At 38.5% G+C, this 72,089-nt stretch overlaps 1 non-coding gene and 2 pseudogenes across 1 annotated transcript; 1 reads left to right on the top strand and 2 right to left on the bottom strand.

Moving 5' to 3' along the window:
- Positions 1–15,830: 15,830 nt before the first annotated feature.
- On the bottom strand, positions 15,831–16,068 carry LOC132647488 (U2 spliceosomal RNA; annotated as a pseudogene).
- Positions 16,069–35,268: 19,200 nt separating this feature from the next.
- On the bottom strand, positions 35,269–36,031 carry LOC110559190 (ribosome biogenesis protein NSA2 homolog; annotated as a pseudogene).
- Positions 36,032–49,884: 13,853 nt separating this feature from the next.
- Positions 49,885–50,028, top strand: LOC132647558 (small nucleolar RNA SNORA48). Its single transcript, XR_009585918.1, has one exon. It is a non-coding gene; the product is annotated as a small nucleolar RNA SNORA48 (small nucleolar RNA).
- The last annotated feature ends 22,061 nt before the right edge of the window (positions 50,029–72,089 follow it).

Below are 72,089 nucleotides of genomic sequence, written 5' to 3'. Positions count from 1 at the left end.
TGTCACGAACAACTCCACATTTGGCTAAGGCCGAGGATCTGGCTTGCTTCCATGTATGTGGACCTATCTGCATTGCCCCCGTGGCACGCCTGGGTTGGCTACCCAGAGGCTATTTAAGCTGTGGGCTGGCTTTCCCCGGGGTCCGAGGATTGTTCAATGTTCCTGAATAAACTGCATTGAAAAAAAATATATATATATATATTTTTTTCTGACTAGTCCTCTTTCACCAATTTAAATATTTCCAGCAGTGGAGAGAGTTAAAAAATTCAACTGGAAAAGTTCTTTGTTTTGAGAATTTTGATTGAATAAGGATAATTTTTTGTAATATGTGTTACTCAAATTGAGTGAATCTGGGAGGAAAGGAACAGAATACTGTAAGAAGATAAGGATAAAAATGCACTATATATGTTTTTTAAATAATAGAAACACTTTTAAAATGCAATTTATTTGTTATTAATATTTTAGACACATACAATTTAAATGTTGATTTTTAATATAAGTTTACTAGTTAGTTATTGTATAACACTATTTTGTGGTTTTAATTATTTTTTATTTTATTAATAAATAAAATAGCTTCCGTATCTTCTTTTAAGTTAAAAAAGTTAGGGTGGCTTTCATTTTCTTTCCTTGTTGTTGGCACTAACTACAACCGTAGATATACATATACATAAGCCAAATGGACAGGGATTGTACTGGTTATTTTCTTTTTATTGAAAATAGATTCTTTTTTCATATAATAAACTGGACCAGTTTCAACTTCCTCCACTCTTCCCAGCTCCTCCCAAATCTCCTCTGAAGATGACAGCCAAACAGGAGAAAACAAGAAACATACAGTAAGACAAGACATAAACTCTCATAACTAGGCTGGACAAGGCAAGCCAATAGAAGAGGAGTCCCAAAAGTAGACATAAGAGTCAGAGATAAACCACCTCAAACAATTAACAGTCCCACAAACCACCATACAGACAGAACACCTGGTGGAGACCCATACAGGACCCATGCTTGGTGCTTCAGTCTCCGTGAGCCCATGTGAGCTCAGATAGATTAGGTGGCCCATGTTCTCCTGGTATCCTCTATTTTCTCTGACTATTATAAGCTTTCCTTCCTCTCTTCCTTCCATTGTGTTTCCTGATCTTTTAGGGGAGAAACTCAAAGGAGACCTCCAATTTAGACCCTCTGCATAACTGTAGGTCTCTGGCTCTTATAGTCAGTCAAGGCTTCCAGTGGGAAACAGTGACTGAGTTGTAATCTGTTCAGGTTTTGGCCCAGAGGGTCCCATGAAAATCTCTAAATAAGTCAGGCTGATGCTAGAGCATAAGGTCACTCTTTGAAAAGTGACATTGTGCCTTCATTGCTGAGGAAAACATCCACATAGCTCACTGAACAAAGAGAATTCAAACTTGTGTCTTCATGGAGCCTTCACTTTTACATTGCAGTTTCTTTGTAAGAAGGTACTTTGAAGTCCATGAAAAGCAAATGTGAAAATCAACCCAGTCACAAAATCCTCAACAATCTGCCCTGCCTGCGAGATGTGCTGGGGCAATGGAGATGTAGAGCTTGAAGGAGCAGCCAATGTTTACATTCCCACCAACATCCTGTATTGTCACTTGAGTTTTTGCTCTTAGCCATTCTGATGGGTAGAATCTCAGAGTCATTTTGATTTGAATTTCCCAAATAACTAAGGACATTAAGTATTTTCTTAAATGTTTCTCTGCCATTCAATATTCCTCTGTTGAGAATTCTCTGTTTAGCCCTGTACCCCATTTTTTAATTGGGTTACTTGATTTGTTGCTGTTTAACTTCTTGAGTTCTTTGTATATTCTGGATATTAGCCCTCTGTCATATATAGAGTTGGAAAATATCTTTTCCCAATCTGTAGGTTGTCATTTTCCTCTGTTGACAGTGTCCTTTGTTTACAGAAGCTTTCCAGTTTCACAGTTTATTGATGGTTGATCTTAGAGCCTTTGTTGTTAGTGTTTTGTTCAGGAAATTGTTTCCTATGCCAATGAGGTCAAGTCTCTTCCCCACATTTTCTTCTAACAGATTTTGTGTATCTGGTTTAATGTTGACATCTTTGATTCACTTATATTTTACTTTGTGCAGGGTGATAAATATGGATCTATTTGCACTTTCCTACAGGTAGACATCCAGTTAGACCAGCACCATTTGTTGAAGATGCTATCTTTTTCCATTGTATGGTTTTGGCTTCTTTGTCAAAAGCCAAGCATCTGTAGGTGTGTGGATTTCTTTTGAGGGGGTCTTCAATTTGATTCCGTTGATCCACCAGTTTGTTTCTATGCCAATACTATGCAGTTTATTACAGTTCTATAGTACAGCTGGAAGTAAGAGATGGAGATACCTCCAGAAGATCATTTATTGTACAGGATTGCTTTTGATATTTTGGGTTTTTTGTTTTTCTATATGAAATTGATAAATGCTCATTCAAGGTCTATGAATAATTGTGTTGGTATTTTGATGGAATATGTACATTGCTTTTGGTAGGATGACTATTTTCGCTATGTTCATCCTACCAATTCATGAACATGGGGAATCTTTCCATCTTCTGATTTTTTCTTCTACTTCTTTCTTCAGAGACCTTAAGTGTTTTTCACACAGATCTTTCACTTGCTTGGTTAGAGTCACACCTAGGTACTTTAGGCTATTTATGGCTCTTGGGAAGGGTGTTGTTTTTCTAATTTCTTTCTCAGCCTGTTTGTCCTTTGTATACTGGAAGGCTTCTAATTTTTTGAGTTAATTTTTATCCACTTTTCTGAAGGTGTTCACCAGCTGAAAGAGTTCTCTAGTAGCATTTTTGAGGTCACTCAGGTATACTATCATATCATCTGTGAATAGAGATACTTTGACTTTTTCCTTTCCTATTTGTATCCCCTTGATCTTCTTTAGCTGTTCTTATTGCTCTAGTTTGGAATTCAAGTACTATATTGAAGAGATACAGAGAGAGTGGGAAGCCTTGCCTTGTCCCTGATTTCAGTGGTACAGATTCAAGTTTCTCTCCATTTAGTTTGATGTTGTCTATCAGCTTGCTGTATAATGCCTTCACTATTATTAGATATGTGCCTTGTATCCCTGACCTCTTCAAAACTTTAAAAATGAAAGGGTTTTGGATTTTGTCAAATTCATCTATAACCACTATAGAAATCAATCTGGCACTTTCTCAGAAAAGTAGGAATAGTGCCAGCTCAAGATCCAGCTATATCACTCCTGAGCATATATCTGAAGATGCTCAAACATACAACAAGGACATTTTCTCAACTCTGTTCATGGTAGTTTTATTCATAATAGCCAGAATCTGGAAAGAACCTATATGTCCCTCAACTGAAGAATGGATACAGAAATTGTGGTACATTTACATAATAGAATACTACTCAGCAGTTAAAAACAGGGAACTCATGAAATTTGAAGGGAAATGGGTGGAACTAGAAAACATCATCCTGAGTGGGGTAACCCAGAAGCAGAAAGATGCACTTGGTATATACTCACTTATAAGTGGATATTAGCCATAGAATACAGGATAAATATAATAAAATCTATAGTCCTAAAGAAGCTATACAAGAAGGAGGACCCTAGGGAGAAGAGGCTTAATCCTCACTCAGAAAGGCAAACAGGATAGACATAGGAAAACAGGGAACAGGAAAGGATTCTACCACAGTGGGCCTCTGAAAGACTACACAGCAGAGTATCAAAGCAGGTGCTGAGACTCATAGCCAAACTTTGGACAGAGTGCAGAGAATCTTATGGAATAATTGGAAGATAGAAAAACCTGGAAAGGACAGGAGCTCCACAAGGAGACCAACAAGGCCAACAAATCAGGACCTACAGAGACCTGCAGAGACTGAGGCACTAATCAAGGACCATGCATGAAAAGGACCTATACCTCCTGCTTGTATGTAGCTGATAGGTAGCTCAGTCTTCATGTGGGTTCCCTAGTAAGAGAAGCAGGGGCTGTCTCTGACATGGACTCTGTTGCCTGCTCTTTGATCACTTACCCCTAGTGAGGGGGAATTGCCAGGCCACATAGGAAGAAGATGCAGGCAGTCTTAAATAGGACTTGATATTCTGGGGTCAGATGGTAGAGGAGGAGGGCTCTCCCCTTCTGAGAAATAATAGAGGGGAATACTGAAGAAGAAGGAGGGATGGCAGAACAGGAAGGAGATGAGGAAGGGGCTACAATAAGGATGTTAAGAGAATAAATTATAAAAATTAAATTAATATATAAAGAACTCAAGAATTAAACAGCAATAAATCAAGTAATCCAATTAAAAAATGGGATACAGAGCTAAACAGAGAATCCTCAATAAAGGAATATCGAATGGCAAAGAAACACTTAAAGAAATGCTCAACACCCTTCGTCATCAGGAAAATGCAAATCAAAATGACTGATTTTTCACCTTACACCCAGGAGAATGGCTAAGATGAATAACTCAAGTGACAACACATGCTGGAGAGGATGTGCAGAAAGAAGAACCCTCTTCCATTGCTGGTGGGAATGTAAACTTGTACAAGCACTTTGGAAATCAATCTGGTACTTCCTCAGACAATTAGGTATAGTGCCACCTCAAGATCCAGCTATACCACTCATAGGCATATATCCAAAAGATGCTCAAGTACACAACAAGGACATTTGCTCAACAAGCTCAGAACATCTTTATTAGTAATAGCCAGAATATGGAAATGACCCAGATGTACCTCAAATGAGGAATGGATACACAAATTGTGGTACATTTACACAATGGAATACTACTCAGCAATTAAAAACAAAGAAATCATGAAATTTGCAGGCTAATGGTGGGAGCTAGAAAAGATCATCCTGAGTGAGGTATCCCAGAAGCAGAAAGACACATATGGTGTATAATCACTTATAAGTGGATACTAGACATATAATATAGGATAAACATACTAAAATCTGTACACCTAAAGAAGATAAGCAAGAACAAGGACCCTGGGTAATATGATCAATCCTCACTCAGAAAGATAAATGGGATGGACATTGAAAGAAGGAGAAAAGAGGGAGCAGGACAGGAGCCTACCACAGAGGGCTTCTGAAAGACTCTACCCAATAGGTTATCAAAGCAGATGCTGAGATTTATAGGTAAACTTTGGGCAGAGTGCAGGGAATCTTATGAAAGAAGGGGGACATAGAAAGACCTGGAGAGGACAGGAGCTCCAGAAGGAGAGCAACAGAACCAAAAAATCTGGGCCCAGGCGTCTTTTCCTAGACTGATACTCCAGCCAAGGACCATGCATGGAACTGCTGTCGAGCTGTAGCCCATAGCAGCTTCTTCTCTTTTTTTTTTTTTTTGCCTTAAAGGAATTATTTATTTATAAAATACATGACTCCCCCCACCCCCATCAAAGTAGTAGAGATTAGGTAATTGCTTATCAGTGTAGATGGGTTGGTTTGGCCAAAGTTCTTCACAATTTTTATTTATTTATTTATTTATTTTATTCAATGCAGTTTATTCAGGAACCTTGAACAATCTTCTGACCCTGGGGAAAGCCAGCCCACAGCTTAAAATAGGCTCTGGGTAGCCAACCCCAGCGTGCCACGTGGGCAGTGCAGATAGGTCCACATACATGGAAGCAAGCCAGATCCTCAGCCTTAGCCAAATGTGGAGTTATTTGTGACAGAGAGCACTCACCATCGGGAAGGTGAAAGGCGAAAACCAGCTCCATCTTTCAGGTGAGGCATTATGCAGCTCTCTACAGTTCCCCCTTTTTGTTTTAGATGCATCAGGCAAGAGTAGAGGTCTGATCTCTGATATTAGAAATAAATTGGGACTTTGTACCAATGTTCATTTAGGTGTCATCCACCCAAAGAGCATCAGACCCGTCCGATACCTTTTTCTCAGAGGTGGGACCTGGGGCATCAACCCACATGCAATCAGACATGCTCTTCTCTGGGTCGAAAGCAGCTGCACCGCCCGTTGATGCCCCTCACGCTATGACTCTCTTCAGACAGAAAAGGGATCTTGGAATTACAGCCGCCATTGTTACTGCCATCACATTGGCGGCTGTTGGAGCTACCACCGCAGCATTAGCCATGAGTCATACTGTGCAGACTTCTCAGACCTTGAATAATCTTCTAGCCAATGTAGCTCATGCCTTAGATGTACAAAAAAGAATTAATGGCCAACTAAAAGGAGGCTTGATGGTGTTCAATCAGAGGATTAACCTCGTGCAGGAGCAAATTGATACCCTATGGCAAATCACTCAACTTGGCTGTCAATGGAAGTATGCTGGACTTTGTATCACTAGCATACAATATGAGAATTTTTCCTGTGCTGCAAATCTGTCTAAACAATTGTCTAGCTATATTTTAGGTAATTGGACTGGAGAATTCGATACTACGATGGAGCAGCTGAGAGTGACCATTGTCACGGTAAATTCTACCAGAGTGGACGCAGGACTAGCCACAGGATCATCATGGATTGCTGCAGCCATGAATCATCTGAAGGAATGGGCGGGCATGGGAGCGTTAGCAGGCCTTTTGGTGTTGGTCTCCTTGGTTTGCCTGTGGTGTATATGCAAGATTAGAGTCTCACAACAGCGTAATGCAGCCATGATCATTCAGGCCTTTACAGCCATTGAAGCAGGACAGTCTCCCCAAGCATGGGAGCTCAAATCTTACGCTCAGGATGCGAGGCTAAGTGGCTGGTTCTTTGATCACCTTCCCCTGAATGTGTGTGTGGAGGGGGAGGAGCAGCCTTACCAGGACACAGAGGAAGTCAGTGTAGACAGTCCTGATGAGACCTGATAGGCTAAGGTTAGATAGAAGGGAAGGAGGACCTCTCCTGTCAGTGGACTGGGGAAAGGTCATGGGAGGAGAAAATGGAAGGAAGGTGGCATTTCGAGGGGACAAGGGAGGGGCCATAACTATGATACAAAATGAATTAATTGTAGTAAATAAAAAAGTAATATGGAAGAATTATTAAAAATATTTTAAAAAACAACAACAACAAAACCCCTCTTAATTTAAATAAAAACAAACAAAACAAAACTGTGGTCAATGTTTGGTTTAACCTGAGGCCTATGCCAGTAGAGGGCGCTCATGACCTATATTACCTGGAAGGCCAGTAACAGGGAATGGATTGCCCAAAGACTTAGCATAGAACCAAGCATGACTGGAAAATGATAGATAGATGCTAGAGATAGATAGATAGATAGATAGATAGATAGATAGATAGATAGATAGATAGATAGATAGATAGATAGATAGATAGATAGATAGATAGATAGATAGATAGATAGATAGATAGATAGAAAGATAGATAGAGATAGGCAGGCAGAAAAGAAGAAAGAAAGAAAGAAAGAAAGAAAGAAAGAAAGAAAGAAAGAAAGAAAGAAAGAAAGAAAGAAAGAAAGAAAGAAAGAAAGAAAGAAAGAAAGAAAGAAAGAAAGAAAGAAAGAAAGAAAGAAAAAGATGATAGAACAATGGAGTGTTTCTTAACTGTAATCTTCTCTACAGCATGTTGTTTGGACTGAAATAAAACATTATTATTCTTAGTTTGTCTATAACTTAATTATAAAAACAGTCATTCCCTAATTAGTCAAAATTGTCAATGTATTGTATTTGACAATTGTATAATTGTTACTTTATGTCTGATAAAATATCAAGCTAAGATTTCTATTTGTGTGCGTATTTGTTTGAGACAGATTTTCTCTGTGTAGTCTTGGCTGGCATGGAGCTGACATAGATACACCTGCGTTTGTCTCCTGAGTGCCGGGATTAAAGCTTCCCCTGGTTTACAGTAAACCTGCACACTCTGGTCTCGCCATGCATGCTCCACCCCCTCACAGTGAATCCCTACCCCCACCTTCTCTCAGAAGTAAGAATAACAAATAATTTATTCTGACACTTTAACACTGGCTGGCTCTTTATGCGATTTGTAACATTTGTTAATTTCGCTTGCTTTTTATGGACTTTCAAGTGATTTGCAACTAGTACCACAATTGTCTACTTGATCTAGCAATATATCAAATCATCCTAATGAAATTCTTTCAGACAACTTTATTTTTATTTAGTGTGATTCCCTTTAAAAGTAGTTGCTCATCATCACCAATGATGAAAATGTCATAATTCAGACAAATGTATCAAATGCCATTCTCTGAAAATATTATATACACACATAAAAAATGAACAATAAAATATGTTTGGCAAGAGAATGCTATCAAATTCTACTTTTTACAAATATTTAATCATTTTTTGGTAAAACATGAAAAGTCACACTATCACATATTGTCCTGCTCAATGTAGTTTGAATGAGCATTTCTTCCTTTTCCTCGATGTTTGGAATGGAGGGGCATTTACTGAGCTCCACTACAGGGAGTAAGATCATAAGAGCCTTTATAACCAGAAACAATGCATAGTGAATGAGACAGGACTCTAATCAGATAGTTAAAAGACAGAACAATTAACTTCACACAGAAGAGGGTACTGTAAGACACCCAGGGCACAGAACTCTTGAGAACTACTTCTGCCTGAAAAACTGGTATAATTTCATAAACAATGTGCTTTTACGAACCAACATGTATTCCCTGAAAAGAATGAAAATTTTTTTGGGAAGTAAGGTGATCTCCTTGAAGAAAGATTATCTAGACCAAAAAGGAGAAGAACAGGAGTGACAGAATGTTTAAAGAATGGATAAAAATGTTGCTAGAATATATGTCTTCAAAAGTTTCATGAATGGAGTGATGAGTTAGATGAAGTCAATGTTGTGTATCAGCCTGTATGTCATCCTGATGAATATAATAATCCATGTTGACTTTTAAGACAAGCCTCTGGACATAATTGGTTTCGTTTACTTTTTATTGGTTCCTTTATAAACTAAATAATTGCAATTTTCTATTGAAGGCAAAATTCAAATTAATCTTTGTGTTTTTCTGGAGACAATTTCACTCTTTGTATCTTGGAATGACACTAAAATATGGGATCAGAGAGATTCTTCCTTCTTACAACTATGACTATCTCAGGAATGCTTTACTATGGTCCAAACATTTATTAAAAAACATTGAAAACACTAGAATTAAAACTGCAATCTAATACAAAGACAGGTACACCAAGTAGAGAGCCAGAGAAGCAGAATTTCACATTGCTTCAGTTTTATGTAAATTATGGTTAGATTTGAAACATGTTGATTATAATCTGATGTTGGTTACAGCAGTCATTAAAGTGGATGAGAATAGCAGCATGAAGTCAGGTCAAGGTTACTCATTCTTCTTTTTATTTTTTAATATTTATTTATTTATTATGTATACAATGTTCTAACTGCATGTGTACCTGCACAAGATCTCATTACAGATGGTTGTGAGCCACCATGTGGTTGCTGGGAATTGAACTCAGGACCTCTGGAAGAACAGCCAGTGCTCTTGACTTCTGAGTCATCTCTCTAGCTCTCATTATTCTTTTTTTTTAATACTCTATTTGCTTACAACTTGCTAAACGTTTAAGGTTTAAAATTCTAACATCAGTGGAGGATTGAAGTCTATCCAAGGTTATAGGGAATGTTACTGTCAAGGAGATATTTCCTTGAAACAAACAGTATTCAGTAAGTGAATGAATAAAATAGATTTATGGTAGGAGGCCCTAAGTCCTGTGAAAAATAGATAATATAGCATAGTGGAGTTCATTTGTAGGTAGTAGGAACTTAACAACGTGGGGTGGTTCTTCTACATATTCTTCTGTTGAAAACAATGAAGAGAAAATTAATGTTCATATGATTGATTGAGCATATTGAGAGAAATAGTCATAGGCTATTTGGATAATAAATAAATAGATAAATAATTAAGGGCTTTCTTTTTTTTTTCCTTTTGACTGGTTGTGCTTCTCTTTCATAATCTCCATGTGTTGCAAAATGTAGTTTCTTGATGAGGCATGAAGGATACACTTTTCTGTGGGTGTAAGTATTTTAAATGCAGTTAGGAATTATACTAGTTTAGGAAAGTGGCAGCAGCATGTTCGCCACCTCAGTTCAGTTTATGATCTCTTTAGTGATGGGTAGTTGACTGGGCTTAGAGTAACAGGCCTGATTCTCTCCCATATAAAGGGTTTGAAGTCCAGTTAGACAACTGGTGGTTACTCACAAATTACAAGCACCACGTCATTACCCATGAACACATCTCAAAGGGCTGAACATTATTTTGAAACTCCAGCTGTGTAGGACTATTGATGGCTTTTGTCCCTGGGAAACTTGTATAACACTCATGGGTACTATGAAAGATATAAAACAGAGAGGAAGGTCTCTGGTCAGTTGCATCTCCATTTCTTCAAGTCCTGAATCCAAAGTCCATGGCATCTTCAGGAACAGGTTCTTACTTCAATTTCTGGTAGGCAGCAAACTAAAATGGCAATAACTTGTATTGTTTTTGAAAGGCTCATAAATTGCCTCATCAACAAATCAAAGGGGTTTCCCAGGCTTAGCACTGGAGGGCTTTGTTAGATAGTCTATGGCTCTTGGGGAAGCATTATTAACCTGCATTGTATAACTAATATATATATAAAATACTGTTATCTTTTTAAGTAAGTTTATAAAATAGTGTGTTTCTCTGTGATGTTTTCAAACAGCCTTAGTGATATTTTTCTCTTCTCCATCTCTCTACCTCTGTATTACCTTCCCTCTCCTCTCCTTTGTTAAACGCTTGTCCTCATTTTCCAATCCTTATAGCTCCAACTACAATACAACCAAGGATGAAAAAAAAAATCACAGAAGAGGGGAAAAAGATTTTAAGAAGCAGAGGACAAGATTAGGATATCTGTGTCTTCTAGACATAGCTCTACACATAATATGTCAATAACATGAATGTCTAAATAAGATCTAAATGTTGATAACACCAGTTGTCACACCAATATGGATGCCAGAAATTTCACAAGGTCCCATCCTTAATGTGAGAGCTATAAGCAATTAATGGCAGCTGAGAAAGGGAGAGTCAGTTTTCTCCAGGGGTGAGCTCCTTGAATAAAGAAAGAAAATCCTAAACTTTTAATTTTACCAATAAAGACTCACAAGCCAGATGCTGGGTTTGAAAACCTGCTAGCTCAGGGAGGCAGAGAAAGCACCCAGCTGACCTTCCTACTCAGTGAACCTCCCAGGAGAAAAAAGGTCTTTCTACACAGCTCAAGATCCAGATAGAAAAGGCTCTTTCCCCTTCTCTGTGCTGTCACGAATAACCTTCCACTCAATGTCCTGCCTTTCTACTTCCTATGAGTCTCTCTGTCCATTTTCCCGAACTTCCTCTCATTCTCTGTTTCTTTTTCTTTTCTTTTTTTTTTTTTGTTTTTTTTCATGCTCACTCTGGTTGCTTACTCTGCCTCTTGACCTAAGATTTATTTTACTTAATCCTGTTTACAAAAAGCTCTTTGATTAAAGGTGTGTGCTACTGTTGAGTAACAACACAAGTATTTGTTTACAGTAAACAGAAAACTCTAGGGTCAAAGACTGAGCCACAATTAGAAACAGGTTTTTTACAGTTCACAATCTTGTGTTCACAATTTGATCAAGTATTTTGCAACACTGATAGGTCAGCAATTTCATGTGGTCATCAATAAACACAAATACATATGAGCAAAACTGAATAACTCAAAGGATTTGCATACACACATACACATGTCTGTGCAATTAAAGAAGAAAAGTCTTGAATTTGAAAGAGGTAGCAGCATATGGCAAAAATTGGAGGTGAATTGTGTGACTATAGTACACAGGTATGAAGTTATAAATAGATATGTGGACAACTATAACAGATTCTTTGCCTGAACCAAGGTGCTCCAGAGTATACTCATGTTCTGCTGAATGGTAGACAAGAAGGTTCATTGGCAAGGTAGATCTGCATATAATTTCAATTATGTATTGATTTCATCTAGGCTATCTCCAAAATAAGAGTATTTCCACATGTGAGAAGAGTTAAAGTTTTAATAAACCCACACATGCCATGAAATATTTCTTTAGTGTGCTCTTTTTTTAAAAATTCTTTATTAATTACACTTTATTCACTTTGTATCCCCCTTGTGGTTCCCTCCCTCCTCCTGTCCCAATCCCTCCCTTCCTCCACCCTCTGCATGCATGCCCCTCTCCAAGTCCACTGATAGGGGAGGTCTTCTTTTCCTTCCTTCTGATCCTAGACAATTAGGTCTCCTCAGGAGTAGCTGCATTGTCTTCTTCTGTGGCCTGGTAATGCTGCTTCCCTCTCAGGAGGAGGTAATTAAAGAGCAGGCCAATTAGTTCATGTCAGAGACAGTCCCTGTTCCTACTACTATGGAACCCAATTGGATACTGAACTGCCATGGGGCTACATCTGTGCAGGAGTCTTAGGTTATCTCCATGCATAGTCTTTGGTTGGAGTAAGTACCAGTCTCAGGAAAGACCCTTAGACCATATAGTTGGTCACAAAGCAAGACTCAACAGATACAAGAAGATTGAAATAATCCCTTTTATTCTACCTGATCATCATGGACTAAGGCTGGACCTCAATGACAAAAATAGCAAAAGGCCTACACACACATGGACACTGAACAACTTGCTACTAAATGACAGCTGGGTCAGTGAAGAAATAAAGAAAGAAATTAAGGACTTCCTAGAATTCAGTGAAAATGAAGGCACAACATACCCATACTATGAGACACAATGAAAGCAGTGCTAAGAGGAAAATTCATAGCACTAAGTGCCTTCAAGAAGAAATTCGAAACATCTCATTCAAGCAACTTAATGGCTCACTTAAAAGCCCTAGAAAACAAAGCAGACATACCAAAGAGGAGTAGACAGTTGGAAACAATCAAACTCAGGGCTGAAATCAATAAATTAGAAACAAATAAAACATTTGAAAGAATCAATGAAACCAAGAGCTGGTTCTTTGAGAAAATCAACAAGATAGACAAACCCTTAGCCAAACTAACTAAAAGGCAGAGAGACACTATCCAAATCAACAAAATAAAAAACGAAAAGGGGGATATAACCACAGACACTGAAGAAATCCAAACAATAATTAAGACTTGCTTTAAAAGCCTAGTGTGCTCTTTAATATAGACCAATGTTGGCTGTTGGTTCTGGCAATCAAAATCCAAGTTACACATCAAACCTGAAAGTAGGTCTTAAGGAACATCAAGATCTGTTTGGTCTTTGTTCACTCTGGCTCACTCTCTGAGATAAGCCAGCTGTCATTAGACACATCCAAGATTCCTAGAAAAAAGCAATCTGTGCCCATCTGTGTCCCACTGCCTTTACCATGAGATGTAAGACTAAACCAACTCTATAAATGATTGCAACTTTGGCCAATATCTTTCTTTGTTCTTTATGTTTAGGGTTTTGATTATTATGAGGCTAGTTACTTCCTTTTCTGGCCCAGTCTATTTGCTGTTCTGTAAGCTTTCATCTCTCGTACTCTGTAGGTGACAGTTGTGTCTGTAGTTCTTGTTTGCTTACCTAGGTTTTCCATATCTCCCTTTTATAATTGCTTCTATTTTCATTTTCAGGTTTCTCTTGGCATTCTTTAATGAATTTATTAATTTTCTCCAAGTCTTTGTCTTTTCCTTGATTTCTTTAACGTCTTTTTATAAGTTTCTTTTTAAGGGTCTCCATCATCTTCATAAAGTTGGTGTTATGGTCAGTCTTTTTCTTGTGCTTTAGCTATGTTGGAATATTCAGGTCTTGTTGTTATAGGATAACCGGGCTCTAATAATGCTGTATTGCTCGGTTGCTTTTGATTGTCTTCTTCAGTTTTTTATTTTTATTTTTTATTTTATTTTTAATTTTTTTGATTGTCTTCTTACACTGGATTTAGGCACCTATGTTTGGGATGATTGTAAGTCAAGAAGGTGATTTCTGAGTTTTTCTTTGTTGCATTGGTCTTTTGTTCCTTGGTTCTGTTTTTTCTTTTGTTTTCTGGTTTTTGTGGCCTGGATTTATGGCAATCAGCATGACCTCTGATCTAGTAAGGAATTTCTGCCCAAATTGGGAGCTGGACTTGTGGAAACTAGAATAATGACTTAGACAATGATAAAAATGAATCACTGTTGCAGAAGACAGACAGTATCTGGATGATAATGTTAATTATTAGCCTTAAATATTATGACAGTACAATATAACACAGTTTCACAATCAATAAAAGACACAGACACTTAAGAAATTTTAGAATAATCTTATTTTACCTGGGGAATAGTAGGTATTAACCCTCTAAACTACCTTTAGTGTCCAGTCCTAACCTAGGCTACCTTCCATCCATAATTCCATAAATACTTGCTTATTCTTCATCTGGGCCACTCCCTCCATCTATGCTCACCATGTGCTTCTTCCATGCTAAACCATGGTGGCTCTCTCCTTCCTTCTCTATCTTCCAGTACCTGTCTCCCATGATCCTTCTCTCCCCAAAGCCTGAGAACCTAGATCCTCTGCCTTGGCCAAGTGTAGGCCTTTTAAACAGCCATTCAGAGATAATTTGGGAACATTCCTTCTCACCACGTGGGTATAGGAGATAACAATTAATAACAATACCCATGGCAGGGTAGTAACCAGATCTCAAGGCCCTGAAATCAGCTTTTGACTACATAGCACTGGACAAACCCCCAACAATTCCCTTTTTCTGGCTAAATAAAAAGGGTGTTTTTTAAATATATATACAATATACTGTAAGAACAATTATAAAAAAATTATAGACTAACCAGTAAGACTTACATAGATAATGCCCATTCTAAACATATTTGGCAATCTTGAAGAAAATACTATTTATCCTATCTTGGGGAATCTAAAGTCTTGTACCTAAATCGTTCTCTATCCTATATTGTATCTATCACCCTAAACATATCTATTTAGACCTTAAAATATCTTTTTAACTCCAAAGCAACTAATCTTAATTATGCTAAAAGAAGACAATTATACTGCCGGTTTGTCCTAAATTAAGTATATAAAGTTTACAGCAGATTTTAAAACTTTTTTCATGACTCTAGAGTCATTTCTCCACATTAGTAACATGTCAGTTTCTGAGAGATGTGGATATCTCTGGGGGATTCATATTCATCCTTCCATGGTTAATAATTTACTCAATGCAGGCTTTTCCCAAACTACAGTGTTTGAGAGATATTTTGTACAAAGGAAAACAGGCTGGACAAGTTTCCCAGAATGCATCTTGAGAGTAGATTTCAGCAAGGCTAAATGGATCAGGTTAGAACACCTGGCATAACACTGAGGTTTTTTTTTTAAGAAAAATAAGCCAAAAGAATAAAAAAAAATGAGTAATGTATGAGCTTTGTGGGTCCTCAATATTTAGTTCAGAGCTCTTCTGTAAAGATTGTATCAAAGTTGATAATCTGGAGGTGGCACAGATGGTAAAAGACCATACTCTATTTGTTTTAACAAAGTGATCATGAACTTTATTACTAAAGGAGCATATATGAAAAGCTGGGGTGAAGCAGATTATCATGGATGAGAAATTTGGGCCAAGACAGCTGAGTGTGGTAATGACTTGATAATCCAACGTTACAACAGAGATGTCTGACCTTTTTTTCCAGGCTAGACTCAGACTCTCTGGGAAGCAAAGGATGATTTAAACTCCTGATATCCCTGATTCTATCTCTGAATTGCTGCTGGGATTAGGTATTTGGTAAATCACATATGATATTAGGCTAGTATTTTATATCTGGGCTACTTATAACAAAACCTTTTATTGAAATAAATGTATGACTACATAGCTGAGAGAAATTCTCGTGCATTAAAAATTAAGGATTAAGAAAGACTCATTTCTTTACAGAATGTAAATGTTTTATCAAACAATAAAGAAGTCATTTATTGGAACTCTCTTAGCTGATTTCATTTTTCTTCTCTTTACACATTAGGGAAACTTAACCTGGATTACTTTACATCCAAAGGCATTCTCCACAGAGCGTTTTAGACAAGTTCAACTTAATACAGTGCTATTATAAAGAATATAAGGCATCTCTAAAATTCTTGTTTACTGCAGCATGAAGCTTGAACTCAGCATAGAGTCAGAAGGAATAAGAAGAGTCATTGTTAAACTGGTAAGAACAGATACTACATTTGATCTTACCCAAAAGGCAGAGAGAGAGAGAGAGGGAGGGAGGCAGAGAGGCAGACAGCGAGAGAGGAAGAAAGAGAGATGACTTAGTGGTTAAGAGCACTTTCTTCTCTTCCAGAGGTCCTGAGTTCAATTCCCAGTCACCACATGGTGGCTTACAACTATCTATACTGGGATCTAAATATCCTCTTCTGGTACACAGATGTACATGCAGTCAGGGCACTCATGCATAAAATAAGTAAGTAAATCCTGAAAAGAAAAATCATTATGTGTCTTTAAAATTTATTTATTTTATGTATATATGTATGTTTCTGAGAATATGGATTTATATATTTGTCCTGTCTGCGTCTAGGATCCTGGACATAAAAGAAGAGGGTGCCAGATCACCTGTAGGTATGCACAGTTTTGACCATGTGGGTGCTGGGCATTGAAGCATGGTTCTCTAGAAGAACAAAGAGTGCTCTCCACTCTTAATGCAGGTCTACAATAAGTTTACTATGATAAAATTTACATTGACAGAATTCACATCTTATAGGTTCAGGTCTATGGCTTTTGTCACATGTAGTTAAGTAAGCCCTGCCAAACAAAAGATGTAAAAATCCTTGCATAACCCAAAAGTGTTAACTTTGCTCTTTTTAAATCAATATAACTCCACTTATTTTATAAAAATCTGATTGTTTGTTTGTTTGTTTGTTTGTTCAGTTGGCCAGGTTTTTTATTTTATTTCAATGTTTCAGCATTTTCTAGAATGGGCTGCATGTGATAGCACATTGCATAACTCTTGAGTCTTCTTTTTCTAAAATAATAAATAGCTCTTTAGTTGTGCTTTTTGTATTATTGTGTGTAATTCACTCAACGAAGCAGTAGTTCTTTTTTAAAACAGTGCCTCAGTATGCATATTCGATTACCACAGCTATGAAAAACATTGACACATATTGTGTTAAACTTGTAATGTATAACAATTAGATTTAGACATAATTATGTTTGAAATGTGTATCTATACATGAATACATTGCACAGTTGAGAGCAAAAACTGTATAAACTGTAAATATTTTCATGTTTTCTTTTGTCCCATGGCATCCTGAAGCAACACCCATCTGCATTCTGTCTCTACAAAGAATATTTGCACTGAGAATTTTGGATAAATAAAATTATCAAGTATGCAGGGCTTTGGATCCCAGCATGTTTCTTTCAAAAAAATTACTTTTGAATTATTCATTCTGTTGTATAAGTATGTACATATGCATATTTGTGTGTGGCATATGCACTCAACATTGTCTTTCTTTTTTTTTTCATTGCAACAATCCCTAGCATTGAAGCATATAATGGTCATGCAACTTGTCTATTAACTTTCTGTATATTGAAAAGTTTGTTCATTTTGAAATTTTCCTGAAACGAAGATGTTAAGAATATTGTATGCATGTGAAGAGATGAGCACTGTATTTCACTTGCTTGGTTATTCTTAGAAGTGTATTGTTTCTGTCATATGACGTAATATTGACCTCTCAAAGTGTTCCTATGCTTTTATATGCTGTGAAGCTGCACAACTGTCATAGTTCCATGCCCTTCACAAAACCAGATGTGGTGGCAATTTTCAGCTTTATCCTTTGTAGTAATTATGTAGAAATATACTGTGGTTTTAATTTACATTAACATCATGATTAATGGTTTCAACATCTTTTAAACATGTTTCTTCCCTTCCCCCATCAGTGAAACTTCTTTTGCTAAGTGTTTATATAAACCACTTAGTTTAACATTATTTAATTGGTTTGTTTTCATATTTTAATCATGATATATTACAGTTTTATGTTTCCAAGATGATTAATTTTCTCATGTAACCTCAATTAATGCTTCTTATACTATAATATAAAAATGCTGGTGTAAATTCTTTAAAAAAATAATTGATTTAAGATAAATCAGCTGAGTTCATGGTAGAGGCAGCCCCTGCTCCCCTCCCTCAGAGATCCACATGGAGACTGAGCTGCCTTTGATCATTTACCCCTGATGATGAAGAGTTTCCTGGCCATACAGAAAGAGGAGCCAGGCAGTCCTGACAAGACTTAACAAGATATGGGCAGATGGCAATATTGGAGAACTCCCCCTTTCAGTAGACTAGGGGAAAGGGAGGGGAGAAGAGGAAGGGAGAGTGGCACTGGGGAGAGTTGAGGGAGGGGGCTTCAGTTGGGATATATAATGAGTAAATTGTGAGCAACAGTAATAAAAACTGCATGGTTCTGGCATAGAAACCGACTGGTGGATCAATGAAATTGAATAAAAGATCCTGAAATAATTTCACACACTTATAGACACCTGCTTTTTGACAAAGATGGCAAAACCATTCAATGGAAAAAAAAGATAGCATCTTCAACAAATGGTGAGGTCTAACTGGATGTCTACATGTAGAAAAATGAAAATAGGACGATACTTATCACCCTGCACAAAACTAAAGTCCAAGTGGATCAAAGACCTCAACATGAAACTAGAAACATTAAATCGGTTAGAAGAAAAAGTAGGGAAGAGCCTTGAACTCGTTGGTACAGGAGACAACTTACTGAACAGAACACCAACAGCACAGTCTCTAAGAGCAACAATCAATAAATGGGACCTCAAGAAACTGAAAAGCATCTGTAAAGCAAAAGATACTGTCAACAAAACAAAACCAGTGCCTACATATTGGGAAAGATTCTTCACCAACCCTATATCTGGCAGAGGGATAGTATCCAGTATATATAAAGAACTCAAGAATTAAACAGTAGCAAATCAAGTAATCCAATTAAAAATGGGGTACAGAGCTAAACAGAGAATTCTCAATAGAGGAATATTGAATGGCAGAGAAACACTTAAAGAAATGTTCAATGTCCTTAGTCATCAGGAAAATGCAAATCAAAATGACCCTGAGATTTCACCTTCCACTCATCAGAATGGCTAAGATGAATAACTCAAGTCACAGCACATACTGGAGAGGATGTGGAGAAGAGGGAATCCTCCTCCACTGCTGGTGGGAATGTAAACTTGTACAATCACTTTGGAAATCAATCTGGCGCTTTCTCAATTAAGAATAGTGATTCCTCAAGATCCAGCTATACCACTACTAGGCATATATCCAAAAGATGCTCAAGTATACAACAAGGACATCTGCTCAACCATGTTTATAGCAGCTTTATTTGTAATAGCCAGAAGTTGGAAACAGCCCAGATGCCCCTCAGTTGATGAATGGATACAGAAATTGTGGTATATCTACACAATGGAATATTACTCAGCAATGAAAAACAAGGAAATCATGAAATTTGCAGGTACATGGTGGGAACTGGAAAGGATCATCCTGAGTGACCTATCCCAGAAGCAGAAAGACACACAGGGTATATACTCACTCATAACTGGATACTAGACATATAATACCATAAGCATACTAAAATTTGTACAGCTAAGGAAACTAATCAGGAAGGTGGACTCTGCCTGAGATGCTCAATCCCCATTCAGAAAGGCAAAGAGGATGGACATCAGAGGAGGGGGAAAAAAGGGAACAGGAAAGGAGCCTACCACAGAGGGCCTCTGAAAGACTCTACCCTTCTGGGTATCCAGGCAGATGTTGAGACACATAGCCAAACTTTGGGCAGAGTACAGGAAATCTTATGAAAGATGTGGGAGATAGTAAGACCTGGAGAGGACAGGAGCTCCACAAAGCTAGTGACAGATCCTAAAAGTCTGGGTACAGGGGTCTTTTCTGAAACTGACATTCCAGCTAAGGACCACTCAAGGAGATATCCTGGAACACCTGCAGAGGTAGCCCATGGCAGTTCAGTGTCTGAGTGGCCTCCATAGTAATGGGGACAAGGGCTGTCTCTGACATGAACTGATTGGCCTGCTCTTTGATCACCTCTCCCCCAGGGGGGAGTAGCCTTACCAGGCCACAGAAGAAGACAATGCAACCACTCCTGATGAGACCTGATAGACTAGGATCAGAGGGAAGGGGAGGGTGACCTCCGTTTTTAGTGGACTGGGAGAGAGACAAGGGTGAGGATGAAGGTGGAATAGGGAGAGGGGGAGGGAGGTAGGTACAGGGGTATTACAAAGTGAATAAACTGTAATTAATAAAAAATGTGGTTTCAAATTATTTCCTCAAGTATTTAATTCTACCAGCTTTTTATGGTGTTAAAATACGTTTTACAATTTGCAATACTCACTGATCAGGAACAATTATCTCACTTTATGTAAATCTGAAAATTGTCTAATAATGTACATCAGAATACAGCCTCTTATTTTTTAATTGTTTTGTTTTAGGCTTTTCATTGTTAATTTGGCTCCTTGGATTCAATTATCTTTCTAGAATAATTAAAACAGTAAAAATATAGTACACAGATGATGCTCAAATTGTAGTGGAGTTATGTGCCAATTATATATTTAAAAATGAAAAGTACCCCAAACAGAAAATGCTTTAATTTCTCTTACTTATCCAGTGTCAAAGCTGAATCTGAACTTACTCATATTTGTTATGAACACTTACATCATCTAACAGAAGGGTCAAGTGTAATACAGATAAACAGCTCATAAAGAAATGAACACTGGCGTTTTGGGCCATGCTTTGGCACTAGAACACAGGAAGGAATGTGCAGACTCCACTGGAAAGGCATGTTACCATGGGACACAGTCTGGATGCGTGTCACTGTGAACACCTGGCACACTGCCAGCTTGAAGTCACTGCCCTGCCCAGAACCCAAACTTTATTCTCCATGCCCTCTCCAAATCCGAGAGTGCCCTTCATTGTCCACCCAGGATCCAAGAGGAGTGTCGCTCACTGCCCCAACCCAGATGTCCCTCACTGGCTCCCAACATTGGGTATTTCTTATTTGCATATCACTTGCTTATAAAATGATCAAAAACATAATCCAATTTGAAGGCAGATTTTACCAAATGCAACTTGCTTTTAGACCATAATCCTGACAATTTAAAAGGCGGTTTTATAAGTCAGGCATCTGTGCACACATGTTAAACTTTGTCATTTCTGAAGCATTACACTTATCTGTGTGCTTCTAATTATCTCATGTCATAAATCCTCTTCCTGGAAGCTTTCTTATACTGTAAGTGTTTCAGGAGTCCTTGATCTTTGCTTTTACTTAATTGCTCAACCAATCAATTAATTTGACACTTGAAACAGCATTTCATGTAGCACCCTCATGCTAACCTTGATCTCCTGACTCTCCTTCCTCTCTCAAGTGCTGGGATTATCAAGATGTGTCTGTACACCTTGGGCTTTCACCTTATTTGGTCTTTTGGAAAAAGTTCTCAGTTTTCTTTCATTTGTACAATACATTTTCTCATGATATGGTCTTTAGGATTGACATTAACTTTCATTTTATACCTTGTCACTTCAGCACTTTCTGTTGAGCTAGTTTGTGGTGAGAAATTGCCTATAATATGCACTTTTACTTTTCTGTTATTTTCCTCTTATTGAAAACCTCATAAATAAATACTGCATCTCTATCCATCCCCAATTTCTCCTGTCACTCTCTTCTTCCTTCGTGATCCTTCTTTTTTCTTACTGTCACACACACATATACATATGTATATGTATATGTATATGTATGTGTATAGGTACATGTAATGTATATGTGTATATATGTATACATATACACACATTCACCCATGCATACATGTGTGTATGTATATGAGTTTAAAGCAGGCCACTTGGGATTGGGAAAAAATAGTCTTTTCTGGCTTACAATTCCAAAAGGGATACAGTCTTCCATGGTGGGGAAATCCTGGCAGGAAGAGCCCTGAAACATGCTTAGCAATCAGAAAGCATACTGATCATATAGCATCTACACATAGGAACAAAGAGACAGAACAAGAAATGAACTAGTGTATAAAACCACAAAGCCCAACTTACAGATATTCTTCTCCAGTGCTCTAACTTCCAATAGTTAAAGACCTTCCCAAACAGCACAAGCTTAGGGAACAAGTCTTCAAACAATTGAGCCTATAGGGGGATTTCACATTCACCCCACAATATTACATCCATCTTAGATGACAAAGAGAATGTCAGCTAGACATCAACCAAGACATTTTAATTTGTAATTATCATCCAATTGAATTTCAGAATCTTCATATGGCAGAATGATCTGCAGCATCAGTTAGGTGCATAACATTTTATGCTGACTTATGATGGCTAAGTCATTACATCTCTATTAGATGATTATATGCTATACTTTCAGTTCTAGGCATAATAATTCCTTTAGTGCTTAAGTAATGTAGTACTCTTTGAAAATAATACTACCAGTAGGAATAAAAAAATTAATATTTTTTCACTAGCTCATTAATTTTTGTCTTGTCATAATTACATATTTTTATAGGCCAAATAATACCAAGAGGCCAGTCCTGGATATTTTATTTCTAAAATTGAAATTATTTATTTATCTGTGTGTTTATCTATGTATCTATGCATATATGAGTCTTTGTATCCATACATCTATTTATCATCTATCTATCTATCTATCTATCTATCTATCATCTATCTTCAGATTTATTTACTAAGTATTTAAAAGTTACAAATGAAACTATGTCCTTATTCTGGTTGAGTTTTTATTCATAGCCCTGGAGTTATTTTCCTGGAACTCATTTTCACATTAAAAGATTTTTCTGAGGTTAAAATCACAGCCTGCTAGTTTCCATGAAGTAAATATTTACTGTAGCATGAACATTGGAACCTTCTATAAAATGCTGAAGTTTGAGTGATGAGATTTACTGAAGGAAACGTGACTTGGCTATCATGATTTTACTCTTCTCCGTAAATTTTCAGCTCATCATTTTTCTGTAAAATATAATTACTTCTGAAATCCAGGAGAGCTGGAATTGCAAGGCTGATCAAACAGAGTCTCTCAATAGGGCAGGTCTCAGAAGGAGCGTAGTTATGTGGATTTACATTCAGTCAAGTGGTTGCCAGTGTACAGATAGGCAGTTTAACAATACTGTCAATAAAAGACAAAATAGATTCAGAGAAAGATAAGTTAATCACTGTCTCATTATGTATTTTAAAATTTTCAAATATTGTCTCTAAAACTGCCTGATTCAACTCTTCACAGTGTCATACAAAGAGCATTAGGCTAAAAGGAGGATTAGAACGATGGAATATGTTATATAAACAGCCTTGAACTGAATTTTGTGCCAATCATACTCTCTTTTTGGTTTCATGATAGAAAGGATTTTGGGAGAGTGTGGAGAATTGTTCTGACATTGGATACTAAGAGCCAGTCTTCATGTTTAACTTTGCTGTTTGTATTTCTGAAGATAGAAAGTACAACAGCAATAAACCTCATATGGAGTTCTGCACTTGTGCTTCAAAAACCAAGGAGTAAGCACATCCATTTATTTCACCTTTCATGCGAAGTTAAGGGTTTCAATCTTTGAAATCAAACAGTGAGCACCTCATTGCCTCACCAAGGCATTAAGAGCCCATATTTGTGAGTTCCTGTGTTTAGTTTTAGGAACCAGTGGATCAACCCATTTTAAACATACGGTCTTCAAAATGATATCAATTCCAAGTCTAAATTCCGCAATTAGGTATAAATAAAATTAACACTAGAAAGATTTGGAGTCATCTAATTAATTAACTACTGGTAAAACTAACATGTTCGGTGTGCTTACCAGCAAAATAATTTTTAAATATAGTCTTATCCCTTGTCTCTTTCATCTCAGATTACACCGCTCTCCTAATCTAATCTGTCACCAAAAAGGAACTTTTGCCAGGAAAGAAGCCCCAGCTTTTGTCAAATTTGAAGAGCATAGTTCCACTGCTAAGCAGTGACAGGGTGCAAGGGATTCATTACTGCTGTCTTTGTCTGAAATGTTTTCACAGTGAAGAGCAATCATAGTTTGACAGCTGAGGAAATGCTTTTCTTTCAAGGTAAGTTTTGTTCCCATACAGACTTTCATCCTGGTAATTCTGCAAACTAAAAGAAGATAAGGAGCTATTGCCTTTATTAATAAAACAGAGTAGGGAAAGGCCTAGGGGGAAAAAAGGCAGGGTGTATGTGGGGGGACTGGGAGGAGATGAGTGAGGGAGCTGTACTGGGAATGCAAAATGTATAAATTGTAATAAATAATTAAATAAAATTAACAAACAGTACTGTAGAGCTACTGTATTTTGATGCTGTATTAATTTTGTTACGATGTCTTAATAAAGTAGTTTTAAGTTTGATAAGAAGTGGTTGATTACCTTTATTACTGCAATTAATTTGTGTACTGTACATTTGCATTTACTATATATTAACAAAAGTCTAACCCTACACAAGTTCATAAAATAGTTGTACAATATTAGAAAAATATAAAATAAAATTGTAATCTTGTTATTTTCATTATTTTTATACAGGAAACTCACAGTGAAGTACAAGAACTGCTCTACTTTTATTCAAAGTTCAGTCAAGTGTTGTCGACACAAAAGTAAATAGGTTACAACCATTTCTTTCAACTCAGGTGCTTTGTGCTGACAACTGTGGGAACATACTTCAACTGCTCCTTGAAGAATGTGCATCTAATGAAAGGACAGCCTGTAGGCAATGAGAGTGTTTAATTTTTCTAAGCTATTTAGATCATTTGCCACTTCCCATGAAAAGTGCTCCCTGTGCACCTACTTAAAAAATATAACGGTGATTTCTTTATATTTATTTCTTTATATTTATATTTTTTATATTTATATTTTTTATATTTATATTTCTTTTTCTTTTTTTTTAATTGTTGAAGCTTGCTTTAATGTCATAGTATGTATTCAAGTGTGTTCTTTTTTTTTTTTTTTTTCAATGCAGTTTATTCAGGAACATTGAACAATCCTCGGACCCCGGGGAAAGCCAGCCCACAGCTTAAATAGCCTCTGGGTAGCCAACCCAGCCGTGCCACGGGGGCAATGCAGATAGGTCCACATACATGGAAGCAAGCCAGATCCTCAGCCTTAGCCAAATGTGGAATTGTTCATGACAGAAAGCACTCACCATCGGGAAGGTGGAAGGCGGAAACCAGCTCCATCTTTAAGGCATAGCGTTCCGCAGCTCTCTACAGTTCCCCCTTTTTGTTTTAGACACATCAGGCAAGAGTAGAGGTCTGATCTCTGATATTAGAAATAAATTGGGACTTTGTACCAATGTTCATTTAGGTGTCATCCACCCAGAGAGCATCAGACCCATCTGATACCTTTTTCTCAGAGGCGGGACCTGGGGCATCAACCCGCATGCAATCAGACATGCTCTTCTCTGGGTCCAAAGCGGCTGACCCTGAGTGCAGTACTTAGCCTCGCATCCTGAGAGTATCATTTTAGCTTTTTATGGTATCCAACCATGCTTGGGGAGAATGTCCTGCTTCAATGGCTGTAAAGGCCTGAATGATCATGGCTGCATCACACTGTTGTGAGACTCTAATCTTGCATATATACCACAGGCAAACCAAGGAGACCAACACCAGAAGGCCTGCTAACACTCCCATGCCCGCCCATTCCTTCAGATGATTCATGGCTGCAGCAATCCATGTTGATAATCCTGTGGCTAGTCCTGCGTCCACTCCGGTAGAATTTACTGTGACAATGGCCACTCTCAGCTGCTCCATCGTAGTATCGAATTCTCCAGTCCAATTACCTAAAATATAGCTCGACAATTGTTTAGACAGATTTGCAGCACAGGAAAAATTCTCATGTTGTATGCTAGTGACTCAAAGTCCAGCATACTTTCATTGGCAGCCAGGTTGAGCGATTTGCCATAGGGTATCAATTTGCTCCGCACGAGGTCAATCCTCTGATTGAACACCATCAAGCTTCCTTTTAGTTGAGCATTTACTCCTTTATGTACAACTAAGGCATGAGCTACATTGGCTAAATGATTATTCAGGGTCTGAGCAGTCTGTCCAGTATGACTCATGGCTAATGCCCTGGTGGTAGCTCCAACAGCCGTCAATGAGATGGTAGTAACAATGGTGGCTGTAGTTCCAAGATCCCTTTTCTGTCTGAAGAGAGTCATAGCGTGAGGGGCATCAATGGGCACAGGCACCCAGTGAGGCATGCGAGTAACCAGGGCATACCTAAATTTACTAGCATTCCAGCATTGGGCAAAAAAGCAAGTATCATTACCACAATTACTTGGCTCTATCTGGCTAATAATGAATAAAAATGGGGGATATAGACAAACAGGTGTGGGCTTATAGGAAATATTATGAGAAGCCTTAACCCCTCGTTGGAACATCCTGCGTCAGTTCTAGAAATAGCAGTGGTGGTGTCCGAGGTCTGAGTAGGTTCAGGAGACCATTGCCCCCAGGGGCGAGACGTGCTCCATGCCAATTGACTAACTCCATGTTTTCCTCCAATTTTGAAAGTCATTTAAGGTTCTTAAATTATTTTTTTCCCTTTTTTCTTAAATTTTTCATCAATTACACTTTATTCATTCTGCATCCCCCCATAAGCCCCTCCCTCCCCTCCCAATCCCACCCTCCCTCCTCCCTCTGCTTGCATGCCACTCCCCAAGTCCACTAATAGGGGAGGTTCTCCTCTCCTTTCTGATCTTAGTCTGTCAGTTCACATCAAAAGTGGCTGTATTGTCCTCTACTGTGGCCTGGTAAGGCTGCTCCCCCCGCAGAGGGAGGTGATCAAAGAGCAGGCCAATCAGATTATGTCAGAGGCAGTCCCTCTTCACATTACTATGTAACCCAATTGGACTCTGAACTGCCCTGGGCTATATCTGTGCAGGGGTTCTAAGTTATCTCCATGAATAGTCCTTGGTTGGAGTATGAGTCTCTGGGAAGTTCCCTATGTTCAAATTTTCTTGTTCTGTTGCTCTCCTTGTGGAGACCCTGTCCTCTCCAGCTCTTACTATTTCCCAGTTCTTACCTAAAATTCCGTTCACCTGCCCAACAGTTGCCCATCCGGCTCAGCATCTGCTTTGATAGTGTGAAGGGCAGAGGCTTTCAGAGGCCCTCTGTGGTAGGTTCCTAGGTTGTTTCCTGTTTTCTTCTTCTTCTGATGTCCATCCTCTTTGCCTTTCTGGATGGGGATTGGACGTTTTAGTTAGGGTCCTCTCTCTTGCTTAGTTTCTTTAGATGCACAGGATATTTATATTTCTTTATATTTATATTATTTATAAAACCTATTCCTTCCTTGAACACTGGGTGCATTAATTTTTTTTTCTGTTTTTATTATCACTCTTTAATCTTTCCATAGGACATTTTCAACAGCATGCATGATCATTCATACATATCTCTTGTTAAAGAGAATTTGAAACTTGCTTTCATAAAGCTTGCTTTTCATAATATGGATCTCTTTTAGAACAAAATATGTAGAGTTATTTAAACTTACGGAGTAAACCTGATTTTTTTAAATTACTTGTTCACCAGTAAAGATAAACCTTCTTCATGTCATGATATGCACTGGTTATTCTTCTAGAAGACCCAAGTTCAGTGCTAATACCTATGTAAGGCATCTCACAACCGCTGGTTCCAAGGAACTAGCCCTATTCTATCATCCATACAGGTAAACACATATACATGAATGAAAATAAATTATTTAAAAAGAGAGAGAACATTCTTAACCTCAATAATAACAAAATTGACAGTTGACTTCACATGGTCTACATCAAAACTTTGTCATAACTGGAGAGCAGTTCTGCTCTGTATATAATTTTCTGTAGAATGGAATTGTTAGTATGACAGGTGTACAAAGAGGAAATCTACAAAATCTACATTTGTCCTGGAATGATGATCAGACTTCATGTATAATAAATGACTATGAAAGCTTTGTATTTTATCTTGTATACTGTGAGATCGAAATATTTAAGACAAAATAAGAATTCAGTTTAATAAAAAAAGAAATAAAAAGTGATTGAATTTAATACAGTACACAATTCTGAGAGTGGGAGGTCTTCCTCAGTAGATATGAGCAAGTGAGCTGCAACATAGCTACTGACAAAATGCTGTACATGGTAAATAGCTCCTCAAAGATCAGGAATACTGTTGGGAGACCTGAATATGGATGGTGTTAGAAATGTGGGACAGCTTTGGCATGCTTCTGTTTTAGTGTAACCTTCAATGTAATATGGACCCTCTAGTTCATAACCATGTCTGCCTCACATTAACTCTGAGTGATGTTGCTTTGTGACTACATCGGGCTCCAGATAGGATAACAATGAACCAAACAGGCAGCCTTCAGATTTTTGTTTAATTTTTATTTTTTATATTAATTACAGTTTATTCACCTTGTATCCAAGCTGTAGCCCCGTCCCTCATTCCCTCCCAATCCTGCTCTCCCTTCCTCATCTTCTCCCATGCCCCTCTCCAACTCAACTGATAAGGGAGGACTTCCTCCCCTTCTGACCCTAGCTTATCAGGTCTCATTTGGACTGGCTGCATTGTCCTCCACTGTGGCCTGGCAAGGCTGTTCCGCCCTCAGGGGGAGGTGATGAAAGAGCCAGCCAGTTCATGTCAGAGGCAGTCCCTGTTCCCATTATTAGGGAACCCACTTGGATACTAAGCTGCCATGGATACTGAGCTTGGGTTCTAGGTTATGTCTATGAATGGTCCTTGGTTGGAGTATCAGTCTAGAAAAGGCCCCTGTGCCCAGATTTTCTGGTCTGTTGCTCTCCTTGTGGAGCTCCTGACCTCTCCAGGCCTTACTATCTCCCCCTTCTTTCATAAGATTCCCTGTCCTCTGCCCAAAGTTTGGTTATGGGTCTCAGCATCTGCTTTGATACACTGCTGGGTACAGTCTTTATGAGGCCCTCTGTTCCTATAGATCCAGCTATACTACTCCTAGGCATATATCCAAAATATGTTCAAGTACACAAGGACATTTGCTCAACCATGTTTGTAGCAGCTTTATTCATAATAGCCAGAACCTAGAAACAACCCAGATGCCCCTCAACTGAGAAATGGATACAGAAATTGTGGGACATTTACACAATGGAATATTACTCAGCAATTAAAAAACAAGGAAATCATGAAAATTGCAGGCAAATGGTTGGAACTAGAAAAGATCATCCTAAGTGAGGTATTCCAGAAGCAGAAAGACACACATGGTATATACTCACTTATAAGTGACTATTAGACATGCTATCTAGGATAAACATACTAAAATCTGTACACCTAAAGAAGATAAGCAAGAAGTAGGACCCTGGGTAAGATGATCAATCCTCACTCAGAATGACAAATGGGATGGACATTGGAAGAAGGAGAAAACAGGAAACAGTACAGGAGCCTACCATAGACAGCCTTCAGATATTAACATTAGGTCAGTTTTCAGAGACCTAATGTTAATGTTCAGAGACCTAATGTTCATTCAATGGCGCAGAGCAAGGACTCTCACTGAGCTAAACATGCCAATTAGTTTCTGAACTCTCATCAGAATTTTAAAGAAGTTCTATCACAGAATTAGAAAAAATACATAGTTAAATTACCATTTTTTAAAAATAAACAACCCGTAAAGCAAGGAAATGAGAATACAGCTGCAGCAATTTAATGAAGACTAAGCAGTTCACTGGAAGATCACCATGTTCTAGATACTGAATTGAGATGTACACCCACCCCACTGACTGTGATATTGTTTTCCATTCAAAAGAAATAAGCAGTGGGCATCAAAGATATGTCATTTGAAACTGTAAATAGTAATGAGATATAATATGGTTCTGTGGGCTTAATAAAAGGTTGAAAGTTTGTTCAATCCATGGAACAGTAAAATGGTTCTATAATACAGAAGGAAGTCTATAGGATTGGTAGGAAGCTAGGGTTTAATTTCAATGAGTTTACATAGGACACCGTTACGCTTATGTATTAGAACAAGCTAGATGAAACTTAGAGTTCACTTTGATTCTTTAGTTTTAATGAAGATGAAGCTGCAGGTTCAAGAAGCTGTGGACCTCAGCCAACATCTTATCAGCATTCTGAAAGCGTATGTGTATTGCTACCCAGCAGTGTTCATGGATTAATGAACTTTCCATGGCATAATTTTACACCTCAGAGTGTGGAGGGATACTAATATTTGTAGCCTCTTTTTTCACTTATGCACTATTCAAAAGCCTTTATTTATTTTCCTTCTGTTTCCCCAACTCTGTATGACAGGGAATTGATTCTGATGAAGAGTCTACTTTACTTTTAATAATGGTTGCCATGGGAAGAAACTCATGATAAAATTCTACCCAAGCTGGCAAGAAAGGACCCTTCTGTGTGCACATGCTGGTAAAGCTTTTATTTCTGATGGAAAGAAAAGTCTCACTGTATCAGATCGGGTTCAAACAGCTTGAGCTATCTAGGAAAATCAAACGTTTGTGGGAAAGGTACTTGAGACAGGCAATTGGAACCGCTGTGTCAGGAGCTGGAGCCACTGTCCACAGGTAAAATTTATTCCTTTTAGTGACATCCCTTATCTCTTCTTGAGACTCTAAAATAAATAAAACAGCAACTCAGAAAATCTATTTTCTTTTTTATTTTCATTTTTAATTAAATTTTTATTTTTTAATATTAGTTACAGTTTGTTAACTTTGTATCCCAGCTGTATCCAGCTCCCTCATTCCCTCCCAATCCTACCTACCCTCCCTCATCTTCTCCCTACCCCTTTCCAAGTCCACTGATAGGGGAGGACCTCCTTCCTTTTCATCTGACCCTAGCTTATCAGGTGTCTTTAGGCCTTGCTATAAAGTCCTCCTCTATTTTCTTTTTAAATTTTTATTTATTTGTTTGTTTTCTTGTTTGCATCTATATTTTTAAAATTTAATTTATTTATTCACTTTACATCCAGAACATACTCCTTCCCTCCCTTCCTCTTCTACCCCTTTCCCCCTCTCTCCCATCCTCTTCTCCCCAGAAAAGAGGACTCCCCCAACTCCTTTACAACACAACCCAACATATTCAGTCACATCAGAACTAGATGCTTCCTCTTCCACTTAGGCTAGACAAGGCAGCCCAGGTAGGGGCAAGTGATCTAAAAGAAGGCAACCGAGTCCATATCAGAGACAGCCTCTGCTCTACTTACTAGGGGACCTTCATGAAGATGAAGCTGCCCATCAGTTACATATGTGTGAGGGGCCTAGGCTCAATTTGTGCTTGCTCTTTGGTTGGCGTTTCAATCTCTGTGAGCCCCCATGGTCTTTGTTTATTTGACTCTGTTAATCTTCATGTGGAGTTTCTTGTCCCCCTCACAGTCCTATCCTTCTTCCCACTTTTCCACATGACTCCTTGAGTTCTGCTTAATATTTGGCTGTGGGTCTCAGCATCTATTTCCATCTGCTGCTGGATGAAGCATCTCAGATGACAGTTGTACTAGGCTCCTGTCTGCGAGCATATGCAAGTACCATTAATCGTGCCAGAGGCTAGCTCTCATCTATGGAGTGGGTCTCAGGTTGGGGGAGTCATTGGTTGGCCATTCCCTCAGTTTCTGCCCCACCTTTATTCCTGCAGGTTTTTTTTTTTTTTGTAGTTAGGGTAAATTGGGGGTTGAAGGTTTTGTGGGTGGGTTGGTGTCCCCTTCCTCCACTGAAAATCCTTCCTGGCTACGAGGAGGCCACTTCAGTTTCCATGTCCACTGCTACTAAAAGTCTCAACTTGCAGTCACCACCATGTCCTCCTAGGGTTGTTTCCTGTCACAGGTCTCTAGCTTGGCCCAGGGATGACCAATCCGTTTTCCTTCTTTCTTCCAGACCTCTCATCTCTCACACTCTCTCTCCTCACATCTGGTCCCCACCCTTGTGCCCCTCCACACAACTTCTTTCACACAGTTTCCCCATTTCATCCAAGTCTGTTGTCTATTCTATTTATTCTCCTCAGTGAGATTCAAGTATCCTCCCTTGTTACCTCCTTGTTACTTCACTTCTTTAGGTATGTGGCTTGTAGTATGATCTCTTTACTCTAAGGATATTAACTAATTACAAGTGAGTACATCCCAAGTGTGCCTTTTTAGATCTGGCTTACCTCACTCAGTATGATATTTTATCATTTGATCCATATGCCTGCAAATTCCACGAATTCCTTCTTTTTTTTTTAATAGCTGAGTAGTATTTCATTGTGTATTGATACCACTTTTTTTTTTTTTAATCCAGTCTTCTGTTGAGGGACATCAGGGTTGTTTGCATTTTCTAGCTATTACAAATAAAACTGCCAAGAACATAGTTGAGCAACTGTCCTTATGGGATGGTGGAGTATCTTTTGGGTATATGCCCAGGAAGGGTATAGCTGGGTCTTGAGGTAGACTATTCCCAATGTTCTTTGAAAGCACCAGATTGACTTTCAAAGTGGTTGTGCAAGTTTGCACTCCCAACAGCAATAGAGGAGTGTTCCCCTTTCTCCACATCTTTCCCAGCATGTAATGTCCCTGGAATTTTTGACCTTAGCCATTTTGATGGGTATAAAATAGAATCTCAGAGTCTTTTTATTTTCATTTCCTTCATGACTAAGGACACCGAGCATTTCTTTTTTTTTCAAAGTGACATTAATATTTTTACTTTAATTTTATTTATATATTCATTTATTACTTTGTATTTATTCACTTTGTATCCCCGCTGAAGCCCCTACCCTTGTCTCCTCCCAGTCCTAGGCACCCTACCCTTCTCCTTCTATGTCCTTTCCTTAGTCCCCTGATAGGGGAGGACCTCCTCCCCTTCTATCTGACCCTAGCTTATTAGGTCTCATCAGGGCTGTATCATCTTCTTTTTCAGCCTGACAAGGCTGCACTTCCTGGGGGGAGGTGATCAGAGAGCCTGTCACTGAGTTAATGTCAGATACATTCCCTTGTGCCCATTACTAGGGAACACACTTGGAAACTGAGCTGCCTATGGGCTTCCTTTGAACAGGGGATCTAGATTTTCTCCATGCACAGTCCTTAGTTGGAGCATCATTCTCTGCAGGTACCCCCCAGGCCCAGGTATTTTGGCTCTGTTGTTCTCCTTGTAGAGTTCCTGTCCCCTCCAGGTCTTTCTATCTCCCTCTTCTTCCATAAGGATTCCAACACTCTGCCCAAAGTTTGGTTATGAGTCTCAGTGTTTCCCTGGGTAGAGTCTTTCAGAAGTCCTCTGTGGAAGGCTCCTGTCATGTTTCTTGTCTTCTCCTACTTCCAAAGTTTATCCTGTTTTTCCTTCTCAGTGAAGATTAATCATCTTCCCCAGGGTCCTTGCCCAACCATGTTTATAGGAGCTCTATTCATAATAACCAGAATTTGGAAACAACCTAGATGTCCCTCAATGAAGGAATGGATACAGAAAGTGTAGTACAGTTACAAAATGGAATACTACTCAGCAATCAAAAACAAGAAAATCATGAAATCTTTAGTTCCCAATGGTAGGAACTAGAAAAGATCATCCTGAGTGAGGTAACCAAGAAGCAAAAGACACAAATGATATATACTCACTTATAAGTGGATATTAGCCATATAATATAGTATAAACATATTAAAATCTATAGCCCTAAAGAAGCTAAACAACACTGAGTATTTCTTTAAGTGCTTCTTGGCCATTGGATATTCATCTGTTGAGAATTATCAGTTTATCTCTGTGCCCTATTTTAATCAGATTATTTGGTTTGTGGGTGTTTAATATTTTGAGTTCTTTACATATTTTAGATATGAGCCCTCTGTCATATGTAGGATTGGTGAAGATTTTTTTTTCCCAGTCTGGATGCTGCCATTTTTTTCTATTGAAAGTGATATTTGCACTACAAAAGCCTTTCAGTTTCATGAGGTTTCATTTATTAATTTTAGACCTTAGTGCCTGAGGTGTTGGTTTTCTGTTCAGGAAGTTGTGTTGTGCCAATGAGTTTAAGACTGTGCCAGACTTTCTCTTCTAATAGACTTAGTTTATCAGGATTGTTGTTGAGGCCTTTGATTCATTTGATAATGAGTTTTGTACAGGGCGATAAATATGGATCTATTTGCATCTTCTACATTTAGACATCACTCAGCTCAGCACCATTTGTTGAAGATGCTATATTTTTATCCATTGTAAGGTCTGTCGGTTGTTGTGTGGGTTTATTTCTGGGTCTTTGATTCGATTCCATTCATCATCTTCTCTATTTTTATGCAAATACCATATGTTTTTTTTATTGCTACTGCTTGGTAGTACAACTTAAAGTCAGGATGGTGATTTCTGAAGTTCTTTTATCGTATAAGATTGTTTTTGCTATTCTAGTTTTTTTATTTTTTTTCACATAAAGTTGAGAATTGTTCTTTAAAGTTCTGTAAAGAATTGTATTGAGATTTTGATGGAAACTGCAATGAAGCTTTTGGTAATATGACATTTTTACTATGTTAATCTTACCAATCCAGGAGTATGGGATATCTTTCCATCTTCTGATATTTTCTTCAATTTGTTTCTTCAGACACATGAAATTCTTGTTATGTATGTCTTTTGTTTATTTAGTTAGAGTTTGACAAAGATATTTTATAATATTTGTGGCCATTGTGGATAGTATTGTTGCCCTAATTTCTTTCTCAGCCTGTTTATCATTTGTATATAGAGGAGCTACTGATTTTTTTGAAATATTTTTTATCCAGTCACTTTGCTGATATTGTTTATCAGTTGTAGGACTTCTCTCGTAGAATTACTTGTGTAACTTATTATTCCATAACATCAACTGCAAATAACAATACTTTGACTTCTTTCATTCCACATTATATTGCCTTGATCTCCTTTAATTGTCTTATAGCATTAGCTAGGACTTCAAGTACTAAGTTGAGTAGATATGGAGAGAGTGTACAGACTTATCTTGTTCCTGATTTTAGCAGAATTATTTTAAAATTTTCTCTATTTAATTTAATGGTGTCTATTGTCTTGCTGTATCCTGCATTTTATTATGTATAGCTATGAGTCTTGTAGTCCTGATTTCTTCAAGATTTTTATCAAGAGGCATTGGATTTTGTTATAGGCTTTTTCAGCATTTAATGAGATGATTGTGTATGTGTGTGTGTGTGTTTCTTTCAGTTTGTTTTTGTGGTGTATTGCATTGATGGGTTTTTGTATGTTGAACCATCACTGCTTTCCTGGGATGAAGCCTACTTGATCAAGGTGGATAATGTTTTGATGTATTCTTGGATTCGGTTTGTGAGTATTTATTCAATATTTTTGCATCTATGTTCATGAGGGATATTGGTCTGATTTTTTTCTTCACAATTTTACTTCTTAATGACTGCACATGGGCTAAGGCTGCTTAGTGGATCAGAAGGATCACAGCGATGGTGTTTGCCTGACAGTGTGTAGTCTTTGGTTGTGGTTGGAGTGAGTGACTTGTATGCTGTCAAACCAGCAAAATCACATTTATGCACCCATTTTCAGGATTGTTGGGAACTTGGGTATACTTTCCCCAAATAACCTTGCTACCTTGTGTCACAAGGCCCAACTCACTCACATTTACTGCAATAACTGTACTTTGGTGATTACACCTAGAGTTGTATATATGGGGATGATGGATTCTTTTTCACACCAATATTGACAGGCAAAAAGTAGCTTTCAGGTCAGTATGTGAGATGAGGGCTTTTTTGAAATGGAGGCCCATTGGCCTGATGAACCTTTTATATTTAGGTGTTTTTTTGTAAAACCATCACCAGCAAAGCAGACTTTAGTAACTATCCTCTTCCACACTTTCTTTTTTCTCTTTCCTGTTCGAATAACTTTCAATACTTCTGTTTCTCCTTGGACATGGACTTTGGGTAGAGGGACTTTGCATTTTCTACCTTTTTCTTTCCGTTTCTGGTTAATCCTGCTGGAAAGCACTTTTGATGTCCCTCTCTGCCCAGCAGGTATGCAGGTACTGCTCCCTGAGGAGTCTTTTCATCATTCTTCTGTTTGGTGTTTCTCTTTTCTTGCATATTAATAGTCTTTTTCATTTATATTTTCTCTGCATGGTGCTGTTTATGGTAGAGCTTAGCCTTCAGGCCAATCTTTTTTTTTTTTCCTTCTTTGAAAGGCCTCTGGCTTTCTTTCTTTCTCTTTTTCTCATGGCAATTCAAATGATACCCATAACATTTATGGCGTAATTCAATATATTCACTTTGTGGCATGAAGACTGTGGTGGAGCAGCTGGCTTTGACCTCTTGGGTGCTGAAAACCTCTCCACTTCTGAGTCTCACTGGCCCACAAGCCTAGTTCCCTGAAATTTTCTTTCTTGTTTTAGACTTTGTGAGGTTTAGGTGTCAAGGTAACTGTAGCTTCATAGAATGAGATTGCGAATGTTCTTTCAGTTTATATTTTGTAGAGTAGTTTGAAGAGAATTGGTATTAGCTCTTCTTTGAAAGTCTGATAGAATTCTGCACTGAAACCCCTTGACCCTGTTTTTGCTTGTGTTATTGTTGTCAGAAAATGTTAATGACTGATTTGAGCTCCTTAGAGGTTATAGTTGTATTCAGATTGTTAACCTGATCTTGATTTAATGTTGGTAAATTGAATCTATTAAGAAAATTAAAAAAAAAAAACAGAAAATTTTCCATTTCATTTAGATTTTCCAGGTCTGTGGAATATAAGCTTTTAAAGTAAGATCTAATGATTCCTTGAATTTCTTCAGTGTCTATTGTTATGTCTCCCCTTTCATTTCTAATTTTGCCAGTCTGGGTACTGTCTCTTTGCCTTTGAGTTTGATTAGCTACTTACCAGAGGCCTGCCTACCATGTTTATTTTCTTAAAGAAGCAGTTCTTGTTTTCATTGATTCTTTGTATTGTTCTCTTTATTTTTAAGTTTTTTACTTCACCCATGAGTTTGATTATTTCCTGCCATCTATTCCTCTTTTTAATTTAGAGCGTTCAGATGTGTAAATAAGCTGCTAGCATATGATTTCTCCATTCTCTTTATGAAGGCACTTAATGCTACAAACTTTTTTCTTAACATTGCTTTCATTGTGTCCCATAAGTTTGGATATGTTGAGATATCATTTTCACTGAATTCCAAAAAGTCTTTATTTATTTCATTATTTCTTTTCCTATCCAGTGGTCATTGGGTAGGGAGTTGTTCAGTTTCCAGGAGGTGGTAGGGTTTATGTTGTTTCTGTTGTTGAGTTCCAGCTGTTATCCATGGAGGCCTGTAAGAGACAAGGGGTTATTTCAATTTTCTTGTGTCTGTTGAGGCTTGTTTTGTCACTGAACAAATGGTTCATTTTGGAAAAGGTTACATGAAGTGTTGAGAAGAAGTATATCCTTTTGTGTTTGAGTGAAATGTTCTGTAGGTATCTGTTAGGTTCATTTGAGTCATAATGTCACTTAGTTTTATTTTTATCTGCTTAGTTCTGTCTCTCTGACCTGTCCGTTGGTGAGAGAAGGGTGATAACTCTCCAAATATTAATGTGTGGAGTTCAATGTGTGATTTAAGCTTTAGTAATGTTTCTTTTATGAATATAGGTGCCCTGGCATTTGGGAATTGAGAAGTCATCTTAGTGTATTTTTCCTTTGATGAACATGAGCTATCCTTCCCCATATCTCTTGATCAAAATAGACTTTGATTAAAAGCCTATTTTGCCCATAAGTCTCAGTCAGCATCTGCAGTGATAGCCTGCAGGGCAGAGCCTTTCAGAGGTCCTCTGTGTCAGGCTCCTGACTTGTTCCCTCTTTTCTCCTTCTTGTGATGTCCATCCTTTTTGCCTTTCTGGATAGGAATTGAACATTTTAGCAAGAGTCCTCCCTCTTGATTAGTTTCTTTAGGTGTACAGCTTTTAGTAGATTTTGTTATACCCAGTTCGCGAGCCCCCAAAAGATCTCCAGGAATCGACTCCGTTGCAAAACTCATAAGGGTCTTTTTATTGTGAATTACAAGCTGCAGCTTGGGCCTACACAGCCCCACCGCCAAAGTCGTGGGAGCTGAGCGCGCCGCCCCAGGTTAGTTGGGTGATTTATAGATTACTAACCTAGAAGGAAATGAGAATTATTTGACCAAGGTTCCCTTTTTTTTTTATCCATACCAAGATGGCGGTCACATTATAAAATCACATGGTAAAGTCAAGATGGCGGCGAGACACTGAGGCACTTCATACCACGTGGTAACCTATACATATGCATTTACAGATTTAATAAACACATAGGCACACATTTTAAACAAGTTTTGTGAGGCCTTTCAGAACAGAAAACAGAAGGTAGACACAGATACTGCACAGAGACAAAAAAACACCCACCAGCTGGCCAAATTTCCCTAGACCAAAACTGACTGACTCTTACAGAAATTCCTCCAAGGCCCAAGTCCCTTCCTGGGTAAGGTACTGTAAAGACAGACCTTCAGATTCCCACTCTGGCTCCTCTGCCACAAAATCCTCAGAGTGGTGGGTGGCTCTAGACCACCTCCAGATACTGATGAAGTTGGGGGACGTTTCTCCCAACTTCAGTGACTGTGATTGTTTGACACGTCTGTCCAAATCACATTAGACACTCATACAGATGCCTCGAGGCAGAACAGAATTCAGAAAATAGGTGCCAACAGGAACACTGCACACCGCACAAAGCGACAATGACCGAGACTGAGATACAGACACCACACTTACCAGCTGGTATAAGACCCTCCGGATCAGTCCTGATGTCTTGGGGGGCCCTGGAATCTCGGTGGGACCTTCAAATGTTATACCCAGTTCACGAGCCCCCAAAAGATCTCCAGGAATCGACTCCATTGCAAAACACATGAGGGTCTTTTTATTGTAAATTACAAGCTGCAGCTTGGGCCTACAAAGTCCCACCACCAAAGCGATGGGAGCTGAGCGAGCCGCCCAAGGTTAGTTGGGTGATTTATAGATTCTGATCCATCCCAGCATGCCCAAGGTAGGGGCAATTCCTTCCTGGCAAGCATCTATTGGTCAAGATGCTACATTTTGAATCAATTGGCTATAGGAAGGCTCCCAGACCATTAATGACCAGGTGTCCCTCCCTAGAAGGAGGGTCCAGTTTCCTAGCAACTGTATCTCTAGTGGGTGGGAAAAGAATGCAGCGAGGTAGCTCTCCCTCTCAGGGCATTTACTAACTACTTTACCGCACCTACTCTACCGTCTTAACGATCGCTGCTACTCGCTGCTACTTTATCTTTTGGTCTGTCAGTTTATCCTATGTTATATGTCTACATGAGTAAGTATATACCGTGTGCATCTTTCTGCTTCTGGGATAGCTCACTCAGGATGATCTTTTCCAGATCCCACCATTTACCTGCAAATTTTATGATTTCCTTGATTTTTATTGCTGAGTAATATTCCATTGTGTAGATGTACCACAATTTGTGCATCCATTCCTCCACTGAGGGGCATCTGGGCTGTTTCCAGCTTCTGGCTATTACAAATAAGGCTGCTACAAACATGGTTGAGCAAATGTACTTATTGTGTACTTGAGACTCTTTTGGGTATATGACTAGGAGTGGTATAGCTGGATCTTGAGGAAGTGTTATTCCTAGTTGTCTGAGAAAGTGCCAGATTGCTTTCCAGAGTGGTTGCACAAGTTTACATTCCCACCAGCAGTGGAGGAGGGTGCTTGTTTCTTATGCCTATTTGCTTGTAAAACCTCTTCCAGCCTTTTACTCTGAGGTAATGTCTACTTTTGTTGCTGAGGTGTGTTTCTTGTATGCAGCAGAACAATAGTTCATGATTTCACATCTACTCTGTTAGCCTGTGTCTTTTTATTGGTGAATTGAGTCCATTGATATTGACAGATATTAATGACCAATTATTATTGATTCTTGTAATTTTAAAATTGGTGGTATTAATGTGAGTGTGTGTGTGTGTGTGTGTGTGTGTGTGTGCTTCATTTTTACTTCTGGTGTGAAACTATTCATTTCCTGTATTTCCTTCTGTGTTGTTACCTTCATTGTGTTGGAGTTTTTCTTCCATTATCTTCTGTTGGGCTGAGTTAGTGGAAAGATATTATTTAAATTTGGTTTTGTCATGAAATATCTTGTTTTCTCCATCTATAGTGACTGAAGGTTTTGTAGGATACAGTAGTCTGGGCTGACATCTTTGTTCCTTTAGGATCTGCAAGATATTTTCCCAGGCCTTTCTACTTTTAAAGTCTCTGTTAGAAAGTCTGGTGTAATTATAATAGGTCTGCCTTTCTATTTCACTTGGCCTTTATCTTTTGTGAGTTTTGATAGTTTTTCTTTATTCTTTATGGCTAAAGTTTTGATTATTATGTGGCAGGAACATTTTTTGTTGTCCAATCTATTTGGTGTTCTATAGACATCTTGTACCTTTATAGGCATTTCTTTCTTTAGGTTAGAGAAATTTTCTTCTATGATTTTGCTGAAGATAGTTTCTGGGCCTTTGACCTGGGAATCTTCTCCTTTTCTTCCTATTAGTTATCGGTTTCATCTTTTCATAGTGTCCCAAATTTTCTGGATGTTTTGTGTTAGAAACTTTTTAAATTTATGACCAATGTATATCTTTTATGGTTGAGGGTCTCTCTTTGATCACTCAAGGTCTGTTGATGATGCTTGTATCTGTATTTCCTGTTCTCTTTCCTAGGTTTTTCATCTCCAGGATGACCTTAGTTTGTGTTTTCTTTATTGTTTCTATTTTCCTTCACAGGTCTTAAACACTTTTGTTCATTTTCTCCTCTTGTTTGCTTGTATTTTTCTGTATTTCTTTAAGAAATTAATTTATTCCTTCATCTGATTGTATATTCCTGTATTTCTTTGTGAGATTTGATTTAGTCATTTCCTTTTTAAAGGTCTCTACCATGTTCATAAGATTAGATTTAAGGTCTTTTTCCCACACTTTAGGTGTGTAAGTATATTCGGAGCTTGTTGTAGTAGGATAGCTTTGTTCTGATGAAGCTGGATTGCCCTGGGTTTTGTTGATTGTGTTCTTACACTGTCATTTAGTCATTTGGTTGCCCCTGGTATTGACTTGAGGGTCCCTGGTAGGCCCTGAGGGCTGTTGTCTCTGGTTGACCCTGATGGCTGCTATCTCTGTGATTGCAGGCAGAACTGGGACCCAGGAACTGGTGCAGAGGTCACAGAACACACCTCACCTGTTGCTGATAGTCCCAAAATGCTGTTTCTGGGACTACAGCAGAGCTGGGGCCAGGGAACTAGGAGGCAGACATTACAGGGCAGACCTCACCTTAGCTACCAGTCTTTGATGGCTTCTGCCTCTAGGATTCCAGACAAAGATGGGACCTGGGAACTTGACAATCAGTTTCTCTTCAATAAAATAACTGATTGTAGATGTCAATTACATAAAAAACACTTTCACAGCAACATTTACATTTTTGCTTAATTGTAAAAATGAGTACTGCATGTTAACCAAGTTGTCATGCATAACTCTCACATGTCACAGAAAACATTCTGATGCAAGTCTTCCTGCTATTGTCAGATTCCAACTGTCATTCTTCAGCCACTGGATTAATTAAAATAGACATATTGAAGATCTAGGGAATAAATACAAGAAATATCTGTACCTTTGAACACAGGCTTAAGTCACTGACTTACCTAATTCTCATCTATGTTAGTGGCATTTGTGGATGTTTCTGAGCTAGGAGCTGTATTGTGTGTGCTTATACAGAGGCAGGAGACCAACCACAGCTATTGTTTTCAGAAACTGTAAAGGCAAATACTATTTCAGTGAGGGTCTCATGGTCTCTTAATGCCTAGAGTTCACTAAATTGTCTAGAATGGCCTCTGACTGTGATCTGCCTGCCTACCCAGTACTGTCTACTACTGTCTACCCAGTACTGCACTTAAAATCCTTCACTTCCATACCTGGGTATTGCAATTTTAATGTAGAGTCTAGGTGACTGAGCTCAGGGCCTCATACTTACAAGACACACTTTTTTTCTATCACCTGGGATTCTTCAGCCATCTTTTTAGAATAAAAATAATTTCTTTAGTCAAGAGACCTGGGTGCTATTAAAATCTGGTGATGAATCTACTATTCTCCACTCTAGCTTATTCAACACGAGCAATTAATTATAAAAAATATTAAAATAGAAATACTTGTAAAATTGCTAATGATTTTGCATTAATTTTTTCCATGAACATAACCCAGAGCAATACCAGGGAGAGAAATTGGCCTATGTATAACCTAAAAATTCGATGCGATAGTCTTTCCATAATTGGCCTGATCATAGGAACCAGCATACTTCTTAGCACATTGTTTGATTAGTGAACAATGATTTGAAGTCTCTCATTAAATACAAAATTCTGCCTTTGGGAATATTTTAATCAGCTAACTCCAAAGCCTCTTAATAGGATATGGACAAAACATGAAGTTTAAAAGTAAAAGTTAGAAAAAAGATGTAGTGTTTTTATTTCTGTGTTTCAGTTACCTTACTCAGGATGATTATTTCCTGTTCAATCCACTTATCTACAAATTTGTTTTTTAACAGATAAATATTGTATATGTGTATTTGGTTTTTAATTACTCGTTAATTGCAAAAATTTTATTATAACATTACTCAATATTGGCAAACATTTAGGCTGCCTCCATTTTTAGGTATTGTTAATAGAGCAGCAATAAACATGGATGAGTAGGTATCTTTAAAGCAAGTTATAGAGTCCCACAAATATTTTATGAAGGTTCTTATTTCTCCCATCCTTGTCAGCATGTATTATCAGACAGGAGCTCCACAAGGAGAGGAACAGAACCAAGAATTCTGAGACTGATACTCCAACCAAGCATCATGCATGGAAATAACCTAGAAACCCTGCACAGACGTAGCCTTTGGCAGCTCAGTGTCCAAATGGGTTTCCTAGTAAGGTGAATAGGGGCTGTCATTGACATGAACTCAGTGGCTGGCTCTTCGATCATTTGTTTTCTTAATCTTAGGCACTTTGATGTGGGTAAAATGAGATTTCAAAATGTTTTTTAATTTATGTTCCACAATGACTAAGGATGTTGACCTAGTTTGCACTAAATCTGTAAGCATTTTTGATAGGATGGTTCTTTTCATGATCTTCATTCTACCAATCTATTATCATGGCGATTCTTTTCATTTTCAATTTGCCTCCTTTTCTTTCCTCATAGAATTAAAGGTTTTATTGCAGAACTCTTTCACTTTTTTTTAATTAAGTTGGTTCTAGTATTCTTGTTTGTTTAAGACTATTGTGAATAGGAGTGTTTCTCTGATTTTAATGCCATATTATCGGTATATAGAAGTGTTACTGATTTTTATATATTGATTTTATATTAAATACTTAGCTAAAAGTGTGCATCAGTCCTATGAGTTTTCTGGTAGAGTTTTCAAATTTCTTATAGGCTTTTATTTTTTAAATATAGAATTCTCTAGAACCAAAGAAGCCATATAATCTTCCTCATGGGAACTGTTACAGAGCAGACTGGCTACATCTATTCACTTCTATACACTGATATGTACAGATCTATAAATATTCACAGTACATAATATTTCAAGCAACAAGCACTTGGTAGGACAAAGCATATGTTCATAGTAGGTAGTTACATCATGTTAACTAGGGCTATACAATAAGTTATGTTTTCATTCATATGAAAATATGCTCATTAAGACTGCCTCTGACATAATCTGATTGGCCTGCTCTTTGATCACCTTCCCCTGACGGGGGAGTAGCCTTACCAGGCCACAGAAAATGACAATGCAGCCACTCCTGATGAGATCTGATAGACTAAGATCAGAAGGAAGTAGAGGAGGGCCTCCCCTATCAGTGGACTTGGGGGGGGCATGCATGAAGAAGAGGGAGGGAGGGTGGACTAGGGAGGGGAGGAGGGAAGAGCTTGGGAGGATACAATGTGAATAAAGTATAATTAATAAAAAAAAGAAAATATGCTCTTTAAATTAAATAACCATTTTTGCCAAAAAGTAGTCTAATTTTCATTTTACAAGATTACATTATTGATTGAATCAATGTTGTAGTACAATTTTACTTTGATTTTTACCAACAGGACATTTGTACTTTTTTCTCTGAGATGAAGTCTCATTATGTAGCTATGGCTTGCCTGGGACTCATTATATAGACCAGGATTGCCTTGAAGTTACAGGCCTGTCTCTGTATCATGAGGGCTGTGATTAAAAGTCGGTGTGCATCACCATATTTGCTTAATTCCCAACTATTTAATCACAATTGCTATCATACTAATTAAGAATTTTAACATTTGAGATACATTAATTTTCCTATTTCTCTTAGATAAAGAAGAAAATCAGCAAACAAATCACTAAGCCCCTTTTTTCCAGTGGATTCTTTTCCTAGGTTTTACTTATAATGAAGGCACACATAAGTTGAAATACTCAAAAAAATCTTAGCTATATTTTGACCATCAGTCAGTAATTGTAGGAGAAAGAAAGAGTTACTACTGCAAATACAGTCATTTATTCTGCCTTATTGTATATCAATTAAGCTGTTGCTCTCTTCCTTGTTTCTTATTTTAAATGAACTCTAGCAGATAAAAAGACCGCATATCAACGAATACCATTTAGATTTATTTTCTATTTTTTTAAATTATTATCATTTATTATCATTTGTATCCCAGCTGTGACCTCTCAATCAGGTCCTCTCAATCTCGCCCTCCCTCCCTCTTCTCTCCCTGTGCTCCTCCCCTAGTACACTGATAAGGGAAGACCTCCATCCCTTCTATCTGACCTTAGCCTATCAGTTCTCATTGTATTCCTCTGTGGCCTGACAAGGCTGCTCTCCCCCAGGGGGAGGTGAGTAGAGAGTCTGCCATGGAATTCATTCCAGAGATAGCCCCTGTTCCCCTTACTAGGAAACCTACTTGGAGACTGAGTCTGTAGACTACATCTGAGTCATTTATTTTCTGAAGTACAGATCTCAGAGTATCATGTTCCCAATGCTGAGTTCAGCGGGTGATTATTTTATTACGTTGTTTGTGGGGATTGTCTGTCAATCGAGATCAAATGCACTTGTGCTCAACAGCACTAGTGACTGTTGCTCAGAGCCACACCCTGGGGAAAACAATGAGAACTCTCCTTCTTTCTTTTTAGATGTTTTTCTTTTTCTCTGTGCTTTTCCCTGAGTAGGCACAACCTACTTCTTGCCAACAGAGAGTTATTTCTTTGCTCACTCATCTGTTTTATCCCTATTTTACTATGTGAATTGCTGAGTTAAGTGTCAAAGCAAATGAAATATCTCAAACAGCAAAATATCCAGGGAGTATAACTTCATCCAAAAATAATATAATTGGCAAGGTGATGAGTATATTGAATATAACAAACAGTAGATGCTTTCGGAACAAAGGGGAAACTAGAGGGCTCTGTTCAAGATGGTCACATTCCAGACACTTAGCACCACTTGTTACAGTTACAAAGGGACCAACCTTCTGGACAAAGCCAACACTTGCTTCGTACATCCATATTCATGTTCTAAAAAATATTTACCTCTGAGGCACTGTAACAAGGCATAGATACCTGATGCCTGGTAGATGAAAGCCAGGTCATTACATGGATTTTTTAGCAAGTCCTCAATCAACCAACCAAGTTGTGACCAGCGTTACTACTCTGATGAAAAGACAGATGAGAGACCCTAGTAGCTGGTATAGGTGGAGTTTCCATAACAAAGCACACAGTACGAGGCTGTACACAGAAGATTCGGAAACCTAAGCATAGCTGTCCTGAGCTACAGAGTGATAAGTGGTCCTTGCATGTGTGAATCTGTAGCCTTGAAAACACCAATCTAGAAAATCAATTCCTGTGACCTAAAATTTCAAAATAGCAAGTAGTTCTGAGCCCCTGTAATGAAAATCAGAGGCAACAACACAGACCACCAAAACAAAGAAAATAGAAAACAGACAGACAGTCTTGATTTTAGTGGTAAGACTAAAGGAGAAAATGTGCTTCTATCTAAAGATGAGAAAGACATCTGAGATCAAACTTTTGAAGAAACATTATACACTAAGATAAAATATTGAAAGGGCTTGGAAGAGGGATTGTACACCGGATTAGAAAGCACAGAATCTAGAACCCCTCATAAGTCAACTCAATTTATTATTATATAAGTTTTACTTTGATACCAAAACCAGAGAAATACTCTAATACAAGGCCGTCAAATAATATTTGTGAACAAGAATGTTAACAATCTTTCTAAGGAAACCCTGTTGTTTTTTAAAATCAATAGTATATCATGACCAGGGACATTTTATTCAAAGAAAACAAGATTGTTTTAGCTATTAAAAATAAGTCAATGTATTTCACCATGAGTGGAAACAAGCTCTTTTTGCAAGTAGGCATGTTTATCCAGAACCTCAGCATTTGACCTAATTTAAGAACAGTGTCTGTGATAGTTTAATTAGCAAATGATCTAAAAATGTAGTTTTTCTGGATTTAGGAAGAACCCATGCCCAGTGACTGGCATTGCCAGAGAAGATAAGGGAAAACAAAAGTGCTTTAGACACAAAGAGATGTACATGGAACAGTATCAGTTGTGTCCATACTTCACACCATGAACCTAGTGACACCAGGAGAAGCCCGAAGTTAGAAAGAGTATACATCAAAATGACCAGAAGGATGTGTCCTGTAAATACACTGATACCAGAACTCTGGATTCCAGAAATGTGGCCTGATAACACATTGGCTTCAGACCTCTTGCTTCAAAATCTATTGGAAGATAAATTTTTATTATGTAAGTCACTGAATTGTCCTCAGTACTCTATCAGCTATAGAAATGCAGTAAAAACAAAACTGTCATTGAAATGCATTCATGGAAGTTTCAAAGTTATCACACATCTATAATAACAATAATAAAACCCTCAACATATAAAACAGGAGAATTTTCTCAATCTATTATTAGTACCTTTAAAAAAACTAATAGTTTATATAAAATGTAATGCTTAAAATTGAAAACTTTTCCCCAGTTTCATGGAAAATACTATACTTCTACTCAGTGTATCACTTTTTATGGATCAATTTTGAAAAATTAAAAAGTTTCTCTTACACAGTTAACACTGTCTCTGTTAGTGTAAACCTGAAATAATCCAGATAACATGAATATCTAAATGAAGTTATATATTTATTTTAATAGAACCATTTCATTATAATGAGTTCCTACATGCAAAAATCATCACACAATTTAAGGAAGCTAATCAAACACCTGTCTACATCCAAAGTTTACACATCCTAGTCAAATTCTATAGCATTATAATGGTCATTCTGAAACCATGGACCTTCACTTAGGGTTTTATACTTTAACTCTCAACTAAATTTTATTTATTCTTTATTTTTATGGTTCTTGTTATTTCACTATTCAGAAAATTAAACTCAACGTAACAACAAACTATTATAGATTTAAATTGGAAGAATAATTGCTTAGTGACCTCTTTCATGGCTTATTTGTCATTTGGACAACATTATTAATATTGGGAGCAAGTGAATTTATTGATCTCACAAAACCGCTGCATACATGTTTTACCATTGTTCTAAGCTGTCTCCTGTAGATCCAAGATGCAGTTAAAAATGTTCGCATACAATTTTCATACTATAATCCCCAGGTTTTTAGTACTATAGATATCCTTAGCAACACAACACATACAATATAAAATATTTATACATTATTTATGAGATATCATTATTATATTAAAATAATTAGCAAGGGCTATTTAACTGCACTAAGGATTAACAATTGACAGGACTTTGGGAACTAGAGAGACAAACACTGTAATTTCCATTAGAAATAATAAATGGTTATGGTCCCTTTGGAGAACAATTTTATAACACATACTAATAGCTATAAGAACTTTTATAGCCTTAGGGCTAAGAAACTTAAGCAGAACTATAGTCTAAAGAAATCATTATGCATCTAATTTTACCCTTTAAAGGAAAGGAAATCATTTATATGTAATTGTATACTGTGTGCTGTACAGTAGAAAAAGGTGGAAAGATATTTCAGGTCTCATGTTTTCATTTACTGGTGCATATGATGGATTGTAAAGACTGAAATATTATATAGCTATAAAGTATCAAAATTCTACACTCTGTCAATAGCCAGAGAAGAATATAGAAGTACCTCATGGAGAAGTACCATAGTAATAGTATGGGTGCTTTCGCTTTAAGAAGAATGGTCAGGGCTTCTAGGTCCTCTCCTGTCAGTGGACTAAGGGAGAGGCATAGAGGGAGAAGGAGGGAGGGTGGGACTAGGAGGAGACAATGGAGGGGTCTATAGCCATGATACAAAGTAAATAAATTGTCATAAATAATGAATAAAAATTAAAAAAAAACAGGAATGGTCAGGGCTAGTGTATGGAGCATTCTAAAAATGTTTTCCTACCATGTGCAAAGTCATGGGTTCAATCCCCAGTACCTTGTACAATATAAAATGTTCCAATAGTTTTGAGTCCTTCTTGAACACTCCTTAACATTACCAGATTCATGGGCATAAGACCTTGCAGATCATACATTAGAGTAGTCCCTTCCTTCAAAATCACGATAGTTAATAATTTTGTGGATTTGTGAGAAGTAACAAAAACAATAACAAACTCAATATACAAATGAGTACAAAGGTGCCAATATTAATCAAAAAGTACAATGTAAAAAGAAGACTGCATTGTGCTTTAGAAATAAAGAATGCACAAGATGACTCTGTGTGCCATTCTAGTGCTTCTGTCAATGCCCCTGTTTTTTCACATTGCACACCACAAAAGCCTGGCTTCTGACCTATGGAACGTATCACAGAAGCAGAGGTCAGAAGCTAGCTTTATGCTTGATAGGGCACCATATTCCAGGTTTGATTAAAATATTTTTCCATATGAATGAGTTTTATAGTTAGTGTAGAAACTGATAATAGTCAATAAAAATTACCTATCTCTGAATCAGACAACTCAGCTATGTGCCTTGGTGTCTTTCTCTAGGAGGCAGGTAACATTGACAACAAAGATGAACCAAGATTTTAGGGAAAAAAATCCATAACAGTTATAATATCTTCCAGGACATTTTCCAATTATGCAAATGGACCTTTTTCTTTGTACAAAATCATACTCACTTTGTACTAGTGCCACTCAGGTCTTCAGAAACAACAAATGAAACTGTTTTTGCATCGGGGATTATATGTGAGGTGAGGTACATGAGAGGGTGCAGATATTCAAAATGTGGCTAGGCCTTTACTAAAGATGTCCCATCTCAGTTCATCAGAACTGGTACCAGATTTGACTCTATTACTTGCAACACTGGATGCTTTGATGGGTAACATGAAGACTTTGATTTTATTAACAGCCTTTGTCTTTTGCTGAGCACTGATTATTCTGAAAACCTCTCTAAGAAATACAAGGGTACAATCTTACTCTTGACTATTTATATTTTCCATTCAACCATGCAAGGTATAAATGTTTGTGTAATGCCATAACACAGGATTAAAAACAATGAACTATCAAAATAAAACCACCATGTAAAAATCCTAAGTGTGATTTGCCAGCTTTGTGTTAAATAACATTCTCAACACAGTGGTTTCAGTGTGAATAGCTTAATATGGAATATTTTACCCTTCAGGAGGTTGAAGATTAAAGGGAAGTTAGTATTAGCTGCAAACACTGGCTAAACAGCATTTCTATGTGAAATGACACTGCAGAATCACTGCACTATGGAAGCCTAAAGCAGATTTAATATCCTGAGGGAAGAAATAAGGGGATAATTGTACCTTGAGTTGAAGTCAAAGGTAAATATGATTTAGAAAGTTAATTCATCCAAATCAAAAAAATGCAGGGAAATGTGATGTGCAAAAGCACAGACCTTAGAAAGTTCCATTCTGGAGACTGTCAGTCAGTTACTGATGGCTGTAGTATTCCCTAGTATACTACATTGGAGAGATGTTAGAGAAAAAAATAGTGAGTAAAGACTGATTTTAAAACTCTCTACTAGGGAAGCTTAAGAAAATATTTTGTTGAATATCAGGGCCATGTATTTTTATAAGGAAAGGCAAAGTTTTAGTCACTCTAAGTACAGCAGATATTTGCAGTTAATCTTTAATTTAAGTCCTTTGTTAAAAAAACACCACACTCCCTGGCAATTGGCAAAGGGACACCATGTTGGTAGTGTAATTCTTATATCATTCAGGGGCAGAGCAATTGGCAGTCCTTTGTTCATCTAGCTTGATACCTGGCTTAGTGGCCAAAGGTGTCTTATACCTAAGGTCTCATAAAAATCAAATCAAATCAAATCCTAGCAGCACAGTGCAGGAGAAGGAAGACAGACAGAGACTAGAAGACTCCCACGCCACACACAGACCAGTGCACGGCACAGATGGACCATTGGTACCCACTTGCTGCCACATGATGCAGCATGGATGAAGGATGTCATCCAGGGACTGCCCAACCAGCTGTGTGACCAGCCTGCAGCAGTAGCCACCACCATGTGCAAATATGTTGGTATAATGTTCTTCTGGAATGTATACACCTTACCCTTGTTCATTTAAATGCTGATTTCTCTCCCCAACTATCTGGTTTCAATATGGGCATTGCATTACTTATTCTAAGCATCACCTTTCTCACTTTTGTGTAAACATGCCACCATTTGTTCTCTAAATTGTCAATTAAAACAACAAGCCACAATGTTGAGCAATGGAGTGGATAGGGTGGGACATCCTGGTTCAGAGTGGCAGGAGAGGAAGGGAGCAGGAGAAGAGGAAGGAGTAAGAGAGAGAGGAGTAGGAGCCAGGAAAGGAGAAGCTTGAAGAGAGGTCTTGGAATGACATGGATAAATAAACCGAACCTAAGATATCACTAAAAGCAACTATAATGGGTGAATCTGAATGGTAGGAACTATGAGGGCTTGGAGGTTTAGGAGGGAGTAACTATTGCCCAGCATTTTGCTCTAGGTTAACTAAATAAATCATAGTTTCTGTGTGGTGATTTGGTTATACTGCTGTCTTATTAATATTAATATTAATGACAAAATGCAACAAAAGTATGTGGTGATTAGATGGGAGAGAAAAAGAAGTGGAGCAGCTTGAGCATTATGAAGAGAGCTGGAACTGCAGACTCAAGGGGTGCAGAGGAGGAGCCTGCTGTGAGTTGCCAGCTCCTCCATCTGGGCCTGTGATGAAGTCCCAGCCTAACCTGCCACTGAAGACCATGTTTGAGTCCTAGGCTACGCAGCAGCAAGTGATGGTGTTGTTGTCCATGGCTCATATTATCACTAGAGAACATGGGGATTCCCTGGTGAGGCATCCACCAGGAAACAAGTAGATGTTCAGGGACTGCAGAGCTGGCCCTGCCCCTCAATGGATGCAGAACTCTGGAGAGCTGATGCCATCTCTCAATTCTGGCAGCACTCAGGAGAATTGGTCTTCTTCCTTGCCCAGGATCTCCAAGGCACAGGGCAGCATTGAGATTACAGGAGGAGCCACAGTGAGGTTCCAATATTCATCATGTCACAGAAGACAGAGCTCTCGGACCAGACCAGTGACGCCCAGCAGTGAACATTTGCAAGTGAAGATGTCTGTACAGAGGGTTGCGCTGTGGAGCACACCACGACACAGTACATCTTCCACAGTGAGCTGTTTCTTTGTGCTTTGTTTTTCTTTTAGTGGTATGTGTGTATGTGTGTGTTTGTGTGTTCATGTGTGTTTTATTTGGGGGAAATATTTCAAGGACAAAGAGTAGATATAAGAGGATGGAGGCAATGAGCCAGAGAGGAGTGCATGATGTGAAACTCTCAAGGAATCAATAAAAAGTTTTCAAAAAAGAAAGACACACATGGTATATACTCATTTAAAAGTGGGTACTAGACCTATAAGATAGGATAGACATACTAAAATCTGTACACCTAAAGAAGCTAAACAAGAAAGAGGTCTGGGGTAAGATGATCAATCCACACTAAAAAGACAAATGGGATGAACATCAGAAGTAGGAGAAAACAGGACAGGAGCCTACCACAGAGGGCCCCTGACAGACTCTACCTAGCAGTGTATCAAAGCAGATACTGAGACTCATAACCAAACATTCCGTGGAGTGCAGAGAATCATATGAAAGAAGGGGGAGTTAGTATGACTTGGAGAAGACAGGAGCTCCACAAGGACCAAATATATCTGGGCACAGGGGTCTTTTATGAGACTGTATCTCCAATCAAGGACCATGTATAGATTTAACCTAGAATGCTCAGATGTAGCCCATGGTAGCTCAGTATCCAAGTGGGTACCCTAGTAAGGGGAACAGGGACTATTTCTGACATGAACACAATGGCTGTCTCTTTGACCTCCTCTTCCCCCACTGAGGGAGAAGAAGCCTTGCTAGGTTACAGAGGAGGACATTGCAGCCAGTCATGAAGAAACCTGATAAGCTAGGGTCAGGTGGAAGGGGAGGAGGACCTCCCCTATCAGTGGACTTGGAAAGGGACAGGGAGGAGATGAGGGAGGGCAGGTGGGTTTGAGAAGGAATGAGAGAGGGGGCTACAGCTGGGATACAAAGTTAATAAACTGTAACTATTATTAAAAAATAAAAGAAAAAAGGGAAAAAAGGAAAAAAAAGAAATATCCAGCCAGTCCTGATGAGATCTGATAGACTAGGGTCAGATAGAAGGGTGGAGGACCTCCCCTATCAGTGGACTTGCAGAGAGACATGGGGGAAGATGAGGGAGAGAGGGTGGGATTGGAAGGGAATGAAGGCTAGAGCTAGGATACAAAGTGAATAAACTGTAATTAATATAAATATTAAAAATTAAAAATATGAAAAAGAAATATCATATTTATAGCTACATGAAGAAAGCTGTTAGCAACCAGACAATCATAGTTTCTGGCACAATGTCATGTTATGTTTTCATGGTTTGGCTAAATTTATTCAAGGTGATATTCTTTAATGCCTGCCTCAGACTGCCTCAAGGTTAACAGGTTAACATCAGTTAGTTTGGCTTATTCAGGTAAATATTAAGTGCGTTTGATACGTAAAATGTAACAGGGTCCTAAGTGTTATGGTCTGGGCTAAAATGAAGTTATTCATGTTTTCCAAACAAAATGAATTTAAAAAATGAAAGTGTCCATAATGAATAGGAATAATACTGAATAATTAAGTTAGACTTCTTTTTTTTTTTCATCAATTACACTTTATTCATTCTGCATCCCCCCATAAGCCCCTCCTTCCTCCCCTCACAATCCCATCCTCCCTCCTCCCTCTGCTTGCATGCCACTCCCCAAGTCCACTAATAGGGGAGGTTCTCCTCTCCTTTCTGATCTTAGTCTGTCAGTTCACATCAAAAGTGGCTGTATTGTCCTCTACTATGGCCTGGTAAGGCTGCTCCCCCCCCTAGAGGGAGGTGATCAAAGAGCAGGCCAATCAGATTATGTCAGAGGCAGTCCCTCTTCACATTACTATGTAACCCAATTGGACTCTGAACTGCCCTGGGCTACATCTGTGCAGGGGTTCTGGGTTATCTCCATGAATAGTCCTTGGTTGGAGTATGAGTCTCTGGGAAGTTCCCTGTGTTCAAATTTTCTTGTTCTGTTGCTCTCCTTGTGGAGACCCTGTCCTCTCCAGATCTTACTATTTCCCAGTTCTTATCTAAAATTCCGTTCACCTGCCCAACAGTTGCCCATCAGGCTCAGCATCTGCTTTGATAGTCTGAAGGGCAGAGGCTTTCAGAGGCCCTCTGTGGTAGGTTCCTAGGTTGTTTCCTGTTTTCTTCTTCTTCTGATGTCCATCCTCTTTGCCTTTCCAGATGGGGATTGGACATTTTAGTTAGGGTCCTCTCTCTTGCTTAGTTTCTTTAGATGCACAGGTTTTAGTGGGTTTGTCCTATGTTGTATGTCTATATGAGTGAGTAGATACCATGTGTGTCTTTTTGCTTCTGGGACAACTCACTCAGGATGATCCTTTCCTGATCCCACCATTTACCTGCAAATTTCATGATTTCCTTATTTTTCATTGCTGAGTAATATTCCATTGTGTAGATGTACCACAATTTCTGCATCCATTCTTCAGTTGAGGGGCATCTGGGTTGTTTCCAGCTTCTGGCTATTACAAATAAAGCTGCTACAAACATGGTTGAGCAAATGTTCTTTTTGTGTACTTGAGCCTCTTTTGGATATATGCCCAGTAGTGGTATGGCTGGATCTTGAGGAAGCGCTATTCCTAGTTGTCTGAGAAAACGCCAGATTGATTTCCAGAGTGGTTGTACAAGTTTACATTCCCACCAGCAGTGGAGAAGGGTTCCCCTTTCTCCACAACCTCTCCAGCATGTGTTGTCACTTGAGTTTTTGATCTTGGCCATTCTCATGGGTGTAAGATAAAATCTCAGGGTTGTTTTGATTTGCATTTCCCTAATGGCTAGTGAGGTTGAGCATTTCTTTAAGTGCTTCTCTGCCATTCGGTATTCCTCTACAGAGAATTCTCTGTTTAGCTCTGTTCCCCATTTTTTAAGTGGATTACTTGGTTTGCTGCTTTTCAGCTTCTTTAGTTCTTTATATATACTGGATATGAGTCCTCTGTCAGATAAAGGGTTGGTGAAGATTCTTTCCCAATCTGTAAGTGGTCGCTTTGTTTTGATGACGGTGTCCTTTGCTTTACGGAAGCTTTTCAGTTTCATGAGGTCCCATTTATTGGTTGTTGCTCTTAGAGCCTGTGCTGTTGGTGTTCTGTTCAGGAAGTTTTCCCCTGTACCAATGAGTTCTAGGGTATTTCCCACTTTTTTTTCAAGCCGATTTAATGTGTCTGGTTTTATGTTGAGGTCTTTGATCCACTTGGACTTCAGTTTTGTGCAGGGTGACAAGTATGGATATATTTTCATTTTTCTACATGTAGACATCCAGTTAGACCAGCACCATTTGTTGAAGATGCTATCTTTTTTCCATTGTATGGTTTTGGCGTCTTTGTCAAAGATCAGGTGTCCATAAGTGTCTGGGTTTATTTCTGGGTCCTCTGTTCCGTTCCATTGATCCACCATTCTGTTTCTATGCCAGTACCATGCAGTTTTTAAAACTGTTGCTCTATAGTACAACTTAAGATCAGGGATGGAGATACCTCTGGAAGATCTTTTATTGTAGAGGATTGTTTTAGCAATTCTGGGTTTCTTGTTATTCCATATGAAGTTGAGAATTTTTCTTTCCAGGTCTGTAAAGAATTGTGTTGGTAATTTGATGGGCATTGCATTGAATCTGTAGATTGCTTTTGGTAAGATGGCCAGTTTTACTATGTTTATCCTACCAAGCCATGAGCATGGGAGATCTTTCCATCTTCTCATATCTTCTTCTAATTCTTTCTTCAGAGATTTGAAATTTTTTTCATACAAGTCTTTGACTTCCTTGGTTAGGGTTACTCCGAGGTACCTTATGTTATTTGTGGCTATTGTGAAGGGTGTTGTTTCCTTAATTTCTTTCTCAGCCCTTTTGTCTTTTGTATACAGGAGGGCTACTGATTTTTTTGAGTTAATTTTGTATCCTGCCACTTTGCTGAAGGTGTTTATCAGCTGTAGGAGTTCCCTGGTAGAGTTTTTGGGGTCACTCACGTGTACTATCATATCATCTGCAAATAGTGATAATTTGACTTCTTCCTTTCCAATTTGTATCCCCTTGATCTCCTTCAACTGTCTTATTGCTCTAGCAAGGACTTCCAGCACTATGTTGAAGAGATATGGAGAGAGTGGGCAGCCTTGTCTTGTCCCTGATTTCAGTGGGATTGCTTTAAGTTTCTCTCTGTTCAGTTTGATGTTGGCTATAGGCTTGCTGTATATCGCCTTTACTATGTTTAGATATGTGCCTTGTATCCCTGATCTCTCCAATACTTTGAACATGAATGGATGTTGGATTTTGTCAAATGCTTTTTCAGCATCTAGGGAGATTATCATGTGGTTTTTTTCTTTCAGTTTGTTAATATGGTGGATCACATTGATGGATTTCCGTATATTGAACCACCCCTGCATACCTGGGATGAAGCCTACTTGGTCATAGTGGATAATATCTTTGATGTGTTCTTGGATTCGGTTTGCAAGTATTTTATTAAGTATTTTTGCATCAATGTTCATAAGGGAGATTGGCCGGAAATTCTCTTTCTTTGTTGAGTCTTTGTGAGGTTTAGGTACCAAGGTGACTGTGGCTTCATAGAATGAATTTGGTAATATTCCTTCTGTTTCTATTTTGTGGAATAGTTTGAAGAGAATTGGTGTTAGCTCTTCTTTGAAGGTCTGGTAGAATTCTGCGCTGAAGCCATCTGGTCCTGGGCTTTTTTTGGATGGGAGACTTTTGATGACCGCTTCTATTTCTTTGGGGGATATAGATCTATTTAGTTGATTTACCTGGTCCTGGTTCAGCTTTGGTAAGTCAAATCGATCAAGGAAATTGTCCATTTCATTTAGATTTTCAAATTTTGTGGCATATAGACTTTTGAAGTAAGTCCTAATGATTGTTTGGATTTCCTCAGTGTCTGTAGTTATATCCCCCTTTTCATTTCTGATTTTGTTGATTTGGGTGGTGTCTCTCTGCCTTATAGTTAGCCTGGCTAAGGGTTTGTCGATCTTGTTGATTTTCTCAAAGAACCAGCTCTTGGTTTCATTGATTCTTTGAATTGTTTTATTTGTTTCCAATTGATTGATTTCAGCCCTGAGTTTGATTATTTCCAGCCGTCTACTCCTTCTTGGTGTGTCTGCTTCTTCTTTTTCTAGGGTTTTTAAGTGAGCCATTAGGGTGCTTGAATGAGCTGTCTCAAATTTCTTCTTGAAGGCACTTAGTGCTATGAACTTTCCTCTTAGCACTGTTTTCATTGTGTCCCACAAGTTCGGGTATGTTGTATCTTCATTTTCATTGATTTCTAGAAAGACTTTAATTTCTTTCTTTATTTCTTCCCTGACCCAGCTGTCATTTAGTAACAAGTTGTTCAGTTTCCATGTGTATGTAGGCTTTTTGTTATTTCTGTTATTGTTGAGGTCCAGCTTTATTCCATGGTGATCAGACAAGATACATGGGATTATTTCAATCTTCTTGTATCTGTTGAGGCTTGCTTTGTGACCCACTATGTGGTCTATTTTGGAGAAGGTTCCATGAGGTGCTGAGAAGGTAAATTCTTTTGTGTTTGGGTGTAAAGTTCTGTAAATGTCTGTTAGGTCCATTTGATTCATGACCTCTGTCACAGACATTGTTTCTTTGTTTAATTTCTGTTTGGTTGACCTGTCATTTGTTGAGAGTGGGGTGTTGAAGTCTCCCACTATTAATGTGTGTGGATCTATATGTGCTTTAAATTTTATCAATGTTTCTTTCACAAATGTGGGTGCCCTTGTATTTGGGGCATAGATGTTCAGGATTGTGATGTCTTCCTGGTGGAATTTTCCCTTGATGAGTATGAAGTGTCCTTCCCCATCTCTTTTGATTAATTTTGGTTGAAAGTCTATTTTATCAGATATTAGAATGGCTACTCCTGCTTGCTTCTTGGGTCCGTTTGCTTGGAAAGTCGTCTTCCAACCCTTTACCCTCAGGTAATGTCTATCTTTGTGTCTTAGGTGTGTTTCTTGTATGCAACAGATTGCTGGGTTTAGTTTACGTATCCATTTTGTTAATCTGTGTCTTTTTATTGGAGAGTTGAGTCCATTGATGTTGAGAGAGATTAATGACCAGTGGCTGTTAGATCTCTTGATTTTGATGTTGGCTGTGGTCATCAGGTTGTGTGCTTGGTTGCTTTTTGTTTTACTGAAGTGAGGTTATTTATTTCCTGTGTTTTCTTGAATGTAGCTAGCTTTCTTGGGTTGTATTTTCCCTTCCAGTGTCTTCTGTAATGCTGGATTTGTTTGTAGGTATTGTTGAAATTTGTTTTTGTCATTGAATATCTTGTTTTCTCCATCTATGAGGACTGAGAGTTTTGCTGGGTATAGTAGCCTGGGCTGACATCTGTGTTCTCTCAGGGTCTGCATGATATCCGTCCAGGCCCTTCTGGCTTTCATAGTCTCTGTTGAAAAGTCAGGTGTGATTCTAATGGGTTTGCCATTATATGTTACTTGGCCTTTTTCCCTTGCAGCTTTTAGTATTTTTTCTTTGTTCTGTATACTTACTGTTTTGATTATTATGTGGCGGGAGGATTTTCTTTTCTGGTCAAATTTGTTGGGTGTTCTGTAGGCCTCATGTATTCTAATTGGCCTCTCCTTTAGCTTGGGGAAATTTTCTTCAATGATTTTGTTGAAAATATTTTCTGGGCCTTGGAGAAGGGAGTCTTTTTTTTCCTCTATATCTATTATTCTTAGGTTTTGTCTTTTCATATTGTCTTGCATTTCTTGGACGGTCTGTGTCAGGAATTTTTCGGATTTAACATTTTCTTTGACAGATATATCGATTTCTTCCATTGTATCTTTTACACCTGAGATTCTTTCTTCCATCTCTTGTAGTCTGTTGGTTATGCTTACCTCTGTAGTTCCTGTTTTCTTCCCTAGATTCTTCCTTTCCATTATTTCTTCCATTTGTGTTTTCTTTAATTTTTCCAATTCTATCTTCAGGTCTTGAGTTGTTTTATTTACTTCCTTCACCTGTCTGATTGTACTTTCATGTTTTTCTTTTAGTTCCTTCAACTCTGTTTCTATCATTTCATTCAGTGTTTTAAGCATTTCCTTTCTAAAGGCCATAAACTGTTTGGCTGCAGCTTCCTCTATTTCTTTACGGATGGCAATATTCTGTTTGAGTTCATCTTCCTCTATGTCTTTAAGAATCTTATTTGTTTCCTCTGTTATCATCTTCATGAGCATACTTGTTAGGTCATCTTCTTGGATTTCAGTTATGGTGGGGTGTCCAGGGCTACTTGCCCCTGGGTAACTGCGTTCTGGAGATGCCATATTGCTCTGTCTTTTGTTGCTTGAGCTTTTACGCTGGCCTCTACCCGTTGTGTTATCTTAGGTGTTTGGGGTTATTTTCTGGTGGTTCCTGGGGATCCTGTGGTGGAGAGAATCCCCTTTGCAGAAAGCTGGTTTTTCCTGAAGGATGTCTTCTCAGCTTTTGGGTATAGTCCCTGGATGGCTGGTGTTTTTTCAGGAGTTGCTCATCTCAGGGATATAGACCTGAGTGGTAACTGTGGTCTTTGTTAGTCGAGAGGGATCTCCTCTCACCCAGGGAAGTCCTGAGGGCAGCTGCCCTGTTTCTGGGTTTCTTGTTGCAAATTTAATGATCAGCTGCTGTGACCCAGTTGGACATCAGGCGGGCCTCAACTGTTTGTGCTTGTGTCTGGAGCACAGCTGAGTGCTGGCGCCTCGGCCCCAGTAGACTGCTAGACTTTTTCTAGGGAAGGATTGGGTGATTTAGATCAGTACAGTTTCCTTCCTTCCCCGTGGATTCTCTGTAGACACGGACTCCTAGTGTCTTTTTTTGCCCTGGTGCACACTGCTCAGTGTCCGCCAGCTGGCTGGCCGCAGAAATTGCCTGTGCCTGGAGCACAGCTGTGTGATGGCGGCTCAGTCTCTGCCAGCTGTCTGGTGCGCAGAAACTGCCTGTGTCTGCCTTTGCGGCTTTTGGGAGCCTGAGTGGCTCCCTAAGCTGGGTAATTTTCCGGGGACCTTTTCAGGTTGGGGGTGAGCTGAGTGCTCTGAGATCAGACCCGCCGTTTCTATCTCCGGCGGCGAATCAGGCGCGCAGGCAGGCAGGGCTCTGTGCTGGAACCTGGGTCCCTGGCTCTGGCTCCGGGCTGGCTCCTGGGGTGCCCGTGGAACCCGCCCGAGTCTTTTCCAGGGGATGTCTGGGTGACCTAAGGCCGGTCCCAATTGTTTCCTGTACCCTGGGGTTATCTCTCGACTGAAAATTCCAGTCTCTGATAGTGTGGTGCCCACGGTTCAGTCTGGGACCGTGACCAGAGACACTGGCTTGTGGCTCTGGGCTGGGGCTGGGGCTGGCGGCCAGCAGCCAAGAGTCTGTCTGAACCGGGATCTCTTCCTCGGTTTAGCCAGGTGAGTTAAAAGCTGATTGAATCCCCCACCGTGGGGTATCCTCTCACCTGGGAAACACAATGACTGTGTTTTATGGCAGAGAGTTCTGATTGCTGGCCACTGTGCTGGTCCTGCTGTGCTGCTGCTCAGAATGAGAGTCCTCCCGGCTCCGCCATCTTGCCCCTCCTTAAGTTAGACTTCTGAATAAATTAAAGACAGGACAGGTATTGAGAAAGCACACTGAGGAAAATGTCCTGGAGTAAAAAGGGAACTTTCCTGAGTCACTGTATCCAGAACATCAAGTGTGTACTCCAGTCACAAAGCTATCAATAACATGAGTAGAAAATTCCTAAGGTCAGGGAGACATGTAGACTGATGGATCTGAAGGTATGATGTTTTAATAAGCATCAGGACATTACGGGTGTGGCCACGTAAAATTTGAAAGGATCTTGTCTTGTATAATGTTCTCAACACAAACATGTCCGTTAGTAGAACTGAGAGATTTTTCTGGCTGGAATGAGAGAAGCGTAAGAACATTGCCCAAGAGACACAGGGCTCTGGCTTTGAGATAACTGAAAGCCTGTGGGGAACCAAGACCTGGGGACACTTGCCATCTGGAAAGGCGAGGAAATGAGTTCTCTGCCAGAGCATGCAGAAAAGCACAGAGACCTAAGACATGGAGATTTTAAACTAGTGAGACTCCAGCCAGACTGTCAAAGCTTCCAGGTTATGAACTTGAGTCGCTTTAAGCCATAACTGCAAGAAAATTTGTTAACAAGGCAATAAGAAACTAATGCTGTGTGAGTGTGATTAAACTCCATTTCATACTGAGGATCTGAGGTACAGGAAGTTTGAATAAAACCAAGCCAGCACAATGAGGATTTTTTGCTTGTCTAGAAAAAACATGGAAAAGTCACTGTCTTGTTCCTGAAAGCTGTAATTAGAGGCTAAAACTTTATAGTCTTTGCAATCTACATATTACTGGTCTGATTGGCACTAACTTTAGGATAGTAATAAATATGAATTTGCACTTGCTATGAGATTATTACACTAAGCTACGCTGACCACACAGGATCAAAGGGTTTGATGCTGAGCCAATGCACGAAGCTAAGAAGAGCAAGAGAAAATCTACTATTCATTATTGCCTCAGAAAAGAGATGAAGCTGAATCAATAAGGTCAACAGTGGGATGAAGAAAGAGAAGGAATTCAGGAGGTCGGTGTTATGCAGAAAAGAGCAAAGAAATCTAGAAAGTATTCACAAGAAGGATCGCTACCATCAGATTTCATTTTTATGTCCCTATTTGATTAGGAAATCCTATTATGGAGACAAATATTTTGTTGTTGTTCTTAATCTCTATTTTCAACTTGTTTTTTTAAAGACAAATGTTAAGTTACTAAAAATCAATTTCAGTATTTTCCAATGCCCTAAGCTAGAGTTCTGCCTCAGCATTTTGATTATCACCCAAGATGCAATTACCTTATTTACTTTAGTATATCATTAGTTCAGTGCAAAGATTGCTTTTAGGAAGAGTTACAGAAACACTAATTCTAAGAATTAAAAATTGTTATTTTTCAGTTGCCTTTCATAGTTTGTCAATTAAATAAGAATAATTTACAATATAAATTCATAAATTGGTGTTTTAATATGCAAATTTGTGTAATAGATATTGATTATGAAAAACTGAACATTTTCCAATTCACATAATTCAAAATTAATGTTCAATATCTTGTTCTTATGCCTCTTATCAATGTGTTTAAGAAAATGTATTTTAAGAATTACTTTAAAATTCAAATGTTTAGTTACCTGAGTGTGTAAAACACACTATAATAGATAAAAATGCATCTATGCTTTGTAGTATGGCCAAGATGTGACAACTGAAAATTATTTGGAGCTTTCTGCTGAACAAACTATTATGCTTTAGTATGCCTACAAGAAAATAAGTTGGAAAACTATCACACATAGTGTAATGAAGCCATCTGTCCCTTATGGTCTTTAGGACTCTGTATTCCCCAGAAGAGAGAGAAGGCATTTATTTCTTTAGTCTCTGTAGGTAATTTAATTACACAAACAGGGACTGTGCTCTACCCTTCAACATATGTGTTCAAAGAATTGCTATTTTCAGAGTATCACAGAAATAGAATATCTATTTACTTTCAATTAGTGTCATTGTCCATGATACAAGACACATTAAAATAAGTAATTAAAAGCGCCATAATATTGTTGTTCTATGTGAATAAGAAAAAAATAGGTCAAAATAAGGAGTTCGAAACCACCTTCTTCAGGAGAAAGAAGGAGAAGAAAGAGTCAAAGAAAGGAAATAAGTTTGGGGAACATGCAAAGACTTAGACAAAAACCTGGACTGACGGCAAAGGCTGTGATTTCTTGGTATATACCAATGTTTTCCTTGTACAAATTACAAGGAAATTATAAGCAATTTGTTTAAAGGATTTAAAAGTCATAATAAGGGTATAATGATCATATTATTTTATCAAAAAGAGAAATTGAGACACTTACCCAAAGGCACGTGCTTAAGAGGGGTGGCTGAATTAGGACAGGTGCCAGAGACTGGCTCTATACCACTGATGGTGTATTAAACAGAAGAACATGCATGATAGAGGTAATGTGCACAAGACAGAGGCATGAAACATGCTGTTGAAAACTAAGTAAATCAACTTGGTGGGCCATAGACTATGTAACAGGAGTTGCAAAACAAATGTTTGGTGGATGCTTGGATGTAGAGGATTTCTAATTTAGACCATGGCTGTTCTAGCAACAGATCACATCCGAAGACTTTCTATGTTTGTGTGATCCAGCTAGAATGCAGACACACTGGACTGGACAATGGTGGCTCACACTCGTTTTTTCACTTTACATCCTTGTTGTAGTCCAATCCCTCTTCCCCTCCCACTCCCACTTTTCCTCAGAAAAGGGGAGCTCCCTTTCTCATCCAGCCCAGCTCATCAAGTGGCATCAGGCTTAAGTGTGTACTCTTCCCCTGTGGCCTGGCAAGGCAGTCTAGCCAGGGGAAAGTGATCAAAAGCATGGCAAGGGAGTCCATGTCCAATGCAGTACCTGTTTCCCTTGCTAAAGGGCATACATGGCCTAAGCTGCCCATATGCTACACCTTTATAGTGGGGGGCATATGTCCAGTTCATGCATGGTCCTTGTTGATGTTTAAGTCTCAGCAATGCCCTCTGGGCCCTGGCTCTGCTGGACTTCCTTTGGAGCTATTGTCATTTCTAGGTCCTTTTCTCTTTCCTTCCACTTTTCTACAAGACTTCCTAAGCATCACCAAATGCTTGACTGTGAGTTTCAGCATCAGCTTTAAGGTCCTGCCCAGAACCTCCTGAGAGGTTCCTCTCAGAGGAACTCTGTCTGGCTCCCGTTTACAAGTTAGGAGAAGTACCAATCATGGTGTCAGGGGTCGAGACTCTTCAGTAAGGTTGATCTTTGGTTGCGCCAGGAATTAGTTGGGCATTCCCTCAATCTCTTCCCTATCTGCTCTATTTTTATCTCTGCACATCTCGTAGGTAGGCTAAATTGTGGATGGAAGGTATTGTGGGTGGGTTGGTGTTCCCATCTCTCTGTTATTGAACCACTCAACCAGAGCTCAGAAAGAATAATAATTAAAAAAAAAAAAGGTGAACTTATTCAGGAGTCTCAGAGACTGAAAACCTGGATTAGATTGTAAAGAGGCTAGAAGCTTCTAGGACTAAGCTTAGGTTAACAGACAGAGGCATTAGTGTCCAAGACAATGATTAAATCAGGAGAATAAAAGCTACTTTTACAGGTAGAAACACCAAGAACCAGACAACAGGGCTGCTGCATGCTTTTTATATAAAAAAAGAAAAAGAGAAATAGGACCTCCAAGCTTTAACTAGAAAGAGAGAACAAACAGAATCAAAGAAAAGCAATGCTGTCATTTTGAGCACATTGAAGCATTAGAAATATGCAGCTAGCTGTCAGAGCACTCATTGGGTTTGAAGAGTGGTTCGTTTTGTTCTAGAATAGAACAGGGATTTGTATCTCACTGACCTTTGTAAACACTAGCACCACTCACAAAGGATTAGAAAAGTTTATTAATTCTTCCAGCATTTTTGTCTGCTTCTTGTCTGCCTTGGACAGCTTGGGGGCATTTTTTTTAATGTTTCTGTAACTAGAGAGTCAATTAAAAATATTCACTATCATCAGAAATATATGCAAGTGAGATAAAGCCTTTTCCTTCAACCATTGTGTTATCACAAAACAGCAGAGTCCCTTCATAAACCAACTCTGTGAAGTCAAGACATCTCATCTGCCATATCTGTGAAGTCATAGACCTCTGCTTCCACTCTCCCATCTCTATGAACTCACAGACATTTGCTTCATCCCCCTTCTCTGTTTCCATCTGTTTCATGCTCAGCTTTAGGGTCAAGAAATGCAGTAAATTGCTTTTTAGTGAGACATTCATTCTGTTTTGTAGACATTATCTCCCCAATAAATGTTCCAGTAAGTGAAATAGTTTAGGAAACAATTTATTCCTATCTTTAAAGAGTAAGGAGGTTAAATGACTCATCCATGGCACTAAAAGTACAGGTTCAGCACCCATAACAGGTTCTGTATTTGACAAAGATATCTTCCAGAATAAGAGTGAGTTAAAGGCTACTGAAGTTTTGTCAGACATGTGTCTTCAGAGACATCATTTATTGTAAACTAAGAGCCCAGAGATCAAGGGGCAAGGGGGATGCTTTATTCAAGGAACACAACATATGCTGAGTTTTTTGGTAAGCTTTCCTCTGAGACATGATCCTATAAGAAGAAATGGAAAATGACTTTCAGTTTCAGTTGATTATCACACAGGAATGTACAGAAATGTTTCTTGTGTTTAGCATGCTTTATATAGGCATTATCAGTGCTACAGCTGGCTAGTCTGTGCAAATGTATTAGACCAGTCATGGGTAATGCCTAATGGTTTTATTAAACTCTGAAATTGTCTGCTATATAAAACTGATTGACATCCGAGGCCTTGATTCTGCTTCTGTAAAATAGTGTACAGAATAAGGCAGCTCCATTCCAAGGGAAGGGATCCTTGCTGAGAGGTCACTTCATCTTTGTCATAGGATCACTTCATCATTCTCAAAGGATTCCAATTATTTTCTTATATTTATTAGTTTGTATGTATGTATGTATGTTTTTGTGAATAGACATGTGAGCATATTTGGATGTACATACCAACCTTGAAATATATGTGGTGGTGGGAGTAAAATTAGGAGAGTCCGTTCTCTCCTTCCACCATATAGGATACAGAGATCAATGGAAGTCAGGTCATCATCATGCTTGGAAAAAAAATACATTTTAATGCTAAGATAACACAAAGCCTTATAAAAGAATGGCTTTATACTTTTTCTTTAGAACTCATATTCATTTTGGTGGTTAATTCTTAACCTATACTCATTAGAGTATAAAAGCCATTCAAATTTTTCCTCAGTTTCCCATAATCACAGAGCCTCCTAGTTGAGAACGTGTATTCCCTCTTGCTTTCTTGGGCACACTCTCTCCTTTCTACATTAGCTCATTTTCTCATCAGGCAATGGCTTTTTGATATCTGCATTCTCTTCCGCATTTCATGGCTTTCAAGAGAATCACTTGAATTATTTCTTCAGCACATGATACTTTCTTGTCTTTATAAAATGTCATTTTAATCTATTTTTCTTATTTCTGCAAAACTATTTTCCTGTTTGGCTTTATCTCTTTTTCCTATGAAGTTATTGTTATTTGACACACTGTACATAAATTTAATTTGCTTCATTTAATAGTCTAATTCTCTCATACATAATATTTTTTGTCCTGGCAAAGAAACAGCTTTGTACCAATCTATTCAGAAGAAAGAATGTCAAATACAGTTTATGCCTCTGGGAGGGGTCATTAACTGAGTTAAGGTAAACTGCTTTTTCTTTCTTAATTACATTCTTAAAATTTTTTATTTATTATAATTTATTTACTTTGTATCCAAGCTGTAGCTCCTTCCCTCATCCCCTTACAATCCTACCCTCCCTCCCTCATCTCCTCCCATGACCCTCCCCAGTCAACTGATAGGACAGATCCTGCTGCCCTTCCATCTGACCCTAGCCTATCAGGTCTCATCAGGACTATCTGCATTGTCTTCCTCTGTGGCCTAGTAAGGCTGCCCCCTCCTAAGGGGAGGTGATCAAAGAGCCAGCCCCTGTTCCCCTTACTAGGAAACCCATTTGGACACTGAGCTGCCATGGGCTACATCTGTGCAGGGGTTCTAGGTTATCTCCATGCATGGTCCTTGGTTGGAGTATCAGTTTCAGAAAATATCTCTGGACCCAAATTCTTTGGTTCTGTTGCTCCCCTTGTAGAGCTCCATTCCCCTCCAGGTCTTTCTATCTACCCTTTCTTTCATAAGATTCCCTGCACTCTGCCAAAAGTTTCACTGAGTCTACACTGCTGGGTAGAGTCTTTCAGAGACCCCCTATGATATGTTCCTGTCCTGCTTGCTGTTTACTCCATCTTCTGAGGTCTATCACATTTGCTTTTCTGAGTGAGGATTGAACATCTTACCCCGGGTCCTTCTTCTTGCTTAGGTTCTTTAGGTGTATAGATTTTGGTGTGATTATCCCATATTATATGTACAATGTCCACTTATAAGTGAGTATTTACCATGTGTGTCTTTCTGCTTTTGGGATACCTCACTCATAGTAAAGGTAATATACAGCAAGCCTGTAGCCAACATCAAACTAAATGGAGGGATACTTAAATCAATCCCACTGAAATCAGGGACAAGGCAAGGCTGTCCACTCTTTCCATATCTCTTCAACATAGTTCTTGAAGTCCGAGCTAGAGCAATAAGACAATTAAAGGAGATCAAGGGGATTCAAATCAGAAAGGAAGAAGTCAGTTTTGTTATTTGCAGATGATATGATAGTATACATGAGTGACCCCAAAAATTCTAGCAGGAAACTCTTACAGCTGATAAACACATTCAGCAAAATGGCTGGATACAAAATTAGCTAAAAAAAAATCACAGATTCTGGGACTCATAGCCAAACTTTGGGCAGAGTGCAGGGAAACTTATAAAAGAAGGAGAAGATAGAAAGACCTGCAAGCGTATGGAGCTCCACAAGGAGAACAACTGAAACAAAAAAATCTAGGCCCAGGGATCTTTTCTGAGACTGATATTCCAAGGATCATTCATGGAGATAACCTAGACACCCTGCACAGAGGTAGCTCATGTCAACTCAGTGTCCAAGTAGATGCCCTAGTAAGGGGAATAAGAGCTGTCTCTAACATGAACTCAGGGGCTGGCTCTTTGATCACTTCCCCCTGAAGGGGAGAGCCTTACCAGGCCACAGAGGAAGACAATGCAGTCAGTCCTGATGAGACCTGATAGGATAGGGTCAGATGGAAGAGGAGGAGTTCCTCCCCTATCAGTGGATTGGAAGGGTCATGGGAGGAGATGAGGGAGGGTGGAATAGTGAGGAGATGAAGGTGGGGGCCACAGCTGGGATACAAAGTAAATAAATTTTGTTAAATAAAAAAATTATATTAAAAAATCAGCAGGCCTCCTGTAGACAAAAGACAAATGGGCTGAGTAAGAAATTAGGGAAACAACACCTTTCAAAATATCCACAAAAGACATAAAGTACCTTGGTATAATTCTAACTAAGCAAGTCAAAGACATGTATGGAAAAAAAATAAAAAAACTTCAAGTCTCTGAACAAAGAAATAGAAGAAGACATCAGAAAGTGGAAAGATCTCCCATCCTCATTGCTTGGAATGATTAATAAAATCACCATCTTATCAAAAGTAATCTATAGATTCCATGCAATTCCCATCAAATTACCAACACAATTCTTTACAGACCTTAAAAGAAAAATTCTCAACTTCATATGGAATAACCTGAAACCCAGAATTGGTAAACTGTTTTTATTATTAATAGAATTTATTGGAAATTTAAAAAAAAAGTTGATCCCAATGTTAGCAATGTATTCATGAAACTGTCCATCATCCTCTAAGTCCATAGAAAGTGCCTCATGTGCTTCATCCATAAACCAAATTTGTGAAGCTGACTATAACTGATTAACTTTGAAATATGAAAGCTTGGGTTCAATCATGTTGTAAAGGTGAACAAAAGAAGAAAATTAAAAAAAAACTACGTGGAAAATATTTCATGGGTGAAACAGCATTTTGTTACTTATTCTATGCTGATTTTTTTTTACACATTTAAATGTCTGAGGTTTCAGATTACTGTTCTCCAATGATGAAATTAAAATAAAAAGAGGGTTTATATTGTCTACTGGTTAGTCAAAACCTCCATAATATGGCCACATCGTGCAAATGCAGACAAGAAACCAGGCTCAGGGACCTCTCAGTACAAATTTTCTGGATTCATCTGTCCATTTACATAGTCATGGAGAGAGAACAACTAGCAAGGTGTTTCATTTCTTGGAGGAAAAAATTAAATCTATGAAAAGTTTTGTAATATTGTATTGTTTCATCTTTTAAAATTACATCTCCATTACAGAGTCTTTGACTATTCTTCTAGGAAAATTTAACCCATATTATTAAAACTATGCTTATTTTAATGAATCCCACATCTTTTTAAGGAAGAAAACTAAACAGAAAAATAAGATTTTGGTGCAACCCTTGTCTTGACAATAGCATACTTTAAAATGGAATAAGTTTAAACTGTTGAATGTCTCTGGTGTGTATTTTTCCCACTGAGCACTTGGTCCTCTTTATCTTATTCAACTGACATTTCTCCTTATATTCTCTGTGACAGTCAACCACAGATCAAGCTTAGAGGACACGGAGTGAGATCACCTGCTCATGTAACAGCTGGTGATAATTTGAATGCTTCAGTGCTACTTCAAATTTCTGCCTTTTATTTAACGTTATTAATCAGCCTACCCCCACCTGTCAGCGCTTCCTCTGTTCCTTCCTCCAGTCTGCTGTGTGTCTTTGTTCCACATTTCTTCCTGGGGACACTGGGCCAGTGTTTTCTAGGTTCTCCATATTCTCAAGAGTGTATCTCCATTCCTGCTGTAGGTGCCCAAGGAGTTGGTTTTAGTCATCTTAATTATCAGTTGGCACAGCAGTGTCCCCCATGGTCTGTCATTTAGTCTCCGTCTTTCCTTTCTGAAGATAGCTTTATCCTCAATATACTGTGTCCAGTCAGAGTCTAACGACAAGTGTACCTGTGGGAGAGATGGAGTTCTAATTAGGGCTCAAGTTCAGAATGTTTTAACTGCGATATCTTAAAGCCACTTTTATGGTGTTTTTCTATTGATTTAAAAGGAGTAAGACTACTTCTAATACTTTCAGGATTCAAGCTTCCATTTCAGTCACCTGTATATTAGGTGACTGCCTTCATCTATCCCCAGGGCAGCATCAATTGTTCTTAGTAAATGAGGAAGCCAGAACTTTCCACACATGATCTCAAACCTCCAGCTCTGGGGAGGCTTACTAAACAGGTGGACTGTGCAATATTTATACGTAGGCTTCCAGAGTTATTTAAATCTGTAAGAAATTGAAAATACCTTAAATGTTAATCCAAATTAAGGAGAATATCTGCACCACAGGAATATTCCTTTAGAAAGGGAGATAAAGGAGGATGGTCCATCCAACCTTAGCAACTTCTCTAGGATGTGGTCACATCTTCAATGTTTTACTGAGGGAAAAAGCTATCAAAATGCTTATAACTTTTATTTCTTGCCTTAGTTTTGTTTATTTTTAATGTGAAATTTACCACTTTTAGACTAGGTCATAATCATTAACTTTTACTTCATTGGTAATATATAAATCATACTTTTCTGTTTTAAATCATTATTCTGAAAGTCTAAACTAAGTCAGGTTTCTAACACATACTTTGTTTTAAAATAAGCCTGTATAAGCCTCTGAAAACATTGCAGCCACATAATAAAAAGGATGTTGCTTTGTGGAAGTTATTTTTCCTTTAACAAGCTGTATCTCTCATAAGCAGCAGTTCTGATTAGCAAGTGCCTTCTAACCCTATCTATAATGAGTTTCAGTTATAATTCCTCATTCTTCCTTTAGAAATCATGCATAGGTCTCTAGGAAGCTCATACTTGCCTCATTTGAGAGGAGCTGGGTAGTTTGTTCTTCCTGACAGTCATTTGCACTGCCTAGCAGCAATCAGCCTGTAATCAGAGTTATTGATGCTTTGGGGTTTTCTCAATCTCAGCATCAAAGTCACACAATGCAGGATGAGATGTAGCTTGTCCATGCTGCAGTTGGTGGCTTCCAAGTGATGTGCCAATAACCATGTCTGCAATGTTAGTTTAACTGATTATAATTTATCACATTGGTGAGTATAATTTACCAAGCACATATTGAATGAAAATGATATCTTTATCACATTAACAAATTAAGAATCCTCACAAGCTATGTTATTTGCATTAATGTCAGGTTCAAGTCACATCTGAGGACAAAAGGAAGCAGGGGACAATGAGCTGAGCTGCTCAGTGTTGCATTTCTCTCTAGATGTAGCATTCAGCAGCTTAAACGGAGAGTAGCTTTCCAGTAAATCCCAATGCCAAGCACAGGAAACCTCCCTTTGAGTTGTTAGCTAAGGGTGTTAAAGAGACTCACAAATCACATATATATATATTTTTTTTCTGAAATTCTTTGTTTCTTTATAAAATTTGAAAGTAAGACCCTATTGTTGAAGACATCACACATATTGGACAAATAAACACAGAGGAATTAAGCTTGAACTGACACGGGTCAGACTTTGATTTATGTATTTCAGTATATTAAGGTTCAGTGAAGATGGCACACATTTAAAAAGTAGAGATTAACCAAGACTATATCATGAAAAAGTGAATTTGTATAGGCCTGTGTTACCCACAAGCTTTATCTTAAGAACAAAGATTCCTTACCTGTGAAATTTCCCAAAATCTTTGAAGTATGATGCCATTTTTGAGCAGTCAACTCAGAGGAAAAATGCACCCATACAAATCCAAACAAAATGCTCTGAAAAGGCTCAACATTTCTGTGGACCCCTGTACCTTAACTGAACACTTACTAACACACTGTAAGCTCATACCTAATCTGATTCACTTGCAATCTTGCAGAGAAGGTCATGTAACAGTTGTATTGAGACAGGGGCATGGAGACACAGTTCTTTTTTTAATTGATTTATTCTTTATTAATTACAGTTTATTCACTTTGTATCCCAACTGTAGCCCCCTCCTTCATCTCCTCACAATCCCAGCCTTCCTCCCTCTTGTCCTTCCATGCCCCTCCCCCAGTCCACTGATAAGAGAGGTCTTCCTCCCCTTCCATCTGAACCTAGTCTATCAGGTCTCATAAGGAGTGGCTGCATTTTCTTCCTCTGTGGCCTGGTAAGGCTGCACTCCACCCCCAGGGGGAGGTGATCAAAGAGTAAGCCACTGAGTTCATGTCAAACACAGTCCTTTTCCCATTACAGGGAATCCACTTGGACACTGAGCTGCCATGAGCTACATCTGTGCAGGGGTTCTAGGACACAGTTCTTACAAGCTTCTATTTGCTGTGTACTGATTCATACTATTTGTGCCTGCTGGCAGAAAACACACAGAGAAGGAAAAGATAGAATTGCTGAAGGAGTTCACTAAGATTTCTGTTCCAGACAAATTGAGTTCAATAGAGGAATCTTTAGATTAACTAGTTGCTGCCCCTTCCTGGCTTTCTTCCAGGCTGGCTTAATCCTATCCTGTGAGAAGGCAGGAACCATGTCAGAGTCCGATCCCCTTGTTAAATCTGCCCACCTTGGAAATTAATACAAATCTGTTTCTCTGTCAAAATCATTTTCATTTGCCCCTAAGTTACTGTGATGATCATTTCCTAGAACAAGACCCACTTACCATTTTAATAGCCCATCAGCGTCCCCGTGAGCAGCCATGAGGATCAATGGGATGGCATTTCTAAGCCACTATAAAATGAGATTTGTATAAATGAAAGTCAGTAATTCCAGCACTACAGAGGTTTCTTTCTGCATTTCCCAAGTGTGCTCACAAATGTTCCTGCAGGCCTCAAAGAACTCCATATCTGGTTTTATTTTTTTCCATGGTATTCACTTTTCTTAACTGGTTAAATTGTACACACGGCAGTTTTGAAACCACATAGCATTTCTGGAAACTTTTATCAATATAGCTCTGTCCATAAGACACCTGGCATAGAGGCCTATTCATGATCTCTACAGTGTATAGTAAGCCATGGATGCCTTTGACTCTAATGAAATATATTCTTGTATAGGGTTATGAAACTTAAAGGGAAAAACATGGTAGTTATTTCTTTTAATGGTTAACCTGCCTATCAACTTGATTGTGTTGAGAAATACATGGGAAATTGGTAGAATACACTTGATGTTTCTGAAAGG

Source organism: Meriones unguiculatus, chromosome 14 (assembly GCF_030254825.1).
Source record: "Meriones unguiculatus strain TT.TT164.6M chromosome 14, Bangor_MerUng_6.1, whole genome shotgun sequence".
Classification (NCBI taxonomy): Eukaryota; Metazoa; Chordata; class Mammalia; order Rodentia; family Muridae; genus Meriones; species Meriones unguiculatus.
The sequence above is the reverse complement of the archived record's forward strand: the minus strand, read 5'-3'. Positions and strand labels throughout refer to the sequence as shown.